Here is a 71,224-nt window from a genome sequence, read left to right on the forward strand (position 1 = left end):
CGCCTGCTTAATAGATAAGAAATAATTTCACATCGTTTGATTTCCCAAATTTCACATTCCAATGTGAAAGCTCAAAGAGGCAGACTTGTACCATCTTAGGATGAAGATCAGCTGTTTTCAAGTCATTAAAGAATATGTCATCATTGGAAAAGCCTGAGTTTTATTGGTATTTTGTTACTTTGGGGCGGGGAGGGGGGAAAGTAGAAGAATTGTTCACTCACTCCTCATTCAATTAGCATGCTTGAGCACTAAGGTACATGATTTGCATGTATCTTGAGGGAAAGGGTTTTATTATTTATTTCTTTAAAGATTTTATTTATTTATTTATTCATGAGAGACACATAGAGAGAGAGAGTCAGAGACAGAGGCAGAGGGAGAGGGAGAAGCAGGCTCCTCGCAGGGAGCCCAACATGGGACTCGATCCCGGGTCCCCAGGATCAGGCCTTGGGCTGAAGGCGGCGCTAAACCACTGAGCCACCAGGGCTGCCCGGGAAAGGGTTTTAATATTCATAAGACATAGTCCCTGCCCTTAAAATACTATCAATTTTTTTTAAGATTTTATTTATTTCTTTGAGAGGGAGAAAGTGAGCAAGTGAGAGAGAGAGAAGGAGCAGGGGGAGAGGCAGAGAGAGAGGGCGAAGCAGACTTCCCGCTGAGCAGGGAACCCTGTCCTGAGGCTTGATCCCAGAATTCCAGGATCATGTCCTGAGCCAAAGGCTGAGCCACCCAAGTGCCCCAAAACACTTATTAATTTTTAGTAATAATGTGAAGAGCCCCTTCTCAGATCTGGCTCTCAACTCTGCCCCAAGCCCTTCCCCACTCCAGGGGGAGAAATTCTCTTTTATCCTCCCATTTCAGACCAGCAGGAATTTTTTTTTGCAAAGAAAGCAAAGAAGATAGCAGAGAGCTGCTTTGTTTTAGGAACTGTTTTGCAAATGGCACCTCTTAAAGCAAACTCTTCCCCTGGCAAGTCTAGGGTTTCCCCATGAGACAGAAAAATAAGCCTTCCTATTGTCAAACAGCTGAAGCAGTGGTTTTTGCTGCTCCAAAAGAGGTGTCCTCCTCTGCAGGAGAAGACTTTCAACATGGCCTAAGTAGGGTAGATGAAGTTTTGAGAAGGGGGAAGGACAGATCAAAGAGAATGCTTTGCATATAGAGTGAACCTTGTGTCACATTAGGCAGTGTTTCTAACACTTTATGGTGTTTGCCTTGTCCACCCAAACCACTATCATTAACTACTTAATGTTTTCCTCCAACTTACTCATTTGAAAATTTAAATAACTTATTCCCAACCTAGACATTAGTATCCACAAGCAGAACTGGCTTCCTGCTCCTTATAAGGTTTACTTATATTTTCCAGTAATACTTTCTCTCCTTCACATTGAACGATGATGTAACTAAAAAACTTTTTTTAGAGCTCACCCATCGACTATGGAAAATCCACTCAAGTTTCATCCACAGAGTGCTGCCTCACTTGAGAAATACTGCTTTAATGCAACCTTAATGGTGTTGAGGTCCTGTAATCAGCAATGGTGACTCCAGACCCAAGAAGAAGACAAGGCAGGTCGGAGCAGAGGAGGGGGTTGGAGACAGCGATGTGGGGTCCAGCCTGTAGAACCCTGTAGCCCTGCAGCCCCGGCTTGGTGCCAGCACCTCTACTGAGCACATAACTTATCCTCTTCGGCCCTAAGTCTCCTCGTAAACACAATTGGAACAATAATTCCTAATTCCCTGGACTATTGTGAGTAGTGGCGCTCACTCATTCACAGGCATTTATTGGGCTCCTCTTACAGGGTACCAAGCACCATGCCTGGCTCCCAGTTCCAACTGTACTATGTTCATCCCTAGTATAATTTAGTGACTTCTGATGGGTGTCCTTATTTCTTATTTTCCAATTAAAGAACTGCAGAATATCTGGACATACCTATTCACATTCAGAGGCTAATTCCAAACAGAAATTCTTGCCTGCGTGGAGCTCCTTATCTACTGGGGGAAAGAGGCAGGAATCAGCTCATTTCATAGGTTGGTTTCTTTCAATCCGGGGATAGTCTTAGCATCAGAGGGGGCATTTAAGCATTGAACACAGAGGCCTGGCCTGGATTAAGAGGTAGATGAGGTAATGTACGTAAAGCCCTTTGGAATAGCCCATTATCCTTGTTCAGCTGGTCTTGATGATGAAACTAGAACAGTAAGAATCCCCAGTCTTTGATCCAGGACAGGCTGGAGGCATTTCCGGTGGTTCCAGAAGGAATCCCACTCAGACTGTCTACTTAGAAGTTGATTGTTCATTAAATCACTCCACGAGCATTGTCACCTATACTTCGAGTTTCCTTTCATTACTATTCCAATTAAAGAGCTACTTTGGGATATGTCTGTAAAAGACTACAATGCGGACCCCACAGACGATTAAGGCAATAGGATCAGGCTTAGTAAGAGCTGACCCAGTAGAGTATTTAGGCCATGCAGAAACAGATGGCATATTTTCCTAAAACCTAGAGCATTCTATGGAATGCCGTGGAAGTGGTTGGAAGTATTCCAAATGACTGCACATGGCGTACTTCCTTCTCTGTTTATCTGAGGTTGTCGTTAGTTGTATTAGTCTGATAACACAATAGTGACTTAAAGTATTTGTTTTTAACATGACATACCATTCATTCAATTTCACTTCAAAACATTACCTGGATTTTTCCTTTCTGCTGCTGTAATCATGCAAATGTAAACATTTGGATTATGATTGGACGACCTAATTACTTTGAAGTTTGTAATGTCTTGAAATTTCCCTTTCTTTTATGAAGGTACAGGAAACGCAATGCTTGTTAAACATGACAGCGTTTGTCCAAAGGGGAATTTATAATATTTAATGACTTTAGATTTCACTGCTGCTGAGTCCACATATTTCACTGTTAGCAGTGGAGCCAAGAAAGGAAATCACAGAGGAATCTTTGATGTCAAAGAAAAGCAGCTTGAATGGCAGGGAAGGAGATAATGGGTGTCGCTTCCTTAGAAAAGATAGGAGTAACATAAACCAGGACGCAGAGGGCAGCAGAGAAGCCTGGCCTTGGCATGTGACAACCCAGTGTTTACTTTATAATAGTATCAAATAAGCATCCCCAGTACTAGACATCCTACAATTGCACACTTTCTTTTTCCTAGGGTATGTTTAGATCTTTCACAAGAAGATATAAGCAAACTAAACATCTAAAAATCCAACTCTAACAACCTGTTTCTTAAGAGAAATAATCAAAGTAAGAATCTTGGCTCAATACATTTTCCCATAGAAACTTGACAGTGTGATACTCAGACAGTCTTCCCAACCTTTTTGTCAACGGTCAATATTTGAATGATGCTATAAAGAAGCTGACCCATGAAAACTTGTATAATTTGCATAGCTCGTATAGTGAAGCTTGCGAGTCCCAGGAAGATCCGTCCCCTCTTTGCCACGTTTTCTCCTTCGTGTACTTACTCAGTTACTGAACCAACACTTGAGGTTTCAGCGGTGGCCTTCCCCGCCTCACCATCACCCTTTCTCTCCCCTTGTGTTAACTCAGACATACCTGATTATCCGGTAACATGCAGAAAAAAATGAGAAGGGAAATACTCAGTGGCAAGAAAGGTTGATTGCTGCTGGAAAGACCATGAAGTTTTGGAAGGACAAATAAAAAGCATTCCAAAGAACGCCAACCAAAGCCCTCTGGCCCACATGCTTTGGTGGATAATATAACCTCACAACACTGAGCAGTGACTGACTTGTAGAAGGACCATTCTGACTCCTAAAAGCAAGGTTCTATTCAGTCCCTCTATGTTCTGTTGAATCCGTTATATTTCGAAGTCCCATGGAAGATTATGATGTTAAAAGTTTTGTTCATAAAAATTAGGTTCCATTATTTGGTGATTTCTCGAAGGTGGAAATAATATATTCTCAAGGATGTCAGATTGCTAAAATTTACCACAAGAGGTTAACAACCATCAGTGCTGCCCATCCCTAAAATGTTCGCATGGGTGGATTAAAACCACAAATAGTATTGTGATGCCCCCAGATATGGTTTTCTTTTTTAAAATTCCCCTGGCTATTCGGGGTCTTTTCTGATTCCACACTAATCTTAAAATAATTTGTTCTAACTCTCTGCAGAAAGTCCATGGTATTTTGATAGGGATTGCTTTAAACGTGTAAATTGCCCTGGGTAACATTGACATTTTCACAATATTAATTCTGCCAATCCATGAGCATGGAAAGTTTTTCCATCTCTTTGTGTCTTCCTCAATTTCTTTCAGAAGTGTTCTATAGTTTTGAGGGTATAGATCCTTTACCTCTTTGGTGAGGTTTATTCCTAGGTATCTTATGCTTTTGGGTGCAATTGTAAATGGGATTGACTCCTTAATTTCTCTTTATTCAGTCTCATTGTTAGTGTATAGAAATGCCACTGACTTCTGGGCATTGATTTTGTATCCTGCCACGCTGCCAAATTACTGTATGAGTTCTAGCAATCTTGGCGTGGAGGCTTTTGGGTTTTCTATGTAGAGTATCATGTCATCGGCGAAGAGGGAGAGTTTGACTTCTTTGCCAATTTGAATGCCTTTAATGTCTTTTTGTTGTCTGATTGCTGAGGCTAGGACTTTGGGAAATATCAGAAAGGGAGACAGAACATAAAGACTCCTAACTCTGGGAAACGAACTAGGGGTGGTGGAAGGGGAGGGGTGGGGGGTGGGGGTGAATGGGTGACGGGCACTGAGGGGGGCACTTGACGAGATGAGCACTGGGTGTTATTCTGTATGTTGGTAAATTGAACACCAATAAAAAATTAATTTATAAAAAAAAAACACAAATAGTGGCTAAGCACCCACCCTACCTATGGAGGGTAATGAGAAGTTCTTTGCAAGAAGCGGAGTGACCTTTCTCAGTCCCCATGCATCACCTTGGAGGAGCCTTGGTTAGGAGCCCCACCAAAACATCAGGGATTAGACATGGAATAACTTCTTAAAAGAAAGCAAAGACACTAATACCAAAGATGAGGGAAAGCAAGCAAAGAGCTGAAATCCACTATAAATATGGTGAGGGGTGATTTTCTAGGATATCCCGCCCCCCCATAAAAGAATCTCCCTTGAGTGTCATCCTTGAGCCTAGTGACCTTCCAAGCAAGGACAAAGTGGGAGGACATCTCTGTTGTGCAAAGACCGGGCAAAAAGGTTGGTGAAGCTATGTCATTCTTTTCCCCAAAATGAAAATGGCAAGTCCACAGGGGCCAGTGTCCTACAAGACTGAATGCAGGGGGAGAGCTGAGCATTGCATTTGTTGATGGGAGAATGTGTCATAGACATGGGTAGTCAGACAGCCCATTGGATTCATACACCTGTGGAGGGAAGAAAGGCCTCAGCATGGGTGGCAGGAGAGAGAAAAGTGCTCGGCAAGAAGCCTGCCAGTGTGTCCCCAGCTCACTCACATCCTCACACTTAACTCAACAGTTCTCACAGTCCTGTCTAAAGCTTTGACTTACTTTTGAGAAGATAAAAGCCATCAAAAGCCAGGAACTTAAAACATATTTGAAGAGTCACCTTTACCATGTGGCCTTGGGGGTGTTTTGAAACCCTCAGTGTGCTCACTAATTTCAGAGGAAAGGCCCGGGCACAGACACTGAGTCCTCCTTGTGATGTGGAGCCAGTAACCGAGGACAAGAGTGAGGCACTTCCTCGCCCAAGAATTTGGAAAGAAAGAAAATGCTCTGAGGAGCATTCAAGTGGAAAGACGGTCCTTGAGGTAGGCCCAGGCCTCACAGGGACACCCATGGCTTCATTCCACAAGGTCGTTTGTGATCTTAGGAGTGCAGCTCCAGAACGTGCCCACGGTCATGAAGACGGTCTTCAACTCCTAACGAAACTCCATGATGGCCGCAGACCCAGAGGACATTTATCCAGCACTTTTCAAGAACGAGGAACTATAAATAAGGTGGACATGAATGTTCTGGCTACTAAAATGATGATCTCTGCTAAGAAGTGGGAGGAATTGTCACTTCTCATGTCCGTCCTGATTTTCCCTATACTGTTGTCCACCTCTCCACTTTCCTATCGGCCTTTGACTTCCCAAGTCCACCAATCTTGAGAAGGGCTCCTAACCAGCAGTTTCTAAAGAGGAAATATCACCTATGGAAGATTAATAAATCGCCTTTCCGGTTTATTTTATCCATTCAAGCCATCGATATTTATTATAACTTCCTACATGCCAAACGGTGCTACTGTCTGATGGTAACCAAATTTGAAGTGGCTACAGCCCGAGTCTCCAAGTGCTTCCATGAACATGTCTCCATCCTAGAGACATTTATAAAACACAGTGGCAATGCAGTCATATGTTTTGAAGGACAGAGAGAAGGGCCACCTAACCCAGTCTGTGAGTGGTCAATGGTCTGAACCGAGGTTGGATGCGAGCCCCTGTAGGGGGTTTTGCCTACACTGAGTCTAACTGAGAAGAACAGAGGAAAAGCATAGAGATGTGTGACAGCATGGCATGCTTGAGAAAACCTTAAGGGTCTTGGCAATGGAGTTTGAAGTAGTGGATGTTTTGAGGCTTGCATAGACAGTCACCCAGGAGCTGGTGGCTTGCCTACACAAGCTGTTCAGTAAAAGATGCATAGACTGCATGGCGGGGCAGGGGCCATGGCAGCAAGCCAGGGAAAAGAGATGATGCATAGCCATTAGGAGTAAAATTTAAACTCTGCTGGACAACATAAAAGAAACCCTGAATAAGGAATAGATATAATAGACATTACTAAATATTTCATAATATTTATGAAAGGGGAGGCTCAGCATCACAAATATGTCATTTCTCCCCAAAGTCAGTCCAACACAAACTCACCAAGGTCTCTCTGGGATTTTCCTTGTGGAACTCAAGAAACTGATTCTAGAATTCTGTTTTGATGAAGAAGTAGGAGACGGAGTACTGGAGTTGAATTGTGTCCCCCTCATAACCCACATGTTGTGATCGTAACTCCCAGTACCTCTGACTGTGGCTATATTTGAAGACAGGGTCTTCACAGAGATGGTTAGGTTAAATGAGGTGATTGGGGTGGGCCCCAATCCAATATGACTCATGGTGTCCTCATAAGAAGGGGATATTTGGACCCAGACATGTGCAGAGAGGGAAGACCTGGGAAAACACAGGGAGAACAGAGCCAAAGAGAGATGCCCGGACAGATCCTTCCCTACAGTCATCAGAGGAAACCATCCTTGTGGACACCTTGATTTTGGACTTCTGGCCCCCAGTCTGTGAGAAAGTAAATTTCTGTTGGTTAAGCCCCTACTTTGTGGTTCTTTGTTATGGTCATGCTAATAAATAAATGCCCAGGATGTCATCCAATAGATATTAAAGTGTATTATAAAGCTATGTAATTTAAAGAGCATTATAACAGGACTTAGACGGACAAACAGACCAGTGCAACAGAATAGAACACCCAGAGTCATTAAAAAAGCAAAAGGTTAAATATGAAATCCATTCCCTGAGCACCTTGTGGACACCTGAGTGGTACAAGTAAAATGGAAGAAACACTCATCCATGATCCCATGATCCAAAAACTCCCCCATTGGTGTAAATCCAGGAAAAATCCTCATGTAGGCAATGGTACCTTTCATCCTCTGGGGGCTCCTTCCCAAACTGGGGAGGTTTCCCAAGGGCATATACTGAATCCTTGGGAGCGATGCTGGGCATATCTCCAGAGTTTTCTCTCTGCGAAGCTCTCCCATCTTACATTCTGTCCTGTGAGCTCCAGCCATCATGATCTTCCTGGACTCTCAGCTCTGTCTTCTCAACTCAGAGAGTCACTGGGCTCTGCTGGGTTGCCCCCCAGCGACCCCGTATTATAGCCTGGAAACTCTCAAGGCAGGAAGTTGGGCACGTACTGATCTACTATCTCACAGGATCACTGTCCTCCCACTGACTGATGTCTAGTGTCTTGAAAATCCTCATTCCATATTTGTTCTACTTTTTGGTTGTTTCAGACAGAAAGGCAAATCCAATCCCTATTATGCCATCTTCACAGTTAGAGCAAGCTCATTTGATGAAATGCAATGTTGCCATTTTAAGAAATGAACTAGATTAATAATTAGACTTTACGCATTGCCATCAATCTTGAAACAATCTTGATTGAGGAAATTAAATTTGGAGAATAATATATTCTGTCTGGAAACTTTTGCATAGCTGGAAAATACACTTATCCTATATATATATATATATTTTTTTTTTTTGAGAGAGAGAGAGAGAGAGAGAGAGCAAGTGGAGAGGAGAAGGAGAAAGAGAGAATCATAAGCAGATTTCACACTCAGTGCAGAGCTGGCTGTGGCGATCAGTCTCATGACCCCAAGATTATGACCTGAGCTGAAATCAAGAGTCAGACAATTAACTGACTGAGGTGTTAGGACAGGTGTCCCTCCTATATATTGATGTTACATATGAAGGCAAGAAGGTATGGCTAGGAAAAGCCCAAATCAGTGTGAGGCTGGTGATGCCTGAGTGGGGAGAGACTTAGGGTTCAGGACCAGGAGGAAGTAAAATAGGGGCTTGAACTCTATCTACAATGTCTTATTTTGTAAAATAGGAAATATGAAACAAACATGTAAAAACACTAGCGTACTAGCATTACTTAAATCTAAGGGTTGGCTAAAAAGGTATTTATCAATTAACTATTCTTTTCTGTATCATCCAATTATTTTATAATTCAGAATACCTATCATTTAGGTTATTAGTAGTTTCTGCTATCAAGAATAGATATTTGAATTTGCCTTTGGGGCTCACTATTTTTTGCTCACATTTGCATAATTAAAAAGCTCACAGAGGTAGCTTCCTGGGGGAAAAAAGAAAGCCTGTTTCTAAGAAGGAAATATCAAATAATATAGCTCTGAAGGGAACATTATTCTGGCTGAGTATGAGCGAGGTTTTTAAAAATGTAAGCAGTTCTAAAAGTGCGTTGCAAAATGTTTTCTTGTGGGAAAAATGGTTTCTGCCAACACTCGTTTAAAATGAAGCATGCACATAAATTATTGTTCAGTCTCACGCATTTAGGGAGATGACTGTGTGTGCATGGGTGTGTGCACAAGGGTGTGCTTGGGTGTGCGCGCATGGGTGTGTGCACATGTGCACATTTTTCCTGTTCAGGGATAACAGGAAACCAGAATCTCAAAAACTTAGAAAAATTTGTAGGCTCGTCCTGAAGATTATGAAAAGGAATAGGATTCGCTTAATATCCATTATGTAATATTACTTATTATTAATTCTCTAATGCCCTGATATATGTGTTCCTGTTAGGACTATTGCACGATTACCTTGCCGGTGCAGGGCGGGACTAGACCACAACCCTGTGAGTGAGTGATGTTTGCCCTGAAGAGAGTGAGGAGTCCCGGTGCCAGATGTGACTGGAAGAGGCAGATCTGAGGAGAGCAAATGGCTGCGTCACTTCTTTGTGGGATCCTCTGCCAGTTTGGCTTGAACCTGAAGGCAGAGAGAGCCCAGCTGGTGGCCTCTGAATGCAGTAGCATTGGTAGCGACTCTAAGCATTTCTTGTGATATTTTTCTTTGCCATTATTCCCCAAATTTTCACAAGTCCTTATTAAAAGTTACCACCTGATCTCTGCTTTGCTTTCGAAAATTAAGGACGATTTCGTTGCACAGTTGAAGCAGACCACGGAGGAGGTTGCACTGGCATCCACCGCAGAGCCCCTAGCTGGGGCCAAGGGGGTGGGGGGCCATGGTGTCTGGGGACCCAAGGGCAGTAGCAGCTGAAGAGCAGCGGGACAAGGAGACCACATAGAACACCATGGGTCTGAGGGTCGGCTCCCTTAGACACCTGTCGATGCAACTTGGACATAATTTGAGGAGACCCCTTTCCAGTAATTAAACTAGTCAGGCTCTCTCATGACGCTAGCACCTCATTATTTGTTGAGAACGCAATTTTGTTTCATAGTGATGGGTGAGTGAGAACCAGACCTCTGGGCACAATTATCAGGAATGAGACATAAACCTAAGTTTGGAAGTCGTGAAGTTCTCTTTCATTGCTCTACAGCAGGAAATCTCAGCCTTTTTTCTCTTTCATGACAAACTTAGCAGGTGCTCATCCCACTGTGTGAATGGGCTTCAGTGGGCTGGTAGCTCTCAGTCTGGCCTCTTCCCTCCTTGAGAACCGTAAGTGCATTCTTCTGATAAGAGCCCAGAGTGTAGGCGAGTGATAGTGACGTGTCCTTACAGGTAGCCCAAGCGCTGCTTCCACTTGTACAGCAAAGGAACTGGCGCTTTAATCCTAGTGACAAGTGGCAGGTCTATGGCTTACAATGGATCATCTTCATGGGCAAAGGCGGTTGAGAAGAGATGAGGGCAGATAAGGAAATCAGGAAGACAGAAGGAAGAGGGGCAGGGGATTGGGAGAAACCCAAAGGATGAACAGCAAATATGCTTCTCTGTCAAGGTCTCATTGGGAAAACAGAAAACACCCCAGATATTTCAAACAGAGGAAGTATAATACCGGACATTGCTTAAACAGTTACTAGGAAAGCAGATTATCTAAGCAGGGGTGGAAGACAATGCGGAGATTAGCAGCAAAGGGCAGCTGCTGTCTTCTCTGGGGGCTGGCGGGGGTGGGGGGTCACAAGGAGGAGAGGACTCATGGCAGCCCAGGATCTGACCACTTGGAGGGACCATGGCAGGCATTTCTGACCCGAGATGGGGCTGTGGTAAAGCTCAGTGACCAGAAATTCAACCAGAAGAGGAGAAGGGCCCCATAGTCTGGTTCTTTCCATCCTCCTGCCCACCAGACCTATGCAGAACCCAGAGGGCAGGGAGCTGGGAGATGCAGACCCGTGGGGCGGGCCAGAGCAGGGGAAGGGCCAGGGACGCTTCTACGGGTGTGGTCGCCACATTAAAGACAGATGCCGGGTCAAATTTGAATTTCAGATAAACAACGAATGACTTTTTTAATACAACCATACCTCATGCAATATCGGGTACATAGTTATACGAAAATGTATGTGTGGCTTATCTGAAATTCAAATTTAACCGGGCCCCCTGTGTGTTTATTTGTAAATCTGGCAGCCCCAATGAAGAGCAAACAGGGAAGCAACTGGCGCAGGTCGTTACTAATGCTATCACGACTCGGGCTCTGGCACTGCCCTTGGCCTGCGCGGTGACACCCGTGAAGGTAAAGACTGAGGGTTCCCCGCAAGAAGGGATGGGGATTTGAAAGGGAGGGAATGAAAGAGTTAATACATCAGAATCTTCCAAATACTTCGGAGGAAAGATCAAGGCAAAAGGATTCCTGCAGATGTTGAAAAGGAAGCCCAAGACCAGGGGAGGGGCCAGTGGGTCTGCACTCGAGAATTCCTGATAATGAGTCATGTCCCCGATTTGAGTCTGAAACCAATTAGATGCAAAAATATGCTCAGCCTCAAAATTCAATCAGAGCTAACAGTGCAAGAAGGCATCATTTTGAAGGATGAGGGAGAGCAAGCTTTGACCGGGCCTCCCCCCACTCCCGCCTCCACCTTACTGTGCTGGGAATAGGCAAACAGACCAGGAAGGACTTGGAGAAGGACACCACTGCGCCCTGGATCCCTCGGGAGCTCGGAGCGATGGCAAGTTCCCTCATCTGCTCCTGAAGTGGAACGTGTGTGGAGGTCGCTAACTTTGAGTTTTCAATTACCAATAGGTCTACCAGCTGGCTGGCTGGGCTGACCCGGCCTTTGCACACGAGCGTGTGCACGCACACATAACTGCAGACGGGGAAGGTACCCTGGAAATGATTTGCCCTGCGTTCCCAACCTGACCGCCGGCCGCACCTCCCTCATTACGGAGCCACGTGGTTGAAGCACCCAATTCCCAGGCCTCCCCCAACCACCAGTAACCAACATCTTGAAGTAAAGAGGGTGATTCTCTTCGGCAGCAGCTAGGGCTCTTCCTGTGTTCTGCAGGGTCTTCCAGACCGTACGAGTCCACCCTCACGTCTGTGAGCCACATTGTTTTCCTTCTGGTAATAGATACAGCAAATATAGCCGAGAAATTTCCTTCATCCATAATCCCGGGCCCTGAAATAGTAAGTTATGGAAGTTTCCCCCAGGCTCAGCCAGAAGACAGCTGCCGGACAGCATTAGGTAATGTTTCAGAATAAATGTGGTCAGGCCCTCTCCTTGCTCCGTTTAGATAGCGTGCTTCCCATGGCCGTTTGCGAGGGCGATCTTGTCACCACCCATGCCAACTCTCAATCACAGCGCTGGAATATGTTAAAACCTGTGGATTCTATAGAGCTCAAAAGACTCTCAAAGTGAGGCGAGGCCTCTAATCAAGCCATACGACGTCCGTCTCATTAAGCAGCAAGAATCACAGGGGGAGACCCTGGCCATTCTGATCTGAGCCCGGGTGCATGACGCCAGCTGCAGTGGTGTGGGATGACATGAACATGGCCTGCCAAGGCTTGCTTCCTGCCAAGCCTTCCCCTCCACGGTCAGGAAAGAAAGGAGCCTAAAACCTTAAAGACGAAATAATTTATTTTCTAAAAATCCAGATAATTGGCAAGGAGATCATATTATAACCCCAAAGAGTAGTTAACAGATTAGGGGTCTTGGCTTATAGAAGCTCATTGTGTCACATGACAAGAGAGGGATTTAGTCCTTGGAGTTGCGTTTCAACAGGTCTGTGTAGCGCCTCGGTGGTATGGGTCCGCAGACACAGCTTCCTTGACAGCACCAGGGGGGAGGCCAAACACGTCTGTGCTGAGCCATGAATCAGAACCTGGAAGAACCCACATGCCTTCCATGCAGCTAGCCTGCAGAGGGAAGGGACTCCTGGAGATGTGGTGGCCAGGAAGGGGTTACTGCAAGCCTGCATGGACGTGCATCCCAACAGACTCTGAGGGAGGTCGTAAGCCATGCCCAGCCCCCAGGGAGAGGGGCTCAGTGGGCTGTCAGCTCGGGGCGTGGAGGCAGGCCTCTGGGTTCAATTCCACTGCCCATGTCCATGGGCTGGAGCAGGGCCAGACGGCCAGACCCAGTCCCCAGTTCAGAGTGGGAGCGATAGGGCCGCTGTTTCCATGTGTGCACAGCCGAAGATGTGGTACGTGAAGAGAGGGTCCCCTCCCAGCAGTGCTGACCCCAGCTACACCAGGATGAGAAGCGGGTACCCTGACACATCCCAAGAGACTTACCTCTAGCAGGTGCTTTTAAAAATAGCTCGGGCACCTGCACCCAAATGTTTATATCAGCAATGTCCATAATAGCCAAACTACAAGAGCCCAGATGTCCATCAACAGATGAATAGACAAAGAACATGTGAGATAGATATTATATATACACATATATATACATATAAATTCATATACATAATATAATGGAATATTACTCAGCCATCAAAAAGGATGAAATCTTAACCATTTGCAACAGCATGGATGGAACTGGGGGGTCTTATGCTAAGTGAACTAAGTCAACCAATTATTTGGTTTCACTCGTATGTGGAATTTAAGAAACAAAACAGAGGATCATAGGGGAAGGGAGGGAAAAATAAGATGAAATCCGAGAGGGAAACAAACCATAAGAAACTCTTAACTACAGGAAACAAAGTGAGGGTCAGTGAGGGTCGCTGGAGAGAGGGTGGGGAATGGGGTCACTGGGTGATGGGCATGGAGGAGGGCACGGGATGGGATGAGCACTGGGTGTTGTGTGCAACTGATGAATCGCTGAACTCTACCTCTGAAACTAAGGAGATGACACAGTATGTGTTAATTAATTGAATTTAAATAAGATAAATAATAAAATAAAATTAAAATAGTCTTAAGATACAGAATAAATGGGCACCTGAGTGGCTCGGTTGGTTAAGTGTCTGCCTTCGGCTTGTGTCATGATCCCAGGGTCCTGGGAATGAACCCCGCGTCGGGCTCCCTGCTCGGCGGAGAGTCTGCTCCTCCCTCTGCCACTCCCCCTGGCTCTTTCTCTGTTTCTCTCTCTCTCTTGCAAAACTAAATACCCAAAATCCTTTTTAAAAAAATAAATAAAACACAAATAAATGACTATTTTTTTAAAAAAAGAATAAAATTAAAAATGATCCATACTAAAAAATAAAAAAAATGATCCATACTCCCACTATGCAGAGACAGCCAGTGGTGAAGCTTTCATAAAACGTATCCTTACGATTTGGAAGTACTGGTTTTCCCCTGCAATTTTCACTGCAGAACATTACCCCACGCCGCTGGGTATCCGTCGGGGTCATCCGTGAGGCAGATGCAGCGAGCGCATTTTCGCACACGTATCAATCCACCTCCCCATTGCTTTGGATCGAAACAGACTTCATCTTCAATTCTATATCTATCCACCCAGAGGCACCTATGTTCACTTCAGCAGATTTCACCGCTAGAAGAATTCCTTTTATGGAAGTTCCCACGGTTTCTTCCTTTCACCATCGCAAGGGAACTTCAAGACACCGCGCTGACCGTGGATCTGGTCAGCTCTGGCGATTGCGGGCAAAGCGCTGGGCCCCAGCCGATGGCCTCATGAGGCGGGTCCGTCCTGGGAGGGCACGGGGCTCGGTCCTCTGGCCAACCACGCATTTCTGGGTGTGATCGCGCGCCCAGCTTGGACAGTCCTCGACCACGGCTCCCAGGAAGGGCTTTCACAGAGGCTTGTGGGGACGGGCAGGTGGGACCTTACGCACGACGCCAAGCAGGCTCCCGGTGGCCGGCCTTCAGAGGCAGAGTCCAGGGCGGAGATTTCAGATCGCCCTTGAAACTCGCGTTGTGTTTGTACGCACACTCACACGCTGCGCACTCACACACTGATGATCCATCAGGGGCTCTAAGGAAAGGAACACACGCTGTGACAACGTGCTCGTCCTGCGACTTTCCGCAAGGATACAAAACACGCCTGTTTCCTAACTTCCAGAGCCTGGGTTCCTTCCCTGGGGCCCTGGATCTCTGGGGTCCCGTCCTTGCTGGCCTCACCCCCTGACCCAAGGCAACGTGCTACCCTCTGAACAGCGCAAGCTCTGGGGGCTGAAGGAGAGCGTGATGTGGCGCGTGGGGAACGTGAGAAATAGGGAGGCTGATGTGGGACAAACACACACACGTGTACAAACAGAATGATTTTGCGTAAAATCAAACTCCTCGCCACCCCTAGAATTCCTAGGTTAGTCCAAAACCAGAAGATCACATCCCCAAGGCTCCACCGCCAGATTCAATGATTTTTGCCCCTCTTTCGGTGCTCTGGGGGGAAGAGAGGTTATGCATCCAGGAAATCGCGTCTGGCGGGGCCCTTGTGGCTCTGTTAGGGTCCTCAGGTCACTGTGACGGTGGAGACTTTCTTTCTGGGGCCTTCAGGAGTTTGCTCCCGCTGTTCTGGGCTAGACCGTGGGATAATGCAGGATCAGGCCGTCCAATCCAGCTGGAAAGATTGGAAAAGAAGAAGGAAAGAATGCCTAGGAATGCCTCAAATTTCTTTTGTTCGTATATCGTTGTATTTGAGAAATCACAAGTTCCTGAAAAGATGAAATCCGCAGTGAAGACGGAGCGGGTCCTGGAATCCTTTTGTGGGGAGCGCCACCTTGTGGTGGGTCTTTGCATTCCCCCCAAGGACACAAAGCACCTGCACTCAGGGTCTCGCTGACCCCACCCGCCCTGCCTGCATAGGTGCCGCCAACCCCCCCTCTCCCCGCCTCAACACACACAGCCTGAGGGCTCCGAGCCACCTCAGACCCACCCAGGAGCCTTGCCCCGCTTCTGGAAGTAAGACTGACCGTCAATTCGAGGGCCAGGCCTGGAGCCCAGGTGTCCCTCCCCCCACCACGGTTTGTGTGTGCTGGGACCCTCCACACCTGAGAGCACCGCCCTCCATTGCCCACCCATCCTGCCCGACCACAAGCCTTCTTTATTTATCTTAAGTAGGCTCCACACCCAGGGTGGGCAGGGGCTCAAACCCACGACCCTGATCAAGACCTGAGCTGAGATCAAGAGGCGGAGGCTTTACGGAGCCACCTGGGCTTCCCCGCTCTAGGAAGAGCTGAAGCCCACGGGGACTGTGGTGGTGTCACAGCAGAATGAGGGGGAGTTGCATGAAGTGAGGGACAGGAGGGAATGAGGGGCCACCGCCATCGGGCACAGGTGGACATTGGGTCACCTCACCTAACCCCTCCCCCACAACACTTTGGGGAGGCTCCTATTCTCCCCATTTTACAGGTGGGGAAATGGAGGCCCAGGGGCCCAGGGGTTAAAATTTTCTTATCTTGCATTTCCCTGGACCTGATCAGCCTGGTGGAGACTTTACTTTGTTGCAGACACTCAGATTCTACTGCTTACAGCACCCCTCAAATGAAAGCGGCGCCCAGCATTCCTGCCAAGACCTCTCAGTTATATTTGGGTGTCTCTGGTTGTCTCACGTGGCCTCTGCTCATGGAGCCGTGAGGGGCAGCTTGTTGCTCTGGGAAAATATTCCAGACAAAGTCTGGGAGGCCCAAGTGTGCTAGGCTCCTTCAGCCCTCCCCACACAATGGCCAGCCGTGCCCCTCACAGAAAATGAGCAAAATGTGCAAAATGACCCATCCCCAATGGGAACCATGCCTGGAGGCCCGTGTCTCACCTGAAAACTGCTCTTTCACACTCCACCAAGAGCCCCTTCAGACCAGGCCCTCCTGGGGCTCTTCTTTACCCTCTATTAGTTTTCTACGGTTGTAACTTGGTGCTTTCAAACACACACGTATGATCAGATGCTCTGTGGGTTGGAAGTTCAGTTCTGACCTCAATATAAAAGTGAGTGTAGGAGTCTACGTTTCTTTCTGGAGCCCCTGGGAGTTTGGTGGGGTCCATGTCCTGCTCATTCAAGTGTTCACAGCATTAGGTTCCTTGTGGTTGTAGGACTGACATCCCTGTTTTCCTGCCGGTTGTCATCTGAGAACAAGTTCCCCGTTTCTAGAGAGTAAGTGGGATTAACAAGATGGTCCCTCTGGAGGGCTGGGGGCTCTGAGACTCAGCCTGGGGGTCCTCACAGGCCCTGAGCCTTCTGGTTCTTGGTCCTTGGAATTATCACTCAAATCCAGCAATCTGGAACATCGAGAGCAAGCCCATCCTCCCTGGTCACTATTCCATGGAAGGCAGATGTGTTCTTTCTCAGCCCATCACTTTGTGTCTCTCGGGTCATTGTCCCAAAGCTCTATCCTGTTCCCGTTCACCCCCAGCAGTTCCCAAAGTGAGGTCTGCTCCCAGCCGGCCCACCCTCCCATCATGTGAACAGTGGACTCTGGGCAACAGGGGTAAAGCACCTTATTTTCAGGAAATTGGTGCTAGAGATCGGAGCAAAACAGCGAGCTTAGCAGATCCCTGATCAGGATTTTTAAAAGGCTTTATGCCGGATAAAGCAGTGGGGTGGTGGCTGTAAGAATGATCGTGAACTGCAGGTGAAGGACAGCATGAGACCCTTGGGTGTTGGTCAGAGCTGAGGTCCCGTTAAGGCGGCTCACATCAGGGGTAAAGCTGCCAAGCGTATACGAGGACCCATCCTGGATCAAGAACGTTGACTTGCCTCCAACAGAGGTGCTCTCACCACGAAAGCGCCAATAGCCCCAAATTCATGGACCTAAATTATTCATTTTGGCTGAGGTATCGCTGACGGGCTGTAGTCAGGTGTCACCACGCTTAGATCCGACCAGCTGGCTGAGCAGGTAGCAGGTGGAGGCTTCACGTACCATTTCTCAGCGGACTGGTTTTGAAGGGACCTCCAGGGGCACAGACCTGCTGGGATGAATCACCAGGGAGTCACCATGGGGTGACTGAGTGCCCTGAGATGCCAGGCAGGGGTGCAGGGCACGTGCCGACCCCGGCTGAGCGGCCCATAGAGCCCATTGCTGTGGCTTCTGTCCAGAGGTGGAGCAGCTCCCCATTTCCTGGAGACTTCTAGAAGTTGAGCAGGACCCTTGTAGGGGAAGAGGCAAAGCTGGTATCTCATCTCCTGATTCACACCAGATAAGCCCCACTAGTCCTGAGCTATTTGTTGAAAAAAAAGAAAAGAAAAAAAAAGAGCGAGAGGAGCCCTCATTTAATCTCCCAACGTCCCTGGACTGATTTAATGGGAAAGTCCTGACGGTACGTTTCCAGGAAAGGTTCTAGGCACCGAGCTGGGGCGGCCTGTACTGTCCACCCCCCGCGTCTTGTGTTCACAGGCGGGGAGCACATCTGCGTCTCATCTCCACCCCATCCATCTTCCCTTGTCCTTCTTACGTCCACGTGAGAGCCGCCACCGGTGATCCCGTCCACGTACAACCGGACGGTCACAGGCCTGGGGCTCCAGGCGCCAAACCACAAAAGGGGGGAAGGATGTGATAAATAACATTTAAAGCACTGCAAGGTTTGATTTTCACGTCTAATATCTGCCTCTGGAGATTCTGCTAAGTGTCTTTTATTCCTCTGTTCATAAATTCTTACGATAACAGCTTTATTTGGGAATTAATCCAGATCCCCATTACTCACCGAATTATACTTTCCCGGTGTGTAAATTTCTGCCCCGTTGTAAGTTACAAAGCGCTGGAAGCGACTCGAACTTGCTCTGGCTGCTGGAGGCCAAGGGGGGGCTGTCCATTATTGTGGGGTTTCAGAATTGCACCTTAAAACGTCGATGCACCTTAGGGTCTCCGAATTAAAACCAGAGTGAAAACTGGCTCCCGGGAGAATCGGGTTGACACGGCGAGGGGACGCGTTACACTCACTACCAACTCGCCTCCGGCCGTCGCCTCTTGGCCCCTGTTTGTGGAACCGGCCACTCGTGAAGCCACGCGGGAGGCCGGTCCACCACACAGTGGGGCTTCCAGGGTTCCTGTCTCACCAGCCAGGTGACCTTTGCCAGGTTGCACGACCTGTCTGAGCCCCGGTGTCCTTATCTGTAAAAGCAGGAAAATAGCGCTCACCCCCCGGGGCCTTGTGAGGATTCAGTGACGCTGTGCAAGGTCGTGGCTGGGGGGCGCGTTTGGCAGCAGCAACCACAGCAGTGAATGGTTCCGGAGGACGTGCCGGGCATCGTGAGAGCTTCACAGACGGCGATTCTGGCTCCGAGCAGCTCAGAACCCCGAAGAGGTTGGGCGCAATGAGTGGGGACCGTTATCTGTTGGCCTGGAGGCCTGGCATCTACTCGCCTACGCCTGGTGACTCGCTGAAGCCAGAAAGCACCCCCCCCTGCCTGCAAGTCCTGGGCTCCCTGGAGGGTGCGACCAGGAGCCCCCAGCCTAAGCCAGTGAGCATCCCGTCTGCGTGTCGCATGCACGACGGCTGGCCCGTAGGTGGGAGCTGGCCCTGAACCCGAGAGAAGAGCCACAGTCCCGAAGGCCGGGGTGCTGGGGGGTGCTGGGGGGTGCTGCCTGCAGGAACCCCAGCAGCCAGGCTGTCGACATCATGTGACCTGCTCCGACCGCCCTCCTGGACTCCTCCACGACCTGTGTCCAATGACAACTTTTGGTTCATTCCTGGCACATGTAACACGCAGTCCCAAGTGCTACGGAAATGTGAGAAGCGTGATTATAAGACGTATCTGGGAGGATGAACCCCCGCGGTTTTCTTCCCGAGATCTCATCTGAGCCCATAAAGTGGGGCCAGCTCTGTCCTGGGGGCTGATGTGCCCCCCTGGGGGCAGCTGCACGGCCCTCGGAATAGAGGTGCCGGGGGCGCTAGGCCTGGACAGTGGGAGCTCCTGCTTAACGGGCCCAGAGCTTCTATGTGGGGTGATGAAAAAGTAGAAATAGTTAATGATTATGGATACACGACATGGGGAACGTTCTTAAGTGCCACTGAATCATACGCTTTAAAATGGCAAATTTCCTATGTGTGTGCATATATATATAGGACTTACTCTAATAAAAGAAATACTTTAAAAATTAAAAACAAAAACAGCTTTACTGGGGAAACCATCCCACCTCTACTGAGAACAGGCTGTGAGGCTCTGGACACGTCTCACAATCCACTTGGGCCTCGGCATCATCTTTAAATGGAGGCCTTGGACCCACCACAGAGAGCATTTCACGATCAGTAACAGGCACAGAGAGGGGTGCGTGGGAACCCCTTCCTCGGGCGCGGCCACCAGAGCAGCCCCGAATCAGCCCGCAGCCAGGCCCCCCCATCCATACTGGGGCGCTCCACCGTCTGTGTCCCCCGCTGGCCAGGACTCCCAGGCGTCTCCACTGGTGATGTCCCCTGCCCCCTGGGTCTCGGTTCGCACCCACCTAGCTTCCCCAGATCCAGCCCCGGACGGTCCCTAAGGTCCCCCTCGAACTGCCTCTGCAGCTGTCCCCATGGACTTAGCTTTCCTACTGCGGTCTACACCGTACCCCTGATTTCATTCTGTCCTCACGACTCCCAGGACAGGAATCTGGTGCCTTCGCCTGGCTGGAGCCCACAGAGGCAGGAAAGAACCGCGTAGCCTCTCAGCTACCGAGGAGGCAGGTCGCCAATATCTACGGACACGACTGGACAGGGAAGCGACTGGGCCTCCCAGCACAGCCGGGGGAGCCCCCTGAACAGAGCAGCAGCCTGCACGCACCTGGGGGGTACAGTCAGGGTCCCCCTCTGCTTATGTCTGCAGCTCCGCATAGACCGTGACTGGATGGCATCGGGTCTGGGAGCAGGGACCCAGCGTTTTCGCCTCCTCCAGCCTGCTGGGTCTGTAGGCCCGGGCCGTCCAGCGGTGCCCCTCGCCAGCACAGCCCCTCGAGGTCACCGGGGCAGCTGCCACGGCAGGGGCCAGGCTCCTCGAGCAGCCCCACAGACCCTCGCCCGGAGCACAGGCCTCTCCCAGTCCCCTGCCTCCTCGGCCCGGTGTGATGCGGAGGCGGGAGTAGGATGCCTGGGCTTGTCCCATAGGCTCGGCCTCCCCCCCACGTGGTCACCCGGCTGTGCGTCATGCCTTCCCAGCCCCTGGTTCTTCCTCACCTCCACCGTGCTTTGCAAACTCGAGATGAAGGGAACAGTCCTCCAGACCCTCCGGACTGGAAGACTCAGACACCAGCTCTAGGGTTACAGTCCCCAGGCCACCCTCACTCAGACCAGCTGGCTACAAACTCAGGGGTCCCAGAGACACCCTTGAGTCCAGTAAGTCACTAGAATGACTCACAGGACTCAGGAAAGCACTCATGACAATTTTATTGTAGCAAAAGGATACACATCAGAGCCAGCCCAAGGAAGAGACCCAGAGAGCAGATCTGGGGTGGGGACAGCGCCATCGTGAAGCCTCCATGACCTCGGGGAGGCAGGCCCTTCCTGTCGTTGATGGGGGACAAGATGCATGGAGTATTAGCAGCCCAGGGAGCTCACCGGAGCTCAGGATCAGCATTTGTTACCGAGGTTTCCTTGTAGAGACGTAACTGATTGAATCATCACCTGTGGGACTGCACGCCAGCTCGTGCCTGTCCCCCAGATGTGACAGCGACACGTGGCTCAAAGCCCCAGCTCTCTAAGCCCACACCCTGAGTCAGCTCCTCTCAGCCTACATTGTCATGCTATCGCTAGAAATGTGCTCACCTGGGGACACCTGGGTAGTTCACTCGGTGAAGCATCTGCCTTTGACTCAACTCATGAGCTTGGGGTCTTGGGATCGAGCCCCGAGACAGGCTCCCTGCTCAGCAGAGAGTCAGCTTCTCCCTCTCCCCTGCCCCTTCTCCCCATTTGTTCTCTCTGTCTTTCAAATAAATACAAATAAAGTCTTAAAAAAAAAATAGAAGGAGGTGTACTCACCTGGGCCGCGTGAGCTTCCCCAGACAGCTACCTGGCCCACCCCTGGTGGTTCTTAGTGTGATTGCAAACACCCTTCAGCAACAACCATCAGGAAATGTCAAAAATCGGAGGCTTATCACTTATGAGGCCTGGAAATGGTACAGCACACCTGGACGTTACACACCGCAGGGTCACAGGTAGCGAAAGAGGGGGTTCTGTTCTTACCTGGGTCAAGGGTGGGGGCCTAGGGTTCCGTGGGCTCGCTGTTGGTGAATTTAGAACATAACAGCAGGCACTTAGAACACAGAAAGGGAGGAAGGCAAGTGGCCCAAGTGTTCAGTTATTGAATTCCAGCCTGACTTCTGAAACAAAGGAATCTTGGTGTGGGGAGGTGGCGGCTCTTTATCCAGGGGTGTGGCTGGCAGTGTGTTTATTGGGGACAGCCCTCTGGACGCGGGTGCAGGAGGCAGTCGATGCTTAAGTCAGGCAGTTGCATTACTCTGCAGGTTGGAGGGCTCTGAGCAGTGAGCCCCCCACCCCCACCGCAGCCTCCAGGCTGAAAGAACCAGGAGAACCGTGGTGGCAGCAGACAGGCCCCGGCTCAGCAGGCCAGAGAAACCATCTCGTTAGAACCTAAAAACGATCAGAGCAGCATCGTAACACAGCCTAAGCAAAGCCCTGCAAATGCTGGACTGCCCTCGAAAATGCTGACGTGGAAACCCCACAAGGAAACGTCAGTTCTTAGAGGGACCAAACTCCTCCCTGCCGGCGGGTAGCTTCCTGGGAACAAACTTTCCAGAAAGTCACTTTGGGTTCCCGACAATGGGGATGAAGGACGTGGCTGATTTGAAAAGCCCCTCACCTCACCGGAGGGCCCGGGGGGCTCAGCGGTTGAGCGTCTGCCTTGGGCTCAGGGCGTGAGCCCAGGGTCCTGGGATCAAGTCCTGCATCGGGGTCTCTGCAGGGAGCCTGCTTCTCCCTCTGCCTGTGTCTCTGCCTCTCTCTGTGTGTCTCCCATGAATAAATAAATAAGAATCTTTAAAAAAAATTTTTTTAAATAAAAGCCCCTCACCATAGCCCCCATTGCTAGCCAAGAGAGTCAGGATGCTCCCCGCCTTCCCTACGGATGAGAGTTGCCAAGGAGACCTTGACTTCTGTGTCCTTGGTCATGACCACCACCCCCTGACATTGTTGGAGGCGCTGTCCCTAGTCCTCATCTTCCTCATCCTGCAGGATCTTCAAGACAGGAGGTGGAGATCGCTCGTCCCCTTAAAGCACTGGCACAAGCACTTCTGCATTCTGTGGGGCAAAGAGAGACACAAGTTCAGCCCAGATTCTTTTTTTTTAAGATTTTATTTATTTATTCATGAGAGACACAGAGAGAAAGAGGCAGAGACACAGGCAGAGGGAGAAGCAGGCTCCCTGAGGAGAGCCTGATGCAGAACTTGATCCCAGGATCACAACCTGAGCCAAAGACAGATCCTCAACCACTGAGCCATCCAGGCGTCCCAATATAATGCATTTTTTTAAGATTTTATTTGTTTATTCATGAGAGACACAGAGAGAGAGAGAGAGGCAGAGACACAGGCAGAGGGAGAAGCAGGCTCCATGCAGGGAGCCCGACACGGGACTCAATCCCGGGACCCTGGGGTCACTCCCTGGGCCGAAGGCAGGCCTTAACCGCTGAACCACCCAGAGGCCCCTCAGCCCAGATTCTCGACGCAGTTAGCCACACAGGCCCAGGCACCCCGGGGCCGGGATCCGCGGCACCACCTTCGGGGTCCCCCCTTGGGCCCCTACCAGGACTCACTCCCTCTCGGAGCTGCTGGCCCTGTGGCCCTATTTGCTCAGCCAGTCTTCTACGACTCAGCGTTGAGGCTGCTTTCAATCACAAACTAGCCCCTGATGAACAAGAGCGTGCACCTTACTTTTGGGTGTCACTGGGGTCGCATCTTCAGGATAAACTCCCAGGGGAGCCTTTGTTTGGCTGGAGAGGCCACGGACTCCCGCCCAGGGCGCCCCTCACAGAGCGCTCCTGACCCTGTGGTTCCAAACAACACACGTGATTCTCTCACCACTCTGGAGACTAGAACCCCAAAACCAAGATGTTGGCAGGATGGTGCTCACTAGGAAGGTCCCAGAGGAGCATCCTTCGTCCCCGCGTCTTCTGGCTGCCAAGGCTGCCGGCCCCCCCTTGGCTTTTCTTGGCTTATAGAAGCATCACCCTGAACCCTGCCTCCTTTGTCACCTGACCTTCTCCCCGAGTCTGGGTGTCTTCTCCCATAAGGACATCAGTCATATTGGCTTTAGGCCCCGCCTCTAGGCCTGCATGACCTCACCTTAATTACATCTGCAAGGACCCTATTTTTAGGGGAGGCCACATTCACGGGTTCCAGGTGGACGTGAACTGGGGGAGACACCACTCAGCCCAGTACCGTAAGTGGAGACGTAGTTTGGCTCTCGTGTCGCCTCCCCCTCCACGGAGCTGCCCCTCCGGAGTATGTGGAGGCACCTGCCGCTCCCCAGCCACAAGCACGGCGCGTCCTCAGGCTTCGGGGTTCCCGCCAGCTCGGTGTGTGGTGGACAGTACCGCACTGCTCTGGGGACAAAGGGTGACAAAGTGAGCCTATTTCCTTACGTGCCTACTTGCATCATACCCTCCAGTTCCATCCACGTCGAAGCACATGGTGGGTATTTGTCGTTCCTAATGGCTGAGGAATATCCCAGGTGTACATAGAGCACAGCTTCTCTATCCATCATCTGTCGATGGACACCGAGGCTCCTTCCACAGTGTGGCTACCGTGGACATTGCTGCTAGAAACATTGGGGTGCAGGTGTCCCACCAGCCCTGATTTTTAAGTGAAGTGTTTCAAAAACCCGGCAGCTCGGCTTCTGAGACTTCCTGGCTTCGTGGCCCTTCCCCGGGGGCATCTACCTACGCACTCTTTCCTTTTCTCAGTTGTCCTTACTCTGCAAAAGATTTTTTTCCACTCTCAACAGCGTCTCCTGGGCATGGAGCCCTGCCCCTGAAGAAAACTCTGGAGGATCCATTTTGCAAGTCAACAGAGTCTAGACAGCTCCTACCCCGTCCTTCCGAGGCCAGCAGGCACAAGGCAGGCAGCCACCGCTGAGGGGGCACAGGCCTCCCAGCTCCACCTGCTGCACGCAGATCGTCTTCTGTGCTGGGCAGCGAAAACCCCAGGCTACTTTTCGGCTCCGCTCTTCTTGGATCCATCAGATGTCCCGTTACCCTCTCTGCATTTTCTTGCACATACACAGAAACACACAAGTCTTTGCACTGTTGACGGTTGATTCCCATCTGCCTGTATTTCGAAGTTCTAAGAACACCTATGACTCAGTTTATTGTCAATGTTCCCCCACAGGCCCTCTGTTTCTCTCTGTAGTCGCCCTGGATACCCTCATGGGGGAATCTAGAGAGACTGAAAAACTAGAGTACAGAGTACAGCCGGCGTGGCCGCCTCCACCTGTCTTTGCTCAATCTTTTAGAATTCTTTACCCATTACCCAAAGTGGCCCTCTGTCTCCAATACACGTTGGGAAGATTTTTCTATTGGGTTATGTGCAATGCATCTGGTAGTTTTCTGTGTGCATGTTTTTTTTTTTCTTTTTTAATTTTTACGAGGTCAGTTTTATTCATCTTGTCTTTCATGACATCTGGATTTGGGGCCATCATGAAAAAGCCTTTCACCACAGAAAAAGTCACTGATGTTGTCTTCTAGAACTTGTATGATCTCACTTTTTACATGTATATTTCTTTTTTAAAAAAAGGTTTTATTTATTTATTCATGGGAGACACACACAGAGAGGCAGAGACACAGGCAGAGGGAGAAGCAGGCTCCCTGCAGGGAGCTGGATTCAGGACTCGATTCCAGGCCCCCCGGGATCACGACCTGAGCCAAAGGCAGACGCTGAACCCCTGAGTCACCCAGTCGCCCCTACCTGTATATTTCTAATTCATTTGGGGTATATTCGTGCATATGATGTGAGGTATGGTTTTCTAAATGTCTCCGCATCATTTATTAAAAAGCCAATCACTTTTCTAGCATTTGAAATATCATCTTTATCATATACTAAATTTTCCCATGCACTTGGGTTATTTCTGGACTTTTATTCTCTTCCATTGATCTCTCTCTGTGTATTCATGCACCAAAGAAATTCTCTTTTTACAACATCTATTATGTAGTATCAAAGACACATCGAAAAATCTGAAAGAGTGTTACAATGATCACCTGTGTCCCTATCACCCACCTTAAGGGAGAATAGATCACCATCAGTTAGACCAGCAGGAGACAGCGTGAGGAGACTGCTCAGTTGCCAACATTTTCTACCTTTTCCGGAGTCGAGGAAGGATGACGGTCAGGACCCAGAGGACAGAGCCCAGAGACACGGAAAACTGTTCTCAGGGCTTGAAGCTGACTGGAGGGGATTGCAACGTTTCCCTGGCTGAATTTCAGCATTGCCATGGGCTGGGGATTCCCTTACGCACCCCCCCATTCCCTTTCCCTGAGCTGGAATGTCTATAACGGTCATCCTATGTGTGTCCCACCTGTTAGCACATATAGGACAGGATGCATGTCTCTAGTTTTACGGACCTACAGGTGGAGAGGAACTGTACTTAAGGAAGCTCACCTGGAGAGCCTTGTTTACACCCAGATCTGACTCAGATGGTAAGACTCTGGACTTGGAGCTGATGCATTAGTAGCTTGAAGCCGTGGGGGATTCTTGGGAACAGGGTGAGTGTGTTTTGCTTGAGAGAGGGATGTGACTCTTTGAGAGCCAGAGGGCAGACCGCAGCAGGCAGGCTCGAACCTGACCCCCACCCCACCCCCGTCCGCACCTTCTGGTCGCCAAGGCACTTCCACTAAGCGTGGGCTGGACCTAATGGCTTGTTTCTGAAGAATACAAAACAGCAAAAGTGATGGCACGTCACTTCCACTATCTGCTTACAGAAAGACTCTGGCTTTCCTCTCGCTCTCCTCTTTGCTCTCGTTAGGTGAGGTGAGAGCTTTTCCTCTTTGCTCTCGCTAGCTCGCTGTGACCGCTGTGACCGCCGCCAGCTGGCCTGCTGGGCACTCAGCTATGCAAAGGCTTGCCTGGCAAGGAGAGGAGGGAGCCTGCAGCCAAGAGCTCCAGGACCTGCATCCTGCCAAGCTCCACATGAGGCAGCGTAGACGGGATCCTTCCCACAGCCTCCGTCAGCCCCGTGAGACCCCCAGAGAAGCCAGCAGGGGCTCCTCCCAGACATGGTGAAAGTCTATCCCATTAACCTGCTGTGTTGTAGGACATTCGCTGTACCATCATAAACAGCACAGAAATGGACCAGAGAGTTCGAGAAAGCAGAGACCCAAGAGAACTAGAGGAATTCCTCAGGTTGAATTTAGCAGAGGCTGAATCTGTGGGCGGCTGAGCTCCAGCCACCGTAGCAGCACCTGGCACGTGGCAGGTGCTCAGGGGATGCAGGGCCTGGCAGGCCCTGGAACGTGGGCAGCAGGCAGAGTGGGCCTAGGTGTGAGGACGCTGGGGACCAAAAGGTGTAGCAGGAAGGCTGTGGATTCCTGATGTAGCCTTGGAGATTCAGCGGTGACCTGGGCCCAAACTTGTTTCCAGGCTGCCCCCGGCTCGGGTCCCCGGGAGCCACACAGGAGTCTGGGCGCAGCTGGGGGGCGCGCTCGTCGGTGTGTGGGGTGCCCTCAATCTCTGGGCGCCGCCGCTGAGGACGGCCTTGCAGGGAGGCAGCCCAAGTCCGGAGCTCTGTGGCCCGCTGGCTAGCTGTGTGACTTGGGGACAGCCCGCCGGCCTCTCCAAGCCGTGGCTCTCCCCTGGGCGCTTGTGATGTTTACGGGACGGCGCAGGTAAGGGGGATTCACAAACGGTCACTCAGACCCACGTAAATCCTGGTTAAAGATCATCCTCAACTGTGTCAGACTCCGGCCCAGACCTCCCGCTCTCCACGCCGGCCAGCCTGTCAGCTCCCCAGGACAGGGACTGGCACCCCGGGGCTCCCGCCCCGTGAGAAGCCTTGCACCCCAATGCCCCAGGCTGATGGTCACCCTCACCCCAAGCCTCGCACACCCTGGGGCCCACTCAGGAGGAAGCCCAGCCTGAGGAAGCCCTGGACAATTGGGACAGGAATGTGGCACGTGAAGGGGACGCCTCAGAAGCACAGTGCCCCCTTCCTTCCGAGGATGCTCGCAGCTGAAAAATAATAAGTGGGTGAAATAAAGCCTGGATCCACCTGCTGCTCCCCAGGCCCAGGCCCAGGTAGCCTGGGAGCCTCGGCAGTGCAACGCCGCCTCCTGGTGGGGAGGCCTGAGGTCGCACCCACCCATCTGCACCCCTGCACCCCCCATGGGCCCTCCCTCGTCTCCTTGGGAGGGAACAAAACTGGACCTACTTCCCCGGAACTGCATTCCCTCCGGAAAACCTAAGTACAATGTTTGCTCTCCCCTGTGAAAGGTTAAAGTGGATGTGTCTGTGCGAATACGGTGATGGGGCACCGGCCCGCCTGGAGGTGGCCTGGCTGCTCTCAGGGGAATAATGCTAATCTCCCTCCAGGAGCCCAGGCACCCGGCTGAGACCCACGGGATTCAATCCTCAGAGCGGCCTTGCAGGCAGCCCAGCTGTTGCTCAGTTTAACAGGTGCCGAAGTGGACTCAGGGGCGGAGGGCCCGAGCTTGCGAGGTCAGCAGCAGGAATCTGAGGCTGGGCTCTCAAACATTCTGCGATAAAGGGAGTGAGAAACGCATGGTGGTTTCTGCTTTGGTTTCCCCAACACACACGATGAATCCTGATCTGATTTCAAAATTCCTACGTTTCTTTCCCCACTGAAGACTGATTTCCTATTAGGTAACTCCGGATCCCCGTCTATTTCTAGGAAAGTATAAATCATCCCTTTGAGGGGCACCTGGGTGGCTCAGTGGTTGAGCGTCTGCCTTTGGCTCAAGTCGTGATCTCGTCGTCCTGGGATCGAGTCCCACGTTGGGCTCCCCAAGTGGAGCCTGCCTCTCCCTCTGCCTGTGTCTCTGCCTCTCTCTCTCTATGTGTCTCTCATGCGTAAATAAATAAAATCTTTAAAAAATATATAAATAAAAATAAATCATCCGTTTGAGAACGCTTATCGATTACAGGCTTTTTTTTTGCAAACGATCCGGGATGGGTGCTGTGGGGAAAGTCAGCCAGTAGGAGGCTCACATTCTGGGCTGGTGGTTTGCACAGTCCAGTGGATATAGGATCACGCAAGGTGACTAACTGGTGACCCCAAGGTGAGGCTGGGCTGAGAACGTGGGCTAAGAGATCAAGTTATACTCGCTTCTCATCACCAGGCACGTGCTGCTGCTCTAAGGCCTGGGTTGGGTTTGGGGGTTGCCGTGACTCAGATGGGCAGTTTGCTGGGACCTGGGGAGCCCCGAGCAAGCAGAAAACAGAAGAGAAGAAGGAACAGGGAGAGAACTGCCTGAGGACCAATGACCATCTGGATCCCCTCTCTGGAAATGCTCAAGATTAGGGCCCTGGCCAAGCACATGGGACATGGCAACCGCAAGAAACCAGGCACATAGATTGGCAGTGACCAAACTATGATGAACCCAGCACAGGGATGCCACCAAGTGTCACTCTGCGTGACAACTCTGATCCGTTGGTAGGGCCTGGCTGCAGTTCTCAGTCTAGGATTCTGAGACCATGACCAGGCTCCAAGGGAAAGAAGGCTGTGATGGATTCGTAATGTAGGCCCTGGTCAACATGGCAGCTGGGCCACCCCGGGCCATGAATTCACCCCTTCTGGTTCCAGGAAAGCTGTACAAAGGAGCTCTGTGACAAAACGGGGAGTATGGGGGAGGTGACTTGATTTGCTTAGCCAGAACACTGGAGTCCAACCCAGTGGGGGCGGGCGGGGGCTCTGGGAGGCCCTGCAGTCCTGGAGGCATAGAGAGGACAGAAGCAATCAGCAACAACCACCAGGAAGTGTTGCAGGTCATACATAGGCAGGGTGCTGGGTGCTGGTGGAGAGGGCGATTCTGGGAGGTGACCAGCAGGGCCCTCCATCCTAGGCTCTCCAAGGACAAGGGCGGCTCTGGCCGAGCCCCTGGAACCCCCAGCATTAAATCAAACTAGCAGTGAGAAGCACAATGAGCAGCTCTGCACCCCCTCTCGTGTCATTGGCCAAGAGACGCACCTGGGCCGAGGACATAAATGAGCATGAGAAGGGATTCCAGGTGACACTTCTATAAGACCGCCCCAGGGTCGCCCAGAGCCGCTCCGGGTTCCTGGCACACGGGCCTTCTTCCCTGCTTTATTTATAATCCCTTTGCTTCCACCACTGACAACCTTCTTACCGCTCTTCTTTATCCCTCTGCGATCCCCCTAACGTATATCTGCCCTTAGCTCCTGGGCCTTTCTGAAGTTTCGCCAAAGTGTTCTCTCTTCTTATTCACCCGTGAACACAAGCATCAGGGGAAGGGGGTGGGGCAGAAAGATGTGTCCTATTTTTCAATTTTGGATTGCTAAAGTTGCTTAAGATTGGGGGCAAAGAAAAAAAAATCATCACTAAAATAATTTTACTACGTTAAAAGAGAGCTTTAAAGAAAATACTCCTCACCTACAATCTAGCCCCCCCCCCATTTTGTCTTAAAGATTTTATTTATTTATGGGAGACACAGAGAGAGAGAGAGGCAGAGACAGGCAGAGGGAGAAGCAGGCTCCATGCAGGGAGCCCGACGTGGGACTCGATCCCGGGGCCCCAGGATCACGCCCTGGGCCAAAGGCGGCGCTAAACCGCTGGGCCACCAGGGATGCCCACAATCTAGCCCCTTAATCTTACAAGAGCTTTCCTGTCTATGTCCCTTCCTACCCGTCCCTGCAAATCTAGTCTGGAATATAGTAATAGAGACTTATTATTTCCTGTATTTCATTAATATTATTTCAGGAAGGCTGCTCTCACACGGAAAACATCCCTCGCCTGACCATGACACGTGTGACCTTGCACCTATTAGACACATAGGTCATTGTAAGGCCTTTAGCCTTTGTATTTCCAGTTGCTGGGCCATTTGTAGCCATAGTTGGCTTCCTCTCTTGCAATGACCTCCTTAGGATAATTTCTGGGGGAAAGAACTGTACTTTGAAGGCTGACCCGGACTTGGCTTCCAGTGTGTGTTGTTACCCTGCTTTCCAAAATGCTGACCTCCACGAGCAGGGCCGTCCACGGTGGATGACTTTGCCAAGAACCCCACCTGAGATTTTACTGAGCACAAACACCAACGTCCCTCTAAGTCAATGGTCCGATGACAGCGCATGAGAACCTCCCTTCACGATCTCAGCCACGTCGGCATCCTCACATCCCACGTCTTCCAGAGGGCCGTCCACCAGAATGAATATACTCCTCTACTCTGCCGGCAGTCTGATGTCTCAGGAATTAAAACTGCCCCCCCCCCCACATCTGTTCTTCTAATCCAGCTGGCAGAGACAGCTGGTCATGCTCTGTGATGTTAGCTTTCACCCCGAGAGTGAAGCCCAGGCCCTTGCCATAGAGGACGGCTGGCTCCGGGGTGGGTGGCCCGTTCCTGCAGCTGCTTCCCTGCACCTCTAGGCCTGAGCTGTCAATAATAAACTCTAGCCACAGCCCCGGTCCTCTGTGGCCCATCTTCCCGCCCCAGGTCCTCCCACCTCCCGCTGATTACTTTCTGCCCCTGTGGAATAGCCGATTGTGGATATTTCATGTAAATGAGATCATACGATATTTGGGCATTTGCAACTGGCTTGTTTCACTAAACACAACATTTTCAAGATTCGCCCCAGTTGTAGCAGGTGTCAGTGTGTCATTTGCTTTTATGGTTAAATAATATTCCGCTATATTGGATATACCGCATTTTATTATTTGTCTATTATCTAGAGGTTTGGATTGTTCCCATTTCTTGGCTATTATGAATAATGCTGCTGTGAAGGTCGTGTACGAGGTTTTGTGTGGACCCGTTTTCATGTTTTCACGTCTCCTGGGTATAGACCAAGAAGTAGAACTGCTGAGTCACATGCTGTCTGTTTACACTTTGGAGGAACTGCCAGCCTATTTCCCAGAGCAGCTGCAGCCGGTGCACTCCCACCCACGGCGTATAAAGGCTCGGACTTCTGCACACCCTCACTGACACTTAGTATTAGTTGTTAGAACTACCTAGCGGGTGGGATTTGGGGTTTGATCTCCCTTGCCCTAATAAGTGATGTTCTTGAGCATCTTCTCACATGCTTTTTGGCCATTTGTATGTCTTCTCGGGAAAATAGACTGAGTCCACCTTTCCCCCCTTTTAAATTGGGTTATTTGCCTGTTTTTGAGTTGCAAGCATTATTTATTGGTTGTAAGTCCAAGTCTCTCTTCAAGCACATGATTTGCAAAATGTTCTCCCAACCTGTGGTTGTCCTTTCACTTTCTTGATGACACCCTTTGAAGCATAAAAGTGTTTAATTTGATAGCATCCAGCTTATCTGTTTTTTTTTTTTTTCTTTTGTCGCTTGTGCTTTCTGGTGTCATGTTTATGAAGTCAGTGCCTAATCCCAGGTCAGGAAGACTTGCTCTGTGTTTTCTTTTAACCATTTTAACTCTTACATTGAGGTCTTTGATCTTGTCCAAGTTAATTATTGTATGTGGCATGAGATGAGGCTCTTAGCGTGGGAGCCCACACTTCCCTCGGCCTTCCCACCCTTCACCCCACACGCAGGGAGAAATGCAACCCTTGCCACTCCAGAGTCAGCACCTCCAGGATGCACAGCTCCCTTCCCGGCGGCCTCTTCTCTTGCCTACTGCTGCCAAGTCCTGATCTCTCTTCTGAGGCCCACCTCCTGAAATGACTGCCTTGTACACCAGCCCGCCCTCTCTCCTGTCCCCTCCATTCCTCCTGCGTATTATTGAAAGTGTGGAGGTAAAGACCGGTGCAGCATGCACAGTAACAACCTAAAACTGGATGCCAGCCCTGGAAATCCATCAGCCCTTCTCGGCACTCGGAGTTCTCTGTTCCCGGGCCAACAATGCTCTTGCCTGCAGCCCTCCTTCCCTGTCCTCTCTTCCTCTCCCAACTCCCAGCCTCCAATCCCCAAATGCCTGTACCTGTCTTTAGAGAACAGCTTGATCCTTCAAATGACACCCCAAATTCTACCTGTAACCCATGCTTTGTGTCCAAAGCCTCACCGAGATTTTCTGTTCAGCAAAGAACCATCTATTATGTCCTCACCTTTCAGCCGCCCAGAGTATCTGCCAAAGCTTTCAATCATAGTTTTCCTTTTAAATGATCAAACCGCTGGGAAGTTGATCCCACTGAATCTTTCTTTGCCCAATATTTTAGGCAGCTGTTATTACAATTTAATAATTTTAAATCTTGCTCGTCAAATTTATGTCAAAGGGTCTTAGAATCATTTTGCCCCTCAGTCCTCTTCTTTGTGTGATGGATGAAACTTGGATGCTTTATTTCTCCAAAATATCTCCACTTCTGCAAGATATTTCTGTACCTTCATTTTATTTTATTTTATTTTATTTTATTTTATTTTATTTTTTACAGAGAAAGAGCATGAGGTGGGGGGGCGGGGCAAGAGAGGGAGAGAGAATCTCATGCAGATTTCCCGCTGAGCGAGGAGCCCAACGCAGGGCTCTATCTCACGATCATGACCTGAGCCAAAACCAAGAGTCAGATGCTCAACCAACTGAGCTGCGCAGGCACCCCTGTGTACATTCCTACTTAATGTTGCCAATTCTTTGAGTTTTATAGTGGTTTATCTTTATATTCCATCCAAAGCATTATTACATACAGTCATTGCCACGTGGGAACAGTGTTGATTCTGTAAAAATAATCAGTGATGCTGTCGCTATCTCGAAATTCTTAATAATGTTACCTTTGAGCATGTTTGGAGAGTGAAGCCCATAGGGACGACAGAGCATTTGCATGTGAGCCAGAGCTGGTCGAGCATGAACATAAAGTGCATGAAAAATAGTTGTTAGTTTTGTGCAGCATTTCCACGATTTTAATAAGAACAACATACAAGCGCATCTATGAGCTATGAAACACGAACTGCGTGATTTCTCGGATTCCCCAGTGGGGTTCGACGCACTTACATCTCAATTTAAACCTGGCGGCGCACCATGTGAAGATGGATGCTAAGATTCACAGCAATCGTTTAAATTTTTAATTTTTCTTTACTTAGAGTCTTACTAAATAGCAGAAAGTACCAGGAAAAGGTGAGGTACACTCCAGTCGGAGGAGAAAGCTTTGCATGATATGACCCCTAGCGTCCCCTCCCATTTTTTCAACCAGGGTCCTGCATTTGCCACTTGCTCTGGGCCTGCAGACTGTGCAGTCGGACCTGCGGACTGTGCAGCCGTGTCTGCAGACTATACAGCGGGGGCTTCAGACTGTACACTCGGGCCTTCAGACCGCGCAGCCGGGGCTGCGGACTGTGCAGCTGGACCTGCGGACTGTGCAGCCGGGTCTGCGGACTATACAGCTGGGCCTTCGGACTGTGCAGCCGGGCCTGCGGACTGTACAGTCGGGCCTTCAGACTGCACAGCCGGGGCTGTGGACTGTGCAGCCAGACCTGCGGACTGTACAGCCGGACATGCAGACTGTGCAGCCGAGCCTTCAGACTGTGCAGCTGGACCTGCGGACTGTGCAGCCGAGCCTTCAGACTGTGCAGCTGGACCTGCGGACTGTACAGCCGGACATGCAGACTGTGCAGCGGGGCCTTCAGACTGTGCAGCCGGGCCTGCGGACTGTGCAGCCGTGTCTGCAGACTGTGCAGCGGGGCCTTCAGACTGCACAGCCGGGCCTGCGGACTCTGTAGCCGGGCCTGCAGACTGTGCAGCGGGCCCTGCGGACTGTGCAGCCGGACCTGCGGACTCTATAGCCGGACCTGAGGACTGTGCAGCCGGGCCTGCAGCAGGACGCGAACAGAAGCCTCCGGGCCCGCGGTGACCCGAAGGGCAACCCAACAGCAAGTCACTGCAGACAGCGCCGCAGAGCATCCGCCGGCGAGGACCCCCCCCCACCCCGCCCCCCAGGCGCCTCCGCAGCAGGCCAGGGTCCCCAGCCCCGGGGAGCGGCCCAGCCTGGCGGGCTGCACGGTGCAAGCCCGCACCGGACCCGTTTCAGAGCTCAGGAGCCTGGGGGTGCAGGCGGGGCGCGTGTGGGCGACCCCAGCCTCCCGCGACCTCCCGCGGTCGAGGCACCAGGCCGGGGCCGCTCCTCGCAGTGCGCATGCGTGTCAGGCCGCGCCGCGCACACCCCGCCCCTCCCGCCTCCGGCCGCGCGCTCGGGAAGCCGCTTCCCGCGAGGCCGCGCGGGTCCTCCAGAGCACCGAGAGCGCCGGCCAGCGCGGCGGCGACGACGCGCCGGAAGCGACGGCGCAGCTGCGCCTGGGCGCTCGGCGGCGGCGGCGGCGGCGGCGGCCGCCTACGTCATCGCGGGCGCGACGGCCCGAGGGACAGTCGTGGGTCGGCTCTGGCGAGGGTGCGGCGGCGGGACCGGCCGGGAAGATGCCAGTGGCGGTGATGGCGGAAGGCGCCTTCAGTTTCAAGAAGCTGCTGGATCAGTGCGAGAACCAGGAGCTCGAGGTGGCGGCTGGCGGCGCGCTGGCAGGGGGCCCCCGGGGCGGTGCCGGTCTCCAGGGTAACGGGGCCGGCGGGGCGCCGGGGACGCGGGGGTGCGCCCCGGGGGCTCCCTTTCCTTGTTTGCAGCTATTTAAGATTTTATTTAAGGTTTTGTTTATTTATTCATGAGAGAAAGAGGGAGAGAGAGAGGCAGAGACACAGGCAGAGGGAGAAGCGGGCTCCATGCAGGGAGCCCGGGGCAGGACTCGAACCCAGGACCCTGGGGTCACGCCCTGAGCGGAAGGCAGATGCTCAGCCGCTGAGCCCCCCCCCCCCCCCAGGCGTCCTCAGTTTACATATTCTTGTCCTTACGGAGACACAGAAGTTTGGAGGGACCTAGAAATCACAGGCGACGGCAGATCTGAACTCAACAGTGCGATTTTTAGTGTTTTGTCTCTTCTCGGAGCACTTTCTACATCTGCAGTTCTAAGTACTATAGGGTTTATCTTTTACGTTGGTGTTAATAAAATCCTTTTTTTTTTTTTTTTAAGTGTAAGCGTAAATAAGGTATTTTTCTTTTTTCTTTTTTTTTTTTTTTTTTTTGGCCTTACAGGCTCCTGGAGGAATTGCCACTCCCCCCGTGTACGGTCAGCTCTTAGCTTTATATCTGCTCCACAATGACATGTAAGTACTTTTCTACCCAAAGCCGAGAGCAGTGGCTTCCTGAGGATTGTACAGAAATTACGCTTCGCGTTGGGAAGACATCAGCGAAACCCTAAGGCGCAAGGAGCTCTGTGCCTTTTATCATAATACTTAATGCACCTGTTTCATGTGTTACCGGATAGTGCCTAGGCCCAGTCGTTTTAAAATACACTTGTTTTATGTATATTCTCTAAAAGCACATTCTAATTTGTTGTGAGAAACAGCAGTGTCAATAAAGTCCTTTAATTCTGTTGACCTTTTTTGGTTTTGCTTTTTTTTTTTTTGAGATTTTATTTATTTATTATGATGTTTCTTTTTTTTTAATTTTTTATTTATTTATGATAGGCACACAGTGACAGAGAGAGAGGGAGAGGCAGAGACACAGGCAGAGGGAGAAGCAGGCTCCATGCCAGGAGCCTGATGCAGGATGCAATCCCGGGACTCCAGGATCACACCCTGGGCTGCAGGCGGCGCTAAACCGCTGCACCACCCAGGGATCCCGAGATTTTATTTATTAATGAGAGGCAGAGACACAGGCAGAGGGAGAAGCAGGCTCCATGCGGGGAGCCCAACGTGCAGCTCAATCCCAGGTCTCCAGGATCAGTCCCTGGGCTGAATGTGGCACTAAACCGCTGAGCCACCCGGGCTGCTGGACCTTTCTTGTTTTTATAAAACCTCCATGGGCTCCTGTTAATTTCATATGTAATCAGTCAATCCAGAGAAACTGAAAGGGAAGATAGAGAAGGTCGAGAGGAATTTGTTTAATGACATGTATGAGATCCTTTGAAAGGTGTTGTTTTTAGTTATTCCTAATTTGTGCTCGTTGAAGAAAAGTCAGGAAGCATAAGCGCACAGGAGTCCCTCTGGTGCTGCAAGTCGTCAGTAATTACTGTTAAGTGTTGTTTTAAATTCTATTCAAGCTCTTTGTTTCATATCTTTTAAAAAGTAGCCTCTGATTTCTGTTAGACGTATACCCATGAGCTGTCGATTTCATTTTCATGATCCTGACATATGTTTGTTGTAGTTCAAGCTTTCAAACTCTTGAAGTTTTGGTGGCTCTGCACTTGTTGGTCAGAGGAGGGTTCATGATAAGGAGGAAAGCATGTGTATCACATACGTTGTCAGGGAACTCCAGAGCCTTGAAAGTATAGAGATTTGCCTATTTTTATCTATGAAGAAATGACCTACTTCAGTGTTTGTGTTTTTAGCATACCATTACCTTAATTTAAGGTCTAGATCATAAATTAAAAATGCACTATAAAGATGGCAAAATATTACTTTGTAAAAGTATTTTATTACTTTTTATCTGAAAAGCTACTCTTCCCCTGGACAAATTCATATAAAACTAAATTTGACTCCATAAGATACAGAGTATTTTAAACTATACTTTTGTGTGTTTGCAGTAAGATCTAAAATTTTAAACATTTACCGAAGTGATTTTTTTTAATTGCTTATTGTTTTTTTTTGGGGGGGGGGATGTAAATTAGGAATAATGCAAGATATCTTTGGAAGAGGATACCACCTGCTATAAAGTCTGTAAGTATTCTTCAATATTTCCTACTACTTGAATGTAGTAACTGCTTTCATTTAAATGGCAACATTGTAAACTTTTTAAAGTTTCTGTTTTCTTTACTATGGTTCACAGAAATAGTTATTAAACTGGTATTAAAGTTTAGGGACAGATCTGCACGTTTCCTCTAATCAGAAATTTAATTTCCCTTGGATAGTTCTAGAAATCTGTCTTCAGCTTCTTTTGATCACGTTAAGACACTTCATGTTAAGTGCCACTTTGCCTGGCAAACAACAGATATTTTACATAAAGGTTTGGTTTGGGTTTTGTTTTGCTTTTTTAACTGATTTGTGCAGTAATGGTATTTACTTTGAAATTGGTGTTATTTACAAGTATATCCTAAGAATGATTTTCACAGCATTAAGATTATTTTTGGTAATTAGGATTTTTGATTTCTTAGTTTGGATGGGAGATTAGATGAAATAACCTCTTAAAATTTTCTTCCAAAATGGAATGAAATACATTTTTAATTTTATGGGATTCATTGTTTCTAGAATAAGTACAAAGTGAATTTTTTAAACACAGAATATTCACAGAATATTATCAAGAATTCACTTGAATTCTTCTGTTCATTATTGGTATTTAGCAGCAATTCATTTAGCATTTTTACTGTCTGTCTTCTCCATTCTATTATATAAGATTGGCTTATTCCTCCAGCTTCATTGACTTAAAATAAAGAACTGTAAATTACACTCATAGTTTCAGTGACGTTCGTGGGAATTCGGTCCTGGGAGAGGCTACAGTGTATGACATTGATAGTCTTTACTATTTGTCATTTTGCTATTACTTTTGACAAAAAAACATGCATATGTATTTTACATGGGTGTATCTTTGAATATCTATATGATATTTATAGCATTTATGTATATATGAAATACAAGTACATTTTGAAGAATTGTTCAAGAAAGTTAATTCCCAGACTTAGTTCTGAAATATTTTTGGACAAGTGTTTTATGCTCTAATTTTCTCTTAGAATTTATATAAACCATACAAATAAATTTTGCATTACTGTCCACAGCACTTAAAAACCTTTTTGATAGTGATTGGGCTGAAGAAGCAATTATACCCCTTAAAAGAAATGTTGAGTTATGTTTTAAGATACAGTTGTTGGTAAAACTCCAAAGTGAATATACTCAAAGACAGTAATATTTATTGCAGGCAAATTCTGAACTTGGGGGAATTTGGTCAGTAGGACAGAGAATCTGGCAGAGAGATTTCCCTGGGATCTATACGACCATCAACGCACACCAGTGGTCTGAGACGGTCCAGCCAATCATGGAAGCACTTAGAGGTAGTGTTTCTTCGTGGTTAAGAATTAGATTAGACCTGTTCTCTAAGTGCTGTGATGTTGAAGTAAGTTAGCAGTGTGTTTTAAAAATACATATATTTCCTGCTAGGTGAATACAGCAGCTTTCAAAATTCTTTTGTAAGGATTTGCTATAATCGTTCTTCTTCATTTCATCCTGCTTGACATTTTATCAGCAGCTAAGGGCTTCACTGTCTCTTAACTTAATTCTAGATTGAGATTCCTCTTGTCAGTAAAAGGATTTTTTGCTACTAAAATGAAATCTTGTAATACTCTAACAAGCTCAAGGTATGTGGTGGTTAAGATTTTAAACCCCACGTATTTAAAAATAGAGACTGTGCTTTGGAGTCTGTTGACTTCAGTCTTTGATAGGGGTGTCTCCAGCTTCTGGATTTGTACCTAGTCAGTTCAGTACACAGATGCTCAGATATTTTTCAATTGCTCTGAAAGATTACAAGCCTCTGACATGGCACTGATCTGACAATGAAACTGGACCCAGCCTCTCTTTCTGTTCTTCTGCCCCTGACGTTTGCTGGTTCACTCTTTTATAAATTCATACAGTGACCTCTTTTATGTTTTCAATCCTTATTTCCTAATGTTACCTTGTTGCTGTGGTAATCCCTGCCCTGTCTGCCTTCCTGCTCTGGAGGAAGGAATTTTTGAATAACTGTTCATCATTCTGGCAAGGGATATCATCTTTTCAGGGGAGCAGAAGGTGAAGGTTGCTTCTGAGATGTATCTAATTTCTCTTGGGGTGGTAAAGCTGTATCAGCATAAAACAGAACAATGTAAGCGACAAAACAGGAGACACTTAGTTTAAAAGAATGATGAAGGAAGTGAGCAAGAGTGCAGGGCCTGCTGGGTGGGAAGCCGGTGGGTGGAAAGGGAGGAGGGTGGCATAAGGTAAGGGCAGTTTGGGATATTCCCACAGGAAACCGCCTTAGCCTCTTGACAGAAGTCCGAGGAGGAATGAGTGTGGTGGTGGATTTTGTAGCATCTGGTTCCGTCTTAGGACTGTAGTGTGAAGGTGCAGCCCGCGTGCCCTTTCCCAGCAGCATACAGCAGGTTCATTGGCAGGACTAGGACTCAGATCTTGTGACTCATCCATCAAGTGTTCACTGTGTGCCTTCATCGGGTATAGCGGTGTTTCCTCCCAGGGCCGCCTCTGCCTCTAGCTCCATTAGATTAAACACTCCTTTGGAGGCTGTCCAGTGGGCCTCTGGAACGCCGTGTAGCACAACATGGGGGAGTTTGGCCTCTGGAGCGTGCTTCTGGGGTTCATATCCTGATGCTGCCATCTGAGTGATCCTTCTGTACCTCATTTTTCTCAATGTAAAGTGGTATCATAAATAGTATTTTTCTTGTGTTGTTAGAAATTAATACGTGTAAGCACTTACATGTGCTTGCTTCATTAATATGTATAAGCATTCATCTGTTCACCTGCAGTATTTGTGAACATATCCTGAGAATTTTACAAATCCCCAGACCCATGAACGGTACTGTCTTCCTCCATAAAATGCAGCCTGCTGAAGGAAGTCTCATAGCATATTTGAATCACTGCTAAATTTAATATTTTGCTTTTTAATGTGTTACAAACTTTGTGTTTTCTAGATTGTTCTAAGAACAGTCTCATTCTCAGATCTCTTCCTTTCTGTTCTGAGTTAGTCACAGTCCTACCAGAAAATTGAAAATGGCTTAACTGAACAGAGGCTAGTGAAAGAGCTGTTGGCAAAGGCAACCAGCAGAGGCCAGCAAAGCCCCAGGGGCTCACTGTAGACAGTAGCCATTCTTATTCTAGGCCCAAAGGGAGGGGGCCATGGAAAGGGGCTGCCCCAGGAGCTGTGTGTGGATCAGCCAGCGCGAGGCAAGGAGGGCGCAGAGGAAGTACATTCACCTGACCTGTGGACACCCCATCCGCCAAGCAGGAGACTACAGGTGCCGTGGGCAGTGGTGTCCAGACTCCCTGGAGTAGAAGGGCAGACAAGGGTTTGAAAGTGCGGGACGGTCCTTCATCTTCCCTCTGTCTGTAGCACTCGCAACTGCTGGTAGATAATAGGTACCTGGAGGTATTATTTACACCACAGAGTGAGCATGGGTCTCCCCAGGACTTTGTCACATGGTGAATTGCTGCAGATGGTAGGTGCTGACTCTGTTCACTGCACTTTCCAACTTGTTCTGATACACTCTCTCCTGAGACCATTTCCCAGGTCTTTAAGGGTCACACAGTGACTAGAATGTCCCCGAGTAGTTAAAAGCAGCCTGAGTTGTGTGGCCTTTGACTAACCCTGTGGAACTCTGTGCCTGTGACTTTGCTCCATCTGCCCACCCCCTTCGCCTCCCCATGTGCTTCTCTCCTGTTTGCCAGGCCTGCCTCTGTTTCTCTCCTCTTCCTCTCCCATCGGCGTGTCTCTTCCATTCATTCCATCTTGTTCTCCCCATCTCCTCTCAATTGTAAAAATCTAACCAGAGTGCTTGAACTAAAGTTATTTTTAAAATTCAGTAGGCTTTCTGTGTGGGTACAGCTGTTGGTGCATGCTTAGATCTCCCTGTTTGAGTGCCCATGACCTTCATTCAGTAAGGGAAGCCTCCGTTATTGCCAAGGTGTTTCAAGTCCACCGTGAGGCCATGTGCTGAGCGATCGGTAGGACAGGGGAGAGAGTTGACTAGAGGCATGGAAGCTGGAGGGGACATCAGGCTCAGAAGTGAGGACATGTGATGGAATGTCAGCGATCCTTAAGTATGAGGGAACAAGGCCAAAGGCTATGTCCTGGTGGTGATATCTTTAACAAGCAAGTCTTCAACTCATGACTTCCTTGGTTTTGTTTTTTGTTTTGTTTTTTTGTTTTGTTTTTTTAAGATTTTTATGTATTAACTAGAGAAAGAGGCAGAGACACAGGCAGAGGGAGAAGCAGGCTCCCCGCAGGGAGCCTGATGTAGGACTCGATCCCTGGACTCCAGGATCATGCCCTGGGCCGAAGGCAGGTGCTTCACCGCTAAGCCACCCAGGCGTCCCAGCACATGATTTCCTTAGAGAGGCTAGGCTCTTTGATTGAGAACGTATAAAAGCCCTCCTTCTGTAGAGAAGTTGAGGAAACCACAGAGTTGTGGAGCACTATGTGCCATAGGAGGTGAAAACAAGCTTGTTAAATAGTGTAAACAGAGCTGGGAGTTTAGAGCTGGCAGTGAACCTCAGTGCTGCAGGAGGAGCTTGTGAACAGACGTGGGAGTCACAGAGAGCAGACACCACACAGCAACATAAACCCAGAGCCCAGAGATGAAAAGGTGTAAGGCTTGTCTGAGAGCCGGGGGCCTATTGGGGAGTAGAGGGTGCCTGAGAAGCTTGGTGTAGTTGTCAGGCAACGTCCCAGGAATGGAGAGAGGATTTTCAGTATATCATGGGGCTGTGTTGTACATAAACATTGGCAATTCAATGTGGAAAGTAAAATAGAATATTTGTAAGCATGTTGACAGCCAGGGGGAGGAGCCCTTGTGTTACTGCAAGAGCAGTGGGCAGGAAGATAGGCTAGCTGCACCTCGGTTCCTACCATTGACTTATCTCTGCCTCATTTCTGAAGTATTTAATGTGGAAATGTAAGCCTAGGGAACTCTCACATGTCATCTCTAGGGAGGTTTTGTTGCTGGAATTGTTTGCAGCCCACACACCTCCCCATTAGGCTCAGTCATTCAGGACTTGACGTTGGGATTTGAACCCAAATTAAGTCAAAGGTTCAGAGAAGACTTGAAAGTTGGGAAGTGTTAATAAAATTCAATTGCATGGGCAGCCCTGTTGACTCAGTGGTTGAGCGTCTGCCTTCGGCCCGGGGCGTGATCCTGGAGACCCAGGATTGAGTCCCACGTCAGGCTCCCTGCTTGGAGCCTGCTTCTCCCTCTGCCTGTGTCTCTGCCTCTCTCTCTCCATCTCTCTCTCTCCCTGTCTCTTATGAATGAATGAATGAATGAATGAATGAATGAATGAATGAATGAATCTTAAAAAAAATTCAGCTGCGTAAACTTGAAGATCTAATTGGGTTTATTAAGCAATCCTTGGTTTGGGCAGCATGCCATTGAGCAAGTAGAGGGGAGCTGTGAGGAGCTTGATTAAATGGCAGGTTTGCATAGGAAGGAACTTGGGGCAAGGACATTATTAGCAAAAGAAAAGGAAGGATGTTTCAGGCCAGGTCACCTCCCTTAAGGGTAGAGTAAGGAATCTCCTTTCTGGGAGTTGAGGGTTTCCACGTGATCAGGAAATTCCCCACTGACCTCATAAGACTGTATTTCTAGATTGAAACTGTGTTAGGTATTAAGTCCCAGTTTGCTGAGGCATTTGGGACCTGTGGTTTTCTTGTTAACAGAAGAGCACTCTAGCTGCAAGTTTTGTTCTGCAGTTTCTAGGTGCGCTCCTATACAGAGACCCTGCTCAGAACGGACAGCTGATTACTGAAGTAGATCATTTCCACTCCTTTCAGTCCATGAAAGTGGAATTAAAAAAGAAAAACATGTATATAAAGATAAATTTACATACATAAATGTATTTAAATGAAGTTTTCTTAGAGTTTGGGTCTTATGTATATTAACTTTTTTCCTAGTAAATTTCATTGTCCCTCCAAGAGAGATTTGCTTTCCAAGAGGAAGTACAAGAGATTGATTTGTTTATTCAGCAGTATCTGAGCACCTCTTCCGTGCCTGGCACAGGTGTCTGTATCTGTCAGCATAGAGCTCTTTGGGTTGATCTAGTCTTGTTTTAGAGAATGTAGACAAGGACAATCATGTAACTTAATCCTGTGTTAAAAATGCCAGCTCTTTTGTTCACTGTCTGCCCCCCTCCACTCCCACCTCAGATGCAACAAGAAGAAGAGCCTTTGCCCTGGTCTCACAAGCCTACACCTCCATAATTGCTGATGACTTCGCGGCCTTTGTTGGGCTCCCTGTGGAGGAGGCTGTGAAAGGTATGGTGGGCTTACTTTTTACTTTGAACAAAGGTGGAAGGGTAAATTGTTGAAACAGGTTGGTTTTGGAATTTAGGTGATGTTTGTTCCCTGGAAGGAATTATAAAACCTACGGGGTGCCACACCCCCAGGGGGTGTGGGCAGGAAACATCCGGTCATCAAGCCAGTAGTGGCTCTGCCAAGGCATGGGGTAGGAGTCCCCGCACAGGTAGGAGGAGAGATTTTATACAGATCTTACAGCACCTTGCAACCAGTTTCTCTACCAAATGAATTAAGGAAAAACCATAGTAGAGCCTTCTGGGTTTTCAAGTGTGGATAAGAGATTTCAGATTCATATTTACTTTTAAAGCATTTTTTGCCAAAAGCAGTTAATGCTGTCTTAGAACACGAGCTTTGCAAAGGAGGACTTTGCCATTCTTATAAAGTCAGCATTGGGCTGTATCTATGAGGTGTACCCTCGTTGCATCTGATCATTCTAGCTCTTTCTTTATCAGAACCTCTTTGATATTTCTATAGTCATTTTTTGCCACAGTTCCCAGGACTTGATCCATGAGTATTTTCTACTTTTATTTCTAAGAACTTTGATGAAGACTCAAGTTAACAGTGGGCCTATGAAATGGTGGGGTGTCCTCCCAAGGTGATTCCCAGGAAGGAGACTAGAGCCCCTGTTGACTGAGAGTGGGACAAGCAGGGAGGGATGTGGTGGGAACAGAGTTCCTGGAAGACGGGGACAAGGAGGGTGTGAGAGGGCAAGGGGGCCTATGGAGAAGGCACTTGAGACAGCCCCAGGCAGCTCAGGTTACATCCGGTCTTAGAATTGGTACGGAATGTGAGATGCAAGAAAGTAGAGGGTGTACAGATTATTTGCTTTTGTTAAGTATGCCAGGTGAGTAGCATTAAGTTAATAATTCTTAAACTTTGTAATTTCTTTAAATTATCTGTTCCTATGAATCAACATGTTGATAAATGTGTTCTTTTAAGAAAATTTTAATTGACCTCATGACTCACTTGTAGAAATCCTCATTTTACCTGTATTTAGTAAAGGGAGTCTCCTCTCACTGTCCCTTTTCAGCCCCTTTTTCCTCGATATTTCTCACCAGTAACTCTTACCCAGTGTCTCCAAATATGCTTTTGCATTTGGATTTCTCAGTGATGCCCAAACTAGCTCCTCCCCTTGGTAAATTGCTATCGAATGCTATATGTGCCTTGTAGCATTGTTTTACCATAATTGACATTTTTGATTCTCTGACTAAAATAAGAACACTGTTGAGTCCACACCTTGTTCCTCAGTTTCCAAAGCCTACCACAATTTTAGAGGCATAAAAGGCAGGTTAATGAAGTTCCTGGAGTAAATCATACTGTTGCTTATAAACATTTGTTTTGATTCATCTTGAAATTGATCTGTAGTTTATTACATACTAATAACATACCCCTGAGCCCTACTCTTAACTGACTGCCTGGGTCCGAGTCCTGTACCCTCCTCCCAACCCCATACTAACTGCGTGACCCAGGACACGTCATAGGATTCTCCAAAATTCATTTTTCACATCAGTTTAGTGATGGTTCTGAGTCCTACTTCATAGAGTTGTGTGGTGATGACCTGATATGATTGCTGTGGGACGGTGCCTACTGGCCAAGACTCGGTTTTGTCATTGGCATCAGCTTTGTTACTACTGATAGAGCAACTGGAGGCAGTGTCATGTACATCCTCCTTAGAGATGGAAGTGTTGTTTCCGGTATATTGACTAGATTAATACCGTATTGCACACTATGGAAGACTGGTCATTTGCTAGGGATTGTATCAGCCTGATAGAGTAAAACGAGACTTTGATACACATTTCAGAAATGTTTCAAAAGTAAGTCCATCTGAGAATGCTATCTATATAATCAACTTTCCTAGTAAAAATACACATTGTAGGGTAACCTGGACTTGTCAGATCCTCCATACAAGTAGTGCCATTGACAGATTGTGGATCTTGTAAATGAAAATTATAGTAACTTTTGGTTATTGCTTCATTTGTGTGTTAAATACATATCTCTAGGTATATTGGAACAAGGATGGCAAGCCGACTCTACCACAAGAATGGTTATGCCCAAAAAGCCAGGTAGGTGGAGCTCTCCATCCATATATGCACCATGGACCTCTTCTAAGACTACTTCAGTCTTTTAGACATTGAATTTGAGTAATTTGGTAATAAGGTTCTGCTGTGCTAGCAAATTGAAAGTAACTCAGTTAAGTATAGACCTGGAATGATAGACGCAGCAGAAAGGATTTTAAAAAAGATCACCTAGTTTTACCTTGATTTCTAAAAAAAAAATTTTTTTTTTTTTTTTTAAGAACCGGGTTTCCAGGATCACACCCTGGGCTGAAGGCGGTGCTAAACCACTGAGCCACCCAGGGATCCCCCAATTTTTTTTTTTTTTTTGTATAAGAAACTATATGGGTTTCTCAGAATCCATATTACAACTTAATTCTTACTAAGCATTAGTCTCCCGTCCACTTACTTATGGGACCATTTCTAAGTGTGTTTATCCATATCTAAGTCATTGTCTTTTTAAAAAAATATCTTCTTTTTCTCCTTGTACTATAGCCGTGTAGACTCTTCTCTGAAACAAGATTTCCAGTGGCTTTAACTTTCACAGAATTAAGTTCTTTGGCCTTTTAAGGCTTAAATTATTTGGCCTGAGCTTGTTGTCTCCATCTGAATTCCCAGCCCCTCAGTCCTCCTGAAGTGAGCCGTGCTCATTCCTGCGTGGAGGTCTCTCCTCCCTTGGCAGGAGTGCCCTTTTATGCCGGGTCTTTGGAACTGGGCTTAATGCCATCCATACACCCTCTCCCTCAACCAGAGTTCCTTCCACCTGCTCCGTGTTCCTATCATGTAGACAGTGTTGACCCCTCAGCAAGGAATTCCTCAGATTTCAGTGGGCTCTGCCCTGGGAAGTTTCAAGAGGTGGTGAGACCCGGTCCCAGCGGGTCTCACTGCTGTAATGAGAAGACCCGCGTAATCATATAGAGCATAACTGTTAACCGTTTGAGAAGTAAATGGTAGTAAATGCCATTACATTACAAATGACATGTTCTGTGTGAAAGCTCTTCACAGTGACTCATATAAACTGGGCTGTTCATTGTCCTTAGTTGCAGGGGCCCTGGATGTGTCCTTTAACAGGTTTATTCCCTTATCAGGTACGTTATGTTTATATATTCATTTAAAACATTTCATTGTTCTTTTTTTTTTTGTCATGTGTCTCTGTTTTCCTTAGCTCCCACATTGTAAATGAAGAGATGAAATTCTGTATTTGCTGTTTATAATGATATATTTGGTTATAATAGAGAACGTGTGGGCTCCCCTCTGTAGTTCACCTTGAGGCCAGGGCATCTTCTGGCCCAGTCACGGAGCCTCCGTGGTGTCATGGGGGGAAGCCGTGATGGGGCTTCTCACCAGCACTTCCTCGGAAGGCATCCCTGGGCTGACATGTGCTAAATTAAAAGTTGAAACTAAATTCCTTGATAGGGTCTTTGTGGGTTTTTTTGTTTTGTTTTGTTCACTGACAATTTAATGTCCTCCTAGAGCACTGCATGGCACGGTAAGCACTGGGTGATTGGTTATTCACTGAATATCATGTCAGGTGGGTATATGTCCTTCCAGGAAGAGCTGTGCTCTCTCAAGAGAGGTGTTGCTTGTTAACCTGGAAACTTCAACAAAGCTGGACATGCCTTTGCTCCCCGTTGAGAAAAACTCATCAAAGTTGAAACTTTGCTTGTTTTTCAGAATGTCCAAAATCAATAAGAAAGTTTCTTTATTGATAAATGACAGGCCTGGAAGGGTGTGGGTGGCAGGGCCCAGGTGCTGTCACATGGGGTCTAACTTTAGTCTCTTTCTGTTTCACTTGCAGAGCCTGCCCCAGTGCCCCCAATCCCCAATGAGCAGCAGTTAGCCAGACTGACCGATTATGTGGCTTTTCTCGAAAACTGATGTATCATTCTGAGTCCAAGATCCACCTTCAGAATCCTGTATACTGACAGATATAGAAATGTAAAATTTTTATTTTCAATTTATTGGATGGATGAAGCACCTCAGCATTCCTTACTGAGTATGTGATAAAATACATATATAAAGTATATTATTATATATTTTGTCCTTAAACATTATGCTGAATAGTTGTTGAAACAATTCTCATTTTGTAATATTTGACAATTTGGATGGAGCCTGTCAGTATTATGCAGTTTAATTTCCTAGTGACTGACTGATAAAACAGCTCTCCTGCTTTATGTAGGTCAGTGGTTGACAGCTGTTTGCCCCTGCCCCAGCGTACAGCACACCCCATCGGCACTGATGGTTGATAGTTGCAGTGATTCCTTTGGGGTTTGAGGAGGACTGTCCCTGGAGACAGTCTCTGAGCTGCCAGGGATTCTGATGCACCCCCTTCAGAGAATATGCTCTCTTTCTCCTCACCTCCTGAATATCACTCTTACAGAATGCTGAAGTGTAGCTGAGGAACAGAAGACCACTTCCTCAGTGAACCAGTTTGTTAACTTTGATTTTTTCCTGATGGTGTGAGTACATCCATTGCTGGCAGTGGAGGGCTTGCCATGAAAATGCAACTATTTAAGACCTTCAGGAGAAATATTAGATGTAATACTCCTTTCAGAAGAAGGGAATATTAGGGTGGAACGCATTATATTGGCAAGGAAGCTATTAAGATAAGTGATCCACTTTGTACAACTGTCTTGCAGCCTACTGGTTGCTTATTTTTATCCTTTGGTTCAAGTTCTGCCTTTTGGAGAAATACCGAACAAGTCTTGCAGTTTTTGTGTGATGCCCTCTGAATATTTGGAGGTGTTGATTGTATCTTCAGGTTAAAAGCCCCCCTGCTTCATTTATTCTGCATTTGTTCAATAAATATTTAATTGAATCAGCTGTTTCATCTGAGATAGTTTCTAGAAATTTCACTCTCCTGGTGTTTCTGTGGATACATTCTAGTTTGCCATTTTTTCAATATACAAATGTCCTACTTGAGTAGAAATGACATATATAGTGGTGATTGTATGATTCCGATTTTTGTTCATTTTAAATACATTTTTCAATTATTAACATTTGTGGAAATACCTTTTAAATTAACAGTTTATTGAACTCAGATGTCTTAAGTCATGTTGTTAAAACTCCCTTGTTTTACAGTTGAGGAAATGGAAATTCAAGAAGCAAGAGGATCAATAGCTAGAAAGTGATGATGCCAGTTATTGAACTTCCAGGTATTAAGTACAAATTGTATCCATGGGCCTTATTTTAAATAGATTGGAATCAACTGAATTGTTCATTAATAGAGGACGAGGTGAATAAATGGTAGCATTCAGTGCTGTGCTGTGCAGCTCCCGGAGGCATGAGTAAGAGAGAGAAGATCTCTGGATGAAAACAAGGTGATCTTCAGAGTGAAAGCAGAGGAAGTAGAAGGGGTTTAGTGAGAAAGGGTATATGGATATATGTGCAACCATACATACTTGCTGGTATTTCAAAAAACAGTCAGAGGCTAAACCACAAACTGGTAAAACTGGTTCTTCAAAGGGGAAAAGGAAGTGGTCAGTGAACTTCACATAGTGAAACAGTAATTACTTCAGGTGACTTGATCACAGTTTTGATTTTGCATTGTCACTGGAATACATACTGAGGACACAGACCTCAGCCCACTGAATATGGCTTCATGGCTAATTTCAAAAAACCACCTTGGTAACGTCACTATTATTAAAAGTATATTTTAGGATAAAGCAATTTAGAAATCAAGTAGTCTTAAATTTCACTTAGAAACCCTAAATGCTTTTTCTTTCTAAACAATAAGTAGTTCCTGGTCCAACTAGAAAGGCCTAAAGTAATTATAACCCAACACCAGTGAAAACCAATAATGCCCAGATGGTGGTCTCTAAACTCCCATTTTCAAATAAGCAGAATCAAAACTTATTTTCAAAGTAGATACTGGTCTGGGGAAATAATTACATGGTTGAACCTCAGTATAAGATCTCCCAGGTTCAGGAATGTTTCAGAGTCTAAGAGGGTTCTTTCAGAAGTTCATAGAAGCCAACCTGAAGGAACTTCTATTGGCCAAACATGAGATAAATTGAGTACAAAAAATCTAAATACGTGTTTATATTTTTAATCCCAAGTTCATAATTACAGTACTAAACCTCATCCTTGCACAAGAAATTCAGGATAAATGCTTGATTCGGTCTCCCCTGTATTTATCAGTGTAAAGAACAAATGAATTGATGCCCTAGGGATATCCAAAATAACAAAATTGAGCTTGCAAAGTGATCAAACAACTGATCGTAGACAGTTCTTTACAGAAAGATTCCACCCAATAGATACTGATAAAATTAGAAAATCCGTATTTTGCAGTACTTTTCCTAAAGGATCTAGGAAAGAAGCATCAATGGCTGCTGAGACCATGGGCTGAGAAAGTAAGACTGAGCATAAAATAAACCCAGCAGACACATCAGCCCATCTTTGGTCCTGGCTACTGCTGAGACTGCCAGCTGCAGGTGTAGCCTGACAGCACCCTGCTTTAGACCCATCGAGTGTATCTATGCTTTTTGCTCTGGGACTTACCTGACAATGCCACAGGGTTGCCCACACAAACCTGGGTAAGGGGGAACTAGATCCCAGACCAGCCTTTCAACAGATGGAGGCACGACCTAGGCAATAACACGGCCTTCCATGTCTTGGGAAGACGGTCCCAGGGTACGTTCCATGTGTGGTACCTGAAAAAAGACCCCACAGAGCCTGAGCTATGGTTGCCCATTGTGACCAGTCTGCGGTGGCGTGGATTGCTAGTTCCTCCTTCCTTGTTTCTCTCTTCCCAGTTCCCCTCTGTGTTTCCTGGGATCAAGAGAAGTGGCCCGTCTACATGTAAGTTGAAAGCACCTGAATCCATCATTCTTTTTTTTTTAATCTTTTTTTTTTTTTTCATTTATTTATGATAGTCACACACAGAGAGAGAGAGAGGCAGAGACATAGGCAGAGGGAGAAGCAGGCTCCATGCACCGGGAGCCCAACGTGGGATTCGATCCCGGGTCTCCAGGATCGCGCCCTGGGCCAAAGGCAGGCGCTAAACCGCTGCGCCACCCAGGGATCCCCTGAATCCATCATTCTTAACATCACTCAGTGAGACATGTAAGCTTGCCAGGATGGCAGGGTAAGCATATAGTCTCCACCATGAAGTTTTGTCAGAACAGACTCCCCCAAAATGAATAGGAATCTAACCAAAGTTGTAGACTTAACTGCCCATTTCCATGATACGCAGTTATTAGGTGAACAAGTTAAACGCCCCACTAAGAAGCAGTCAGCCAGATCTAGAATGTGGGGGATTTAACAGGACAAAAAAGTGAGTTTCCTTAAAAAATAAATGACCTGAGAAGAGTCAAAGGGTGGTAGAGTTGGCAGTGAGCATGGGAAGATCTCTGCTCCTGGGCCGAAGTACTTTGAGGCAGACTCCCAGTTGTGCCAAGAACTACAAACAGATGGCTGCGTGGCGAGAAATCTGCTTAAGGGCATCAAAGATCTCAAGTGGTGAGGCCTGAGGGGCTCAGGTTTGAGCACCCAGAGAACCCAGAGGGCTGGGCAGCAGCATTTGGGGGGCCATTCATTGCTGGCCAGGGTCGGGTCCTGTGCTGGAGGCCTGCCACCTTGCGGGGATTGGCCATTTGAGAGGGCTAAACCACACAGCTGGGGATCCCTGGGTGACTCAGCTGTTTAGTGCCTGCCTTTGGCCCAGGCCGTGATCCTGGAGTCCTGGGATCAAGTCCCACATCGGGCTCCCTGCATGGAGCCTGCTTCTCCCTCTGCCTGTGTCTCTGCCTCTCTCTCTCTCTCTCTCTCTCTCTCTCTCTTGTGTCTCTCATGAATATATAAATAAAATCTTTTAAAAAAATAAATAAAAAAGCCACACAGCTGCTTACTCTTCAAGACATCTGGTGAACTTTTAGGCTGCTTTGGGTAGGGAAAAAAGAGGGCAAGTCCAAAAAAGCCTTTGGGAAACAGCTTGCTTTTCCCACAGTCTTGCCGTGTGGGGCTCCAGGTAACAGGCAGGTTAGTGGGGGTGCCCATCAACAAACCAGCGTAGTTAGTTAAACTGCTGGAGGACAGGGCAGCAGAATGTGTTCTCATGGAAACACAAAGTACACAATGGAGCTTACTGGAAGCTGTTGGAGACACAGTCTGTGATGTGTGTAGTGGGATTTGAAGAAATAGAAAGTAAATCGGAAAACAGTACCTGAAGTACTGGCCAAGAACTCTCCAAAACAGATGAAAGAAGTCAAGTGACAGGTTCAAAAATCTCAGAAACCCCCACACAGGATGAATACCAAAACCAAGCACGCCCCCCAACCCTGACACCTAGGTAGCTACTGAAAATGAAAGCAAACATATTAAAATTATGAAGGGGCTGACGGGGGATGAGGAGTAAGGGAATTTCTCCTCAGAAGCAAAAGCAAAGCCAGAGGATAATAAAATAGCATTCTAAGTATTGAAAGTAAAAAAAATGACTGCCATTTATGAGACTCGTTGTTACTTTCGGCCTTCCTGTGTTCAGTTTAAAAGTGGAACAAGATCTATCCGTGCAAACACTAACCAAAAGAAAGGTGCGGCGCCACGGTGGACCTGAAGGTGAGAAGCATGTGTCGTGGACAAGGTTTCCTATCACTGCGCTGAGTTACCATAGACTTGATGACTTAGGACAACACTGACAGTTACGGAGTCGAGGAGTCTAAGCTGGGTCCCGCTGGGGCAGGGTCAGGTGTCAGCAGGACTGCTGCCTTCCTGCTGGGAGGCTCCAGGGGACAAGCTGTTTCCTTGCCCTGTCCGGCTTCCAGAGGCTGCCCACACACCTTGGCGCCTGGCCCTGCGGCCGTTTTCAAAACCAGCAGCATTGGGCCAGGCTGTTTCCACACTGCCACCTCTTGGGGGCTCTCCTACCACTTTAAAGACCCCTGTGTTACGTTGTCCCACCTGGGCATCCAGGACAATCTCCCTATTTTAAGATAGGCTGATTAGCAACCTTCCATCTGCTCTCTCAATTTCGCTTTCATGTGACAACATATTCAGAGGTTTCCGGGATTCAGATGTATGCGTATTTGAGGACCATTGTTCTTCCCACTACGAGGTCAGTCCAGTAGGCAACAGGAATATATAATTCTGCATCTATAAATCTAAAATGAAATATAACCAAAACAGGAGTTGACAACGGACTCCTCTATAGTTGGGGAGTTGGGGTGGTGGCTGGCACTAACCCTACCAGACATTAAGACAATCCAAAGCCTCTATTATTAAAATGTAAAACCTCATGACCCTGGAGCGTGAATAGTAGATAGCCCTGTGGAATAAACTAGAGATGAGAAATAGACTTGAATACATACAGAAATGTACAGTGTGATAAAGACAGCATCTCAGATCACTGAGAATATAAGGTGGACTTTTTAACAAATGGCTCTGGGAAAATTGGTTAGCTATTTGGAAAAATCTATTAGAATAGGATCCAGATAGATGAGGGATCTTAATGCGCAATAATGAAACCATGCCAGTACTAGACCTTGGGTAAAGTAAAGGCTTCTCTGTCTCAAAATTTGGGCTGTTAGAAGAGTCCTCAATTCCACTACTTGAAAATGTTGCAAATTATGAAGACATCTGAGCAGAAACCTGGGGTAAATACAGAGAACAAATGAGGGGTTGCCAGAAGGGAGAGCTGTGGGGATAGAGAATGAGTGGAATAGCTGAAGGGGATTAAGAAGTACAAACTTCCAGTTATAAGTAAATCCGAGAGATGAAAAGTAAGCATAGGAAATATAGTCAAGGTTGCAGTGACACGTGGGGATAGATGGAAGCCTGAAGCTAATGCAGCACTGCATGTCAACTGAACTTCCATTACAAGTTTTTAAAAAGGCATCTGGCAACTGACAATACTTAGAACATAAAGAGCTGATCATAGCCCTCACATATAAAGAATTCTTAAAAATCAAAATAATTATATGTGCTGCTGAAGTGAGCACTCAAGGTAATTAAAAAGCGAAAACCAACAGGGAAAAAAATGACAATTCACAAAAATTTACAAAGTGGCTTTTAAACATGAAAAGAGGTTCAACTTCATTTATAATAAGAGAACCGGGAACTTAAAATAGCATTGAGTTTGTATGTGTAAGACATAGGAGTAGCAGAACCTCAAGAGTGTAACAAGGTGTTCTGTTACCAAACTCAGGAAATTCACCCTCATAGGCTTAGTTGGTGGGAGTGCAAGTGGGAACATCCCTACAGAGACAGGTGGGCAGTATCTGAGAAGGGCAAATGTGTATACTTTGATTCCCTGCAATCTAGCCATTAGGAATTTATCCTGAAGATTCAACACCACAATAGTTTTTTTTAAAAAGCCTATGTACAAGGTTATTTATTGGAGCATTATTCCTGATGGGCTCATACTGGGAATAGCCCAAGTGCTTATACACAAGGGAATGGTACATCCACATGAGGGAGTCCTATGCATCTATAATAAAGAATCGTGACAGTCCCTCATACAGAGTGACTTCCAGGACATGCTGGTAAGGGGCGGTGGGGGGGGGGGGGGGCTTGGCAGGGAAGCAATGTGCATGTGCATGAAAGTGCCTAGAGTATGCTATTTTTTGTGTAAGAAAAAAGAAAATCTGTGTATATTTGCTCACCAGTGGGGGAAAGAAAACACCAGAAGGGAAGCCAAAATAATAAAATTGTTTCGGGGGTATAGGAGGGAATAAAATGGAGAGGATAGGACCAGGGGGGCTGGAGGGCTGTCCCTTCCCTTTTGCACACTTCTGACTTGGGGGACTATATGAATGTTTCGTGTACTCAAGAAGTAAAATGATGATTGGGGGAAGGGGGAATGAGCCAAAGCGCATTTTAAATAAATTACATACGTGCCCTGAAGGTAAGGGTCCTAAGTCAGGTAAGATTTGAAGAACACTGTTTAGACTGTATGTCCTAAGGTTCAACACAAAAAAATAACTTTAAACATATATTAAACTCCGTTTACTGGGCTTCTTTTTTGCAAAAAATAAAGGTTAGCAATTCAGAAATGATTTTGTGTGTTCTAGGATTGAACAAATGGTAAACATATTGTAGAAGATGCGTTCCCCTGTCCAAGAGGATGCTACTACTACAGGCACCCTCATCTTACTGCACACCACAGGCGTTGCATTTGGCTTTGATTTTGTATTTTTACAAGGTTTGTGGCAACCCTGCCAATTTGATGAAAGAAAAAGCTTTAAAAATTGTCCCAGATCAAAAGAAACTAAAGAGGCACAATTCGGTGCACTGCTATAATAGTACATTATAAAGCATAATTGGGAATTGATGAAATATGAATAAACCATCAATTACATTAGAGGTTGGCAAATTGCAACCTGTTGGTCAAGAACAGGCTACTGGCTATTTTTGTAAATAGTTTTATTGGCATACAGCCATGTCCATATATTTATGTATTATCTGTAGCTGCTTTCACACCATAAAGCAAAATTGAGTAGTTGACAGACTGTCCTGCAAAGCATAAGATACTGTCTGACCCTTTACAGAAAATTTCCCAACTCCTATTATTCAACATTCATTTCCTTGATTTTGTTGATTTTACCATGGGTGTGGAAGAGAACGTCCTTGTTTCCAGAAACTAATCTTACTTAGAAAATAAAATTTTATATAAACATTATTTCAATCTACATATATATGTACTTGTCAGTAATAAGCATTGGAGCTACTTTATTAGATGATTTCATCAATGAGTGCAAAATTCTCAAAATTGTGCCTCCATACTATTAGTATATGGAATATGTTCGCTATATAAGTTTTCAAATTTTCTTTGCCTTTCATGAATTTGATATTCCTGAAGAGAGCTGGCCAGTTATTTTTTTTTTTAAAGCCCTTCATTTGGGGTTTGCTGCTTCATTATTAGATTCAGGATATACATTTTTGACAACACCACAGAAGTGGTAATGTTCTCTTTGGTGTTTTGTATCAGGCACATGATAGTAGAAGTCCCTACTACTTTTAGTGGAGAATGTTCTAGAAACAAAGGTCTGGATGTGCACTTTGGGGGGAGGGCAGTGTCCTTGCTCCATGCTATCTCAGTGGATGGAACTAGGACATCTGTCTGTGTATATGTGATTATCTGTGTATCAGCAGTTCCTGAAAAGTCTCCTGAAGATTCTGATAGTTCCTCTAATTGAGAATTATTAAATTAGAGCCACCTAAAAACAAAATACCTCCAAACTTATGAGCTATTATTGCCCACTGCATTAATCCTAAATCATTGAAGTGTTCAAAAAGGAAGGATGCAGATTGATTGTAGACATTAAAAGTGCATGTCAAAATCTAGAGTAAACATCTGTTTCCACCAACATAACTAAGCCTGGAGAAAACCTCAGTCTAGAACAACGAAAATTCCGTTTAGAGTACTACAATTATTTTATAATATACATTGATGACCTGACAGAGAATAAGGGACATCGCCGAATGCTGGAAACAACTAGTCTCCTGCTCTGGAGACTGTGTGTGTTCTGGGGCCATCAGCCAATGACCTAGAAGCCAAGTCATTTCATACCGCCAGTGTGAAGGAAGCAGGAGACAAAACCTAATGTTTAACAAGATGAAGAAGATCAGCAAACTCACATGAAGTAGGACACCATAAAGATGACACCCTCAAAGGATAGACTAGAAAAAACAAAATCCTGTCACAGAAAGAGCTGCTGCTGGATTGCAGGTAAGAATAGAGGGTGTGAGTGCACAAGTCTGTCTAAAGGGCTCTGATAAGTTCCTCCCAGAAGCTGGGCAGAAGAAACAGCCAATCTCTGTAGGAATAAGTTTAACTCAAGGCCTGAATGAATTGCCACAGATAAGGTTCTGAGAAAGATGAATTCACAATCAAAAACTAAAACACACACCGTAAATATGCCATTATGAGCAAGAATTAGCATAAGCTAAAAACTAGGGAGCTAAACCCTCAAAGATGTTAGGTATCTAAGTGATAATATTTTAAATATTTTGTATGTTTAAGCATGTTTAATATGTTAAGATACAGTTATTTAAGTTTATTAAATACTATTTTAAAAATATATTCAAGGAAATTAAGGTTATTGAAAGTATGAAAAATGAACAAGAGACATAAAAAAATACCTGGCATATGTGAAAAAGAACTAGAAACTCTCAAAAAGAAAAAAAAAAAAAAAAAGGCTCAGCAGATGGTCTTATAGCTTGGTTCCATCAGATTAGAAGACTTTGGGGTTCAACAGTAAGTCAGAGCTCAATGAAAATGGTAAATTTAGGAATCCCTGGGTGGCGCAGCGGTTTAGCGCCTGCCTTTGGCCCAGGGCGCGATCCTGGAGACCCGCGATCGAATCCCACGTCAGGCTCCCGGTGCATGGAGCCTGCTTCTCCCTCTGCCTATGTCTCTGCCTCTCTTTCTCTCTCTCTGTGTGTGACTATCATAAATTAAAAAAAAAAATTAAAAAAAAAGAAAATGGTAAATTTGATATCAGGTCCAGTGCTGGCACAATGGGCCCATAAATGGAATGGCCTTTGTAGCCAGGATGGAGGTCCTGCCCGGGCTAGGCAGCGTGGGTTCTCTATCACCGACATTGTGCCCACTGTTTGCTGTCCTGGCATCAGCAGAATGTCATGTTGAGGCGTCACTAATGGCACCATCCAGAAAGAAATCAGATAACCAATTGGTAGCAAGTTGATTACCTTAGCCCCTTCTACTCTGGAAAGGCCAGTGTTGCATCCTTCTTGGAAATGACGTCTACTCAGGTATGGGTTTGCCTTCCACATGCATGGCGTCTTCTCCAGCACCACCTTCAGAGAACATACAAAATATCTACCGACCACAAATTCTACAGAACATTGCCTAGTCTAAGGGACCCATTCTACAAAAAAGATGTGACAATGGGTACATGGCCATGTAATCCATTGATTTTCAGTTATTTCATTGATTCTAAATCCTTACCCAAAGTATCTACCAACAGAACGGTGGAATGTCCTGTTCATGGCTCAGAGGACATGCCAGCTCTGTGACAGCTACTTGGTGACTAGGATGCTTCCTATCAAGATGCAGGGTATTCACTGAACCCAACCACAACTAATAATGAGGCTGTGTCCCCAGGAGCTGGATGACAGGGGCCTGAGGACAAAAGTGTGGTCAGATGTCCTCACTGCAACTCCAAGAGATCCATTCATGGGATTTTTGCTCTTCACTTAAGGTTAAAAAGAACATTATTCATTGTCTAGTTCCTGTAGGTTAAACTCTGAATAATGACCCCCCACTGAGAAGTGAACACATGTTTTACAGCCCTGTAAAATCAAAGCTGTATTGCCCGGGAGAGTCCAGTGAGGTTACCCAGGCTTCTGAGAGAAATTGTCTAATGACACAGCAGCGATCATTTTGTCTTGCTTTGGATAAGTAATCCTTAACATGTCCCAGAAGGAATGCTACCCAGCATGAGGAGAAAAGATGGGGTGACGATAGTGACCATCTTCAGATACTGGACTGTCATGTGGATGGATGGATGGGTATCACTTATTGCTTCCAAAGGCAGAATCAGGTGACGATTAGAAAAGGCAAGATTTGGCTCAATGCAAATAAGAGGTTTTTAACTGTCTGGACCAGCACTGCCCAATGAAAGTGGGAATCGTTAAATTAGGTGAGTCACATATGTGAGTTTAAATTTCTCCAGTAGCCGCAATAAAAAAAAAAAAAAATGGAAAGGAAAAACAGATGACATTAATTTCAACGACATAGCTTATTCAGCCCAATCCAAAGTATTATCAGTTCAACGTGTCATCAGTATCAAAAATACTAATGAGATATTTTGCATTCTTCCAGGCTCAATCTTGAAATCCCATGTGGATTTTACATTTCTTTACAGCACAGCTCAGTTTGGACTAGGCGCCTTCCAAGCGCTCACCGGCCACGTGTGGCTCAGGCATATTGAACAGCAGGGGTCGGGATTGTCTCAGGGACAGCGTCCTGGCCGGCAGATGCGATGGAAACCAAGCTCTAGAGCCCCCATGGAGGGCGCCTGGAGGATTGTCCATGCGCCAATGACCTTAGGGACGGTTTCCTGGTTCCCCCTCCCCCTTACCTTCATCTCCACCTGCCAGCATCCACCCAGATTGCATCAGTAAAGGCTGACCTGCCCTCCGGGAGAGATTAACAGTTTTCCTGCAATCTCCTCGATTTCTGTGTGTTTGGGGATATATATATTTTTTTAACCACCTGCAATTAAACTCTGCACGGAGAAGCAAGGGAGCAAAGGCATCTATGGACTCTTGACTGGAGCAGCTCATGGGACGGAGTAGGCACCGCCTTGCCAGCAAGTGGTAGCTTAGCTTTCCTCTTCCTTGAGAACCACTGGTAACGCTGCTGTGTGAGGAAGATGAAGTTCTTGATGGATTCGGGAGCACTGACTACTATTAGTTGGATTTTTTTTTTCCTTTAAGCAAAGTTAATCATCTTCCTCTGATTTTGCTGCTCCTCAACATAAAAGAAGCTTTCAGACTGTAGTGGAAAAGAAAGGGCAATTTTACCTCAGTATCAGAAGACAAGCTAAAACCACCCTGGAAATTTCCTTGATCTGGATGACCGACAGAGTCTCCTGGATCAGTTGAGACAGTGAGGAACCAGGAGTTCTTTGGACGTATTTTCAAGAAGCGAGTGAACTTTAACGATCACGTGTGTGCACCCACCTGACCAGAGTATGCGCATCCTGGATATGAATTATGATTTTTCTCCTGGGTGGAGCTGTAGGAAAAGGTTTCATTCTGAATAAAAGAGGAGCCAGGCCATTTTCCACTTGTGAGTCACATGATAAAAAAACCAGTTTTTTATTTCATAATATTCTCCTAACTGTATGCCTGTGTCTAGTCTCTACGAAGAGCAACTCAGGACAGCCAGCAAAATGCTCTGTGTGTAAAAATCCACACAGTGATGAAAAACCTATTTGCAGGTGTCCCATGTGAATCAAATAACATAATTTAAAAACTGGATTAGGCTGGTTGTGAGGTTGGCAGTAAGTGATGTCAAAGGAGAATGGTCCAAGAAATTCCAAATGCATCTGGTAGCCTTAAGCCTGTTGGATACCTTCCCTTAAAATCTAGATTTCTAGCAGACTGCCACACAGGATTTTGAGCCCTTTTCCCCATAAACACAAGGAATGTGGATGGAAATACAGGAATGTGTCCTCAGCTGAGATACTTTAATATGGACCAATTTCAAAAGATTAGGCAGCCTTAGTTTTAAACATTCATTATCTTACATTATCAACGTTATCTTGGCTGAACGTGTATTTTGATGCTGTGTCTGATGTCTTTCATGTAACCAGAGCTGCTTTTCTAGATGCGGGAAATCTGTGCAGGGTAGCTCTTCATCCCTCCCTCAGGCTGGCAGAGGCTCCGACCAGGAGACCAGATATGCAGGTGTAACCCTGGGCTTCGGAGCCCTCTCGAGTTGAGCTGAAGCAAATGGTTTAGGCAGACATCTGTTTGATTCATACCCTCCCCTGCCACTTGGTTTTCCACTTGTTTGAAATACGCTGCCCTAACTCACTTGGCGTTGGGTCATTTTTAACCACTCCATTCTTTGAATATCAGGTCACTGTCACTCCTGGCTGATGACACAGTCCCCGTGGAGAAATATGTCTTCCTAAAAGCTGGCGAACGTGTTGTTGGTTTTAGGATATTTTGTAAGAGAAGATTTGTTTTCTTGATTTTTAATTTTTTTTTTTGATTGGTCCTTGAGATTCCAGCCCTTTTGTCACAAGAGTGGAATGGATGAGTTTACTAAGACCCGCAAGACGGGAAAATGTGTGGTGAATTTGGAGCTGGATCCCTAATAACTGGAGAAAAAAATCAAAAGGTGCAGCCAGGGTGTAATTTTTGGGGGGGATTGAAACACACTTGTAATTTCATCAGTTTAGAAGACCAAATCTAAATGTATGCTAAATTAAAAAAAAAAAAAAGAAATAGGTAAAAGCCAATCAAATTATCGTGGACATTTGCTGAGAGCGAGAGAGCCTGCACGGTCAGCATCCAGGAACTCCAGCTGGAAGCTGATTAACGGCGTGGCCCTCCGTGGAGCAGTATGATGGCCTCGGCCTCCGTCCTGGGCAGCGTCGTCAGAGGCAGGCAGCGTGGCCCTGCCCGTTCAAAGCGTGTGGCCCTGCCTCTGACTGCAACAGAGAAGAGCAAGACGCCCGGCTCTCACCGGAAAATTAACTCCGAGGGCTCTTGTTACCCAGGTTTTTATCAAATGGAAGATAGTATCCATGGAAAACTCGCTGAAGCCCTTATCCTCAGAGTGTGTTCCCTGGGCCACACGGAGGGGGGCGCCGCTCGGGAGCCCCCGGTGCAGCGCGCGGGCTTGTTCTGGGCCTTGCCCCTGGGCCGTTGTTCTGAGAAGGACTTTGGGACTGTCCCGCCGTGTTTGCTGCTGACATACGGAGAAGGCTGTGCCCCCCTGCCCCCCACTACCATTCCTACAGGGGACCACCCCCCCCCCCCGTGGGAAATTCCTCTCCAGATCTCTGTGTCAGAGAGGGGCTAGTGGACCCTGGACGTCGTAGAACCATTGTCTCTGCCACCGTCTCTGCCATTGTCTCTGCCATTGTCTCTGCCATTTTGCCTCGGCCTGTGGGGAGCTCAGAGCCCAGTGCTCTGAGCCCTGGAGCCTTCCCGTCCATGCAGCGTTTGCTTCTCTTCCTCCGCATGCCAGCTCCTTCTTCCCCTCTATTTACGGCCCACGCACCCCCCCCCTTTTTTTTTAACCTAATTGTCTTTATTCTGAATGAATCTCTAAATACTTTCTGTATTTTGTTTTTCTAGAACAAATGGGAAAATACATTAGGGAGTTCGTGTCATTAATGAAAATTAGCAATCTTCTCTGATGCTGATATTTCCTCAGTGGCTAAAGGAAGCTTTTGTGTAGTTTTTTGAAGCACTCTTTACCAGATTTCTTGGCCCCAGCATTTGGCCTTCGTGTCCACCATGGCGGTGGCTCCTGGGAGCCAGGGGTGAATGTACAGAGTGTAGGACTCTGTGGTGGTGGTCACTTGTCCTCCTGCCTTCAGCACAGGAAGGGAGGCCCCAAGTCTCAGAATTAATGTTGAGTTTTGCCTATGGTTTTCATGGGGTTTTGTTGTTGTTTTTTGGGGTTTTGTTTTTTGTTGTTGTTGTTGTTACTGTTGTTGTTGTTTTAGCACACCACTGCGTTCTCAACAATACAGTATTTCATCCGTGCAAAACTGTGGGGCTGACCTCTGTGTCTCCATTTTGTCAACAGTGAAAGTCTGACTTCAGCTCCCCCAAGTCCACACAGTGGTGCGATGGAGCCCGGAAGCCAGAGCCATCATCCTCCCACACTGACCTGACCCAGAGGAAAGGGACGAAAGAATTTACCAGAGTCCTTCTGAGCCCCAGATAATGATGGTGGATTAGGCAGGAAGTTTCCTAGAAAAAACAGACATCTTGAAATCCTAAGCACCAGATGTTCAGATAAAGCCGCATAGGCAAATCCCTCAGAAACCTCTTATCTGCTTGACCCGGCTACCCTGTTCCTCCTCCTCATTTTCTCTAAAGAAGTCATCTGAGCTAAGCCTAAAGATTCTGGAAGGAGAGTATTGGTTAGAAAATCAAAAGGGCATCTCAAGGGGAGAAGGCTGTTGGTAAGCAGCGCTTCGCAAACCCTCCCCCGGGCCCCCGGCCACCTGGCCCTGGCAGTGGGCCGCTCCCCTGCGGAGCTGGGCCTGGGGTCTGGGCAGGGATGGACAGGCCCATGCTCCCGGCTTCCAAGGGTCCTGCTGCCCTACGGCTGGGGGCCACTGCTGGGGCGCCTCCGGGGTGTGGCCACCGGCACCCTGGCCTCAGCAGGGGACACTGGGCTCCCCCCCACCCCGAGCCCGGGGCACCGGCCAGCCTACGCGGCCTCATAACATTTTGCTAAGAGTTCAAGGACCTGGGCAGAAGAACAGCCCCGAGAGCCGCCTGACCCCAGTAGGCCACCAGTGCTTGACACCCCGGGAAGGCCCCCAGGCCACAGTCCCAGACCTCACAAGGCCTTGATGGGACAGCAGCCTGTCCAGGGACGCCGGGCCCAGCCAGTGGCTCCCCTTCACTGGCTCACCCATGGTCCCCAGGTCTGACCCCCAGCCCCACGGACCACTGGGACCCTCACAGGCCAGCTCGCACAGGAACCTAGAACATTCTCTCCACCCTGCTGCCGCCCCCCACATGGGCTGCAGGAACCCAGGGCCAGGAGAGGGCACTTGGGAAGCCCCTGGACCTGACACCTGCTACTTCTCTCTCAAGAGCACCTTTGGTTTGCTTTAAATTAAGCTTTCAGCCGGAAGATTGTATCTAGGGAGAGGCCTGCTCCTGCCCCAGGGCTCAGGGGAGGGGGCTGCTCCTGCCCCAGGACTCAGGGGAGGGGGCTGCTCTTGCCTCAGGGCTAAGGGGAGGGGCCTGCTCCAGACCCAGGGCTCAGGGGAGGGGCTGCTCCTGCCCCAGGACTCAGGGGAGGGGCCTTCTCCTGCCCCAGGACTCAGGGGAGGGGCCTGCTCCAGCCCCAGCGATCAGGGGAGGGGCCTGCTCCTGCCCCAGGGCTCAGGGGAGGGGCTGCTCCTGCCCCAGGGCTCAGGGGAGGGGCCTTCTCCTGCCCCAGGACTCAGGGGAGGGGCCTGCTCCAGCCCCAGGGCTCAGGGGAGGGGCCTGCTCCTGCCCCAGGGCTCAGGGGAGGGGCCTGCTCCTGCCCCAGGGCTCAGGGGAGGGGCTGCTCCTGCCCCAGGGCTCAGGGGAGGGGCCTTCTCCTGCCCCAGGACTCAGGGGAGGGGCCTGCTCCAGCCCCAGGGCTCAGGGGAGGGGCCTGCTCCAGCCCCAGGGCTCAGGGGAGGGGCTGCTCCTGCCCCAGGGCTCAGGGGAGGGGCCTTCTCCTGCCCCAGCGCTCAGGGGAGGGGCCTGCTCCAGCCCCAGGGCTCAGGGGAGGGGCTGCTCCTGCCCCAGGGCTCAGGGGAGGGGCCTTCTCCTGCCCCAGGACTCAGGGGAGGGGCCTGCTCCAGCCCCAGGGCTCAGGGGAGGGGCCTGCTCCAGCCCCAGGGCTCAGGGGAGGGGCTGCTCCTGCCCCAGGGCTCAGGGGAGGGGCCTTCTCCTGCCCCAGCGCTCAGGGGAGGGGCCTGCTCCTGCCCCAGGCTCAGGGGAGGGGGTCGCACTGCTTGGAGCAGGTCCTTCCCAGCAGCAGTGTCCTCGTGCGTCTGTGTGGGGTCGAGTGCAGCACAATAGAGCTGGTGCCCTGAACAGATTTTTGAGGGCGCCCCGCACCCGTCTCCAGCAGGGCCGCCTCCCCTGGAGCTTGGCTCAAACCAGCCTTTATATTAGTCGCCCCGCTCCTCACCCTCTGTCTCCGTGACCCGCTGATCCTGCATTCTTCAGGGGAGCCCGAGCCCCGAGACAACGAGAAGGACAGTTGGCGGACACCAGTGACGAAGGTCACCGCCGAGGTCCCCACCCTCCCCGTGCCCTCTCCTGCCGGGGCAGCGAACGCTTTCTCGGAGACAGCGGTTGTTCATTTAACTTCAAAATATAGTTAGGCCCCTCGGCGCGCACAAACCCACGCTGTAATTAAAAGCACGTATAGTTGAAGGCTTTCCATCGTTGAACAGCATTGGTTAAATTAATTCAATTATTTTCTCATTTTTCTGTGTCTAGTTCTGTCTAGACGGATGCTGGGAGGGGCACCCAATGCTTTGTCTGTTTTCTAGCATCTCCTAAGACTGCGAATATTAACACTGAAGATCCTTAACGCCAAGCCCCGAAGAGGAATTCGAAGCACTTCGGAAATCGAGAGCTGCGAGTGCCCGAGCCTAGAAATGCACTTGCTCAGCGTTTCGAGGAAAAGCTAGAACTTGTGTTTTTTGTCTAATGGACTAAAGTCTTCTACCAATAAGAGGATTTTGTTTCTCTCTAGTTTGGGGTGAACCTAGAGCTTCCCTGATATCACCCAGACTCAAGTCGTGCTGGCGCGGCAGGTCAGGACACTAGCACCCAGGTACGGGCCGCACGCGGACACCCGGCACTAGCAACCGAGACCCCTTTCTCCCCGGTCCTCTTCCTCCCCTGGCAGATTCGCTTCCTTCCTGGGTGGTCCTGCCCTGTGCCCTCTCTGGGGGCAGGTGCACGTGTGGATCAGCACTAGGGGCGGCAGCAGACATCACACCAGCCCCCTTGGCTTCCCACCTGAGAGCTTGGGCCCCGGCTTCACCTTTAGGCTGATAAAGAGCTCCCGTGGGGACCTGGGCTTGGAGCCAGCATCTACACACGGGCTGCACACAGGGTCTATGAAGGCCACAGGGTTGTGCGCAGTGATGGGAGCAGGACATCAGACTTCCCTCCGCGCCTTCAGGGCACACAGGCACACAGGGCACCTGGCCCCAGGCCAGTCTGGGCCCCCACGGCAGGGTCCTCTCTCCTGGGGGAGACCGAGGCTGGCCCGAGACCTCCTGGCTTCCCTGTACCCCACCCCGTGGGGGGTCGGGCCTGCACTGGTCTTCAGGCCTTCCCGGGTATGAAGTCTGAGCCCAGGGTCCCACGAGGGGCACCATGCCCAGCACCATCCTGAGGACTGACCTCCTCTTTCCCCTCCCCCACTTTTTATAAAGATTTTATTTAATAGAGAGCGAGAGAGCAGGGAGGAGGGGCAGAGGGAGCGAGAGAGCCTCCAGCAGACTCCCTGCTGCATGCGGAGCCTGATGGGCTCCATCCCAGGACCTGGGATCATGACCTGAGCCAAAAACAAGTCAGACGGCCACCCGACCGAGCCACCCGGGCGCCCCTCCACCACCCTCTCACGTCCCTGTCGCTCTCTTGGAAACTCAATTTCTGGCTTCACCCTCACCCCTCCTCTCCATTCCTGTTCTTTCCCTTTCTCCCTCTGCTCTTGGGCTGACACCAACTATTGTGGAATTCAGTCCAACGGCAACCGAAGCCATTGTCTCCAGCCGCTGGCAAAGGGGAAGGCGACATGTCCACACACGTGCCCCTCGCTCCCTTGGATAGCCCGTTGTCCCCGGGTCGGTGACCAGAGCTCAGTGACCGGCGACCGGTGACCAGGCCGCGTCATGTTCGAGCGAGTGGAGCCTTGGGCTCAGCCTCCCAGCCGAGGACTCATACTTCTGACCGGCCAGCGGTCTTGTTTCCCGTGGCTCCTGGAAGAGGAGGTAAGTATGTGCACGGGTCACTGCTCCCTGCCGATCCATCCGGAGCGAGTGGCATCGGGGTGTGTGCAAATCAGTGGCTCTAAGTCCCTTCGAGAAGCAGTTAGAACAAGTCTAATTTTCTACACATGTGGCCGCGAAAACACTCTGCTTTCCTCTTGGCCTTCCAAAAACACTGAAACACCCCGAGAGGCAAATATGAAAAGCGGTGCTGTTACTGAGCCACTCCCCCTGGCCCAGGGCCCCGCGGCCTCAGATAGAGGCCCTCCAGAAGTTTCGGGCGGCCCCCTGACTCCCGAGTATCCTGTTTCCTGGACTTTGGTGAAGGCCGCAGGAGCTGAAAGCAGAGCATTTCTGCAGCCATCTGGGTTCTGAGCTCGGGGATGGGCGGTCGAGAGGTGAGGGGGGGCCTTTGGCAGCATCGGGGGGGGGCAAGTCTAGGGGCCTCCGCGTCCTGGGGCTAGGACACCTGTGGCCACGGCCAAGGAGGACATGCTGGTTTCCAGGGGAGGCCCCTGCTCCTCCACCACCCCCCCGGCTCCTCCTGAGTCTCTGGGCAAGAATGCCCCCCTGCACCCCACCCCACCCCGCCCGCCTTCCACCCCTGCCCTGCCTCGTGTCCCCGCTGCCCAAGAAAACATCTGGCAGAGACCCAGCTTCTTGAAGTGGTCGAATAAACAAGAGGCCTGTGAGTCATCTCGGAGAGGCGGCTGGAAGATGGGGGGACCCGGTGCCAAACCCATGATGTGGCGCAGTCTTCCTTCTGGGAACCCTGAGTCATAGAGGGACGCGGGAGCTGGCGCGGTCCTGGGGCTGAAAACCGGGGATTTGTGTCCGTCCCCCTGTGTGAGCGTCTGGGCGCGCGTGTGAGCTGGTGTGTGCATGTGCGTGTGTTTTTGCGCGTGCGAGTCTGCGCAGGAGGTCCGCACATGCACCCTCGAGCCCCCCTGATGCCCTCCTCCCCTTTTCTTCCCCCTAAATGCTTCCCAGGGAGCAGGCCTCAGGGACAGGCCTACCTTGACGTAGGTAGGTGGGTTCCGCGGGATCACTGGGCCACCCCGCCTGCACCCTCTGTCCACCCCCGCCTGCACCCTCCATGCCCCCCCCCCCCCGACCCGGCCTCGTCTGCCAGCTCAGGCAGGCAGGGTGGATTGTGCAGCTTCACAAAGCCGCCTTTTTTCAGCGCTCCACACCTCCGTGTTTTTTTTTGGGGGGGGGGTTTCATTCCATGTCAGTTGGGGAGATGTTTACAAAAACCACTTTTCAGTGGTTTGTGGCAGGCTCACGGGCCCAGCCAAGGCCGCCCCCAGCAGCACGGGAGGCTCACCGTGGCTCCTCGTCCACCAGGGCGAGGGGCAGAAATGGCCTGTTGCAAGGATAATGGGCAACCAGAAAGCCAGGCAGCCCCCGGAGGAAGCTGACCCCTCACCAGGACTCTAACTTCCCCCTTCCATCCTAACCCATTCTGTTTTCTCAATCTCAGGTGGTCTCAAATATTTATTGAGGTATTAGAAAACCTAAGCTTCGTGGTTTTCAAGTATTTTATAGGAAAAAAGACACCTCTGGACCTGGGGAAGGGCCCAAGGTGGCCTGGGAAAGCCTCGGACGATGGAAGCCCTGTGTCTGACCCGGGACTCTACCCTCAGCTCCATCAGCTGCCCCGCAGGAAAGCCGTCTCTTGTGACAAAGGAAATCGAATGATATCTTGCAACTGTTGGAACTCGGGTTTATTTTTTTTCCAACCCTTGGGACAATACCCCAAATCAGGGGTTCTTGGCCAGGAGCAGTTTGGTCCCTCCAGGTTCGCTCGGCAATGTCTGGAGATTTTTTTTTTTTTTTGGTCGTCACAGTCAGTGGTGGAGGGGTGGAGGGTGCAGAGGCCAGGGATCCTGCTGAACCCCCTACAGGGCATGACAGTCCCCCTGTCGAAAAAGACCCTGCTTCAAAATGTTGTTAGAGCCATACCTCTCCTGGCCTGGCAGTCCAGGGCTGTGAGAAGTCCAGCAGGCTGATGGCCTCAACTTCAGGGGGACCCTTGTGTTGCCCCCTCATGGAAGCACCTCGAGGTGCCTAAGGTTACTCATCTCGCTGAGGGGCTCTGCCCACATGTGGCGGCCTGGGAGACAGGGTCCTGCAATCTTCACTTCCCTTCATCAGACCCTCCTACATGACCCTGCCCGAGAACGCCATGTTTCCTGCTGGGGCCCTGGCTGGCACCCCAATCTTCTTAAAGAGTAGTTTGCAGCTGGTTCACAGGGCACAGAGCCCCCCACGCTAGTGAACAGCAGGAAGAGCCCAGATCTGTGATTCTGAATCCCTGATTCAAGGGTTTCTGTCCGACTCATGGAGGTTTCCAAAGCAATTGTACCAATTTACACTCCCTTGAGTGGGGTATGAAATACGGTTGTTCTACATCCCTGGTAACACTTTTAGTATTGTCTATTTTTTTTAAGATTTTATTTATTTATTCACGAAAGACACACACAGAGAAACAGAGACACAGGCAGAGGGGCCAGAGGGAGAAGGAGGCTCCCTGTGGGGAGCCCGATGCGGGACTCGATCCCAGGACCCCGGGGTCACGACCTGAGCCAAAGGCAGACGCTCAACTGCGGAGCCACCCAGGCGTCCCAAGTATTGTCTGTTCTTAAACATGTATTATCTTAGTCATTCTGACACGTGTGGTTTTAATCTGCACTACTCCAGTGACCCATGAAGTCGAGCAGCTGTTCATATGTTTATTGGTCATTGGATATTTTTGCAAAGCCTTTTGCTCATTTTACTGTTGCGTTGGTTTAACTGTTTCACTATGATGATTTTTTATGAGCTCTACACATGCTCTAGAGATGAGCCTTTAGTCCGATAAATGCATGCCAGTCTCTTCTGTTCAGCGGGTTCCCTTTTCACTCCCCGTATGCCGTCTGCCTTAATGTTAGTATCCTTGTGTTGCTTTCCACTGCTCTTCTGGTGTATTTCCATCAGTGTTTGAATCTCATGTTTCCTTTTCCTTAGATTCCTCTTTATTCTGCTGAATCTTACTCCTGAGCACATTTTTCTGATCCCTGAAAGGACATAGAGAAGACAATGTCCTCATTTCTTCACGGTTAATACGTCTTTGTTTTGCCTTCATCCTGTATTGATAGTTTAGCTGGGTACATGATACTTCGAGCATTCTCTTTCTCAAATTGCACCGGTGAAACCGTCATGAAGAAAAAATATCTCCTCAAATCTTACTTAGAATATATATGTCAAGTTTCTTAACTTTGGTTTCTTTTTGTTTTTTAAGTTTTTTTTTTTTTATTCTGTTTTTCTTAAAATACTTCCTCTGTTTTATAGAGGTCCAAATTTCCTAAATGGGCCATTGGTCTCCATCTTTTCATCTGCAGAATTCAGTGGGTTTTTTTGTTTGTTTTGTTTTGTTTTGTTCTGTTTTGCCTTCAGAAGGAAATCCCAGATGAAAAGAATGGAAAATTTGGGAACTCTTGGCCTGTTTGGTGGATTTAATGTACTTTGATATGTAAAGTAGGAACTGCAGTTAGTGGGAGGTGGCACAGAACTGGCAAGTCTTGTGCTGGAACATCTCCTCTCCTCTGGGCCACCTGCTGTGGCAGTGCCAGCTGGCGGCGCTGAGCACTTGTCTCCTATGGCCAGGGGACCAGCTTCAGTGGGAACTGACACAGCAGGACATCCTGTTCTGTGCCCTCTGCACAGTTATTGTGGTGTGAGGTTGACCCCAGCCTGGGCCTGTAGCAAGGCTGACATCCATTCCCTATTAACTGACCACCATGACCTGCAGCCCACTCTGGAAGAGGTGAGTGGTGGAATGGTCCACCTTCCCTTCCCTCCCCTCATTTTTTTTTTTTCTGGTACCATTTCTTACTGTAAATCATCAGGAATTTAGGAATTTGGATGGTGCCTTTTCCTAGTTCCAAGTGATTATGGGGAATTTTCCCTATCACTCTGTTACGTCATTTTAGTGGAGATTTGGGAGTGTAAAGGATATAAAGCCTACAAAATGTTGGAATGTCATCCTGAATGAGAACCTTTAATGGAAGCTCTATGATAGAACTCATCTGTAGTTTGAAATGCATGCCAAATAGTAAATTCAGAGGTTAGGGATCAAATGTAATTAAAATCCGACTGACTTGACTATTTCTTCATTTTCTAGTAAAACCCATAGCCAATTGGAGGGCCTCCCTTGTTAGCTCATCCTGAAATTGCCAGTAATTTACATCTTACTCAAGGATCCAACAGCCTTGGCTTAATTATCCATGAAACTAGAGCTGGCCTTCAGCTGGAAGAGCTAATTGACCTGCTGCTTAATTCAGCAGCAGGGACTCCAAGGTGTGTCTCTGGAAATGCCTTGATTACATACATACTTTTGTGAGACTCTCCCTAAGTGCTATAAACGCTAGGTTAAGTTCTTTTTTAATCAAGAGAACATGTCAAGATGTGTATAATCAGTTCAACTTGAACTCCTAATAGTCAACACTGTTGATTTTGGATGACTCTTAGCTCTACAGCTCACCATAAAATATAGTCCCTTTCCTAGCTAATTTTACTTTCCAGATTTTTAAATAAACTCTATGTTGTTTTTCATTTTTAAAGAAGAGACCAAGCCATGTGACCTAAAGAACAGTTCAGTATTGTTCAAATTATCAACGTTTCCCTACCTGATTAATAAATAAAATTCCCAATGGGAAATTTCGAAACCCTATAAAGTCATGCCATCACTTTCTTGCTTTTATTTTGAAATAATTTCAAACTTACAATAAACTGCAAAAATAGTACAGAAATTCTACTGTCTCTTCATCCAATTTCTCCAAATGCTACCATCTAATATAACCAACAGTACGATTTTTAACACCAGGAGATTAATGTTGACATAACACTATTAACTAATCTACAATTGGCATTCTTGTCTGTTTCTCATGACCTCGATGGTGAGTGAGGAATGCCAGCCATTATTTTACAGGTAGCCTCTTAATTTGTTTTTTTCTGTTTGTTTTTTTTATTTTTATTTTTATTTATTTTTCTGGTTTCTTAATTTGTATTTAGCATTCTCTCATGAGGAGACTGAGGTTACGCATTTTCACCAGGGACACCCCAGGGGCAGTGCTGAGTCCTTCTCAGTGCCTTGTAGCAGGGGGTACATACGAGATCCATATATCCTACTACTAGTGATGG

The 71,224-nt window shown here is 48.1% G+C and overlaps 1 protein-coding gene and 1 long non-coding RNA gene across 2 annotated transcripts in view; one reads left to right on the forward strand and one right to left on the reverse strand.

Moving 5' to 3' along the window:
* Positions 1-35,121: 35,121 nt before the first annotated feature.
* Positions 35,122-48,734, forward strand: COPS8 (COP9 signalosome subunit 8). The gene is made up of 8 exons (XM_038574290.1): positions 35,122-35,288; positions 35,878-35,948; positions 37,454-37,502; positions 38,695-38,827; positions 43,681-43,788; positions 45,831-45,893; positions 46,925-46,972; positions 47,683-48,734. Exons 1-8 carry the CDS (start codon positions 35,211-35,213, stop codon positions 47,760-47,762), a joined length of 630 nt encoding a protein of 209 aa, XP_038430218.1. The 5' UTR covers positions 35,122-35,210; the 3' UTR covers positions 47,763-48,734.
* A 20,027-nt stretch (positions 48,735-68,761) lies between these two features.
* Positions 68,762-71,224, reverse strand: part of LOC111092408 — a 3,125-nt gene continuing 662 nt past the window's right edge. Inside the window, exon 2 of the long non-coding RNA XR_005378886.1 lies at positions 68,762-69,099. This is a non-coding gene — a long non-coding RNA (uncharacterized LOC111092408). The remainder of the gene's footprint in view (positions 69,100-71,224) is intronic.

The sequence above is a fragment of the Canis lupus genome, chromosome 25, assembly GCF_011100685.1.
Source record: "Canis lupus familiaris isolate Mischka breed German Shepherd chromosome 25, alternate assembly UU_Cfam_GSD_1.0, whole genome shotgun sequence".
Lineage (NCBI taxonomy): Eukaryota > Metazoa > Chordata > Mammalia > Carnivora > Canidae > Canis > Canis lupus.

Bases quoted from the DNA above. Each gene is read 5' to 3' on its own strand.
- COPS8 (XM_038574290.1), top strand. From the start codon at position 35,211: ATGCCAGTGGCGGTGATGGCGGAAGGCGCCTTCAGTTTCAAGAAGCTG. The intron at 37,503-38,694 runs GTAAGTATTCTT...TATTTATTGCAG, and splicing joins TACCACCTGCTATAAAGTCT to GCAAATTCTGAACTTGGGGG. The intron at 43,789-45,830 runs GTATGGTGGGCT...ACATATCTCTAG, and splicing joins TGTGGAGGAGGCTGTGAAAG to GTATATTGGAACAAGGATGG.